Source organism: Benincasa hispida, chromosome 7, assembly GCF_009727055.1.
Source record: "Benincasa hispida cultivar B227 chromosome 7, ASM972705v1, whole genome shotgun sequence".
Lineage (NCBI taxonomy): Eukaryota > Viridiplantae > Streptophyta > Magnoliopsida > Cucurbitales > Cucurbitaceae > Benincasa > Benincasa hispida.
The window spans coordinates 24,779,198-24,846,573 of record NC_052355.1 but is presented as its reverse complement, the minus strand read 5'-3'; the positions used below and the strand labels follow the sequence as shown (position 1 = coordinate 24,846,573).

The window sequence follows — 67,376 nt, the reverse complement described above, 5'->3', positions numbered from 1 at the left end:
CCAGTTCGATAGTTCGTCTGTCATCTCCAGGTCGGTTTCTTCACCGCTTCAGGTCGTCCAGTTCGTTTCTTCACCGTTGGTGGTTCGTTCCGCCATTCGTCAGTTCGTCTGGTCGGTCATTGTCGAGGTGGTTGGTCCAAGGTGCTGGTTCGATTTGTTTGGCGTGGTCGCAGTTATTCTGATCTGAGGTAGTTCGTGCCTTTGGAGGTATTAAGGTGCGGGTTAACCACAGTGGAACCGGGTGACGATGGTACGTAAGCGGTCGCCTTTAAGACTGAAAGAGAAGAATGAAGGTCGAGTTACTCGGCAACCATTTTGTCTGCTTAGACCGGCGATTGATTTGGGTTTGGATGCTCGTTCTTCGGAGGTGAAGGATTTAAGGTTGTCTGACAATCGTTTTGAAGAGGGTGACGGGTCTGATACGAAGAGTGTTGACAAAGTAGGGTTAGAGAGGTCAACGGTGGGTGTTCCGGAGGCGGTCGAAGCGAAGCCACTGTCGTCTAACCTAGATTCGGTAGTAAGTTGGGTTATGGGGGTAGATCTGGGTGGGCTGGTTCTAGGGGAGCTGGGAAAAGTGTCAAAAGGAGTGGAGGTTTTGGTAGATGGGCCGCGTGGTGCTGGGCCGGAGTTGGGAGGCTCGAGAGGCAGAAGTCAGGCAGGGAGGAGGTTTCACAGGCTGGGCCTTTTGGTAGTGAGGGTTGCTCGATGGACACACGGGATGTCGGTTCCCAAAACTGGTTTAGCTAGGGGGTTTGGTCCTAAGTCGGTCATGTTGGAGAAGGGGGGTGTTTCTGGTGGTTCTGGTTACGGCGTGAAAGTGGGTAATTCGTGGGGGCTCTTTTTGGTTCGAAGTTGAGGGGAAATTTAGAGTTCATTCCCCTAGTGGTTGAAGATGATAAAGTTATTGTTGAACCCTATGAAGAAATTATTGAATAGGGTGTTCATCTGTGGGAGAAATCTTTGGTTGGTCAGTTTGTGGATGCCAAACTCTCGTATACTGTTATTTGTCGAATTATTCAGAGAATTTAGGGACGCGTAGAGATGTCAACTATTACTTTGTTGGAGAACGGTTTGATTATCTTTAAATTTCAGAAGGTAGAGTCAAGGGATTGGGTGTTGGAGAATGGTCTGTGGCACTTGGGTGGCAAAGCCATTTTATTATGACAGTGGTCCCCAGGTATTGTTCCTGAAACCTTTATTTTTTATTCTGTTCCTATCTGGATTAAACTGGAGCGTGTTCCCCTGGAGTTATGGACGGATAGAAGTTTAGCAGTGTTAGCTAGTGTCGTGGGTAAACCTGCCTCTTTTTGATGTTGCAACAAAGAGAGCGGCGGCAGTTATGTATTGAGGTTTATATTCAGGTGGATGGTGATTCGTTAGATGCCCCTTTCAGTCACTGTTAGAATGCGGGATCAGGAGTTTTATTATTCAGTAGTGTATGAGTAGAAACCTTGTAGGTGTGGCTTGCGTTGTGGATTCCTTTGGCATACTGGGTTTATGTGTGAGAGCAGGTGTGGGAAATGAGTCAGAAGTTGTGTATTGTGGTGGTTAATGAAGGGTGCTTGGGGAAGAATGGGGGTATTGAGAGTGTGAAGAAGGGGCGGGACATGGGTATTGGAAAAGGAGAATAACCAGTGGTTGGGAGTAAGAGTGTGAGAAGTGTTGACGAGTTCTACTATGGTTAGTCGTCGTAGGTGACATAGAGGAGGTGTAGGCCATAGGGTGGGCAGTGGGTCATCCAGCAACTCGGTGCCCTTAAAACAAAGTAGTATATGGTCCCCTAGAATTACAGGGTTTTGTAAACATGGTTTGATGATCGCAATAGTTTGATATTTTGTGTGATGAGGGGGGAGACCTCGCTGGCTTTGGCTCTAGTGTACGGCAGATCATGATCCATTGTCTGTTATGGATAAGATGTTTCGAGAGTTCGGGCAAAGGCCCAATGGGAAGGTGGTAGATATGATCTGTTGCAAGGTCATGATTTGGATGTTCCTGAATGTTAGGGACTGAACGGACCTTGTATAGTGTAGGTGGTGACAGAACTTTTCTGGCTGCATCCTCTGTTACTTTCCTGCTGTTTGCTTGAGACGAGGGTTCGTCGTGAAATTTTGGTATGTTGATGGATAGTTTGGTAATGTGATGGAGTTGTGTGGTGTAACTATAGTGTGCGGGGATGGAAGATCTTGGGTTGATGTGCGGAAGAGTGTCTATGAGTTTTCTATCGATGTCAGTGGGGATGAGTTCATTTTTGGAACCTCAGTGGATATTGTATCTACTGCTAGGGTACATATTGATGTAGTGTATGCCTCTAATCACGTGAACGAGAGGAGGAACATGTGGTCTCAGCTGATGGATGTGTGTGTCTCGTGGCAGCTTCCTGAAGTTGTTTTGGGGGATTTTAATGCTATTCATAGTAATTCAGAGGATTTTGGTGGTTGCCTTAGCTTGAGGGAGATGGAGAAGTTTGATGGGGCGTTATTGGAGGTGGATCTGGTTGAATTGGGTGTGACAGGTAACTGGTTTACTTGGACTAGTAAAATTCGGGGGAATGATATCTTGCGTCGGTTGGATCGTTGCTTGTCTAATGAAGCGTGAAAGGTAGCCTATTCAGAGATTAGGGTTGGTCAGTGGGGGAATTTCTGATCATAGCCCTCTTCTGATGTCTACAGGGAAGACGAGGAGTAAGCCGCCTCCCACTTTTCGTTATTTTTCTCATTGGGCGGAGGTTGAGGGTTTTATTGATACTATTAGGTCAGTGTGGAGAAGGTTTGAGGATGTGTCCCCTATGGTTAGCTTTGTGCGAAATTTGAAGGCAGTAAAGAGAGTTTCACGTGCTTCGTTTGGGAGGCGTATCTCTGTGTTAGCTGATGAGGTGAATGCGGCTAGGCAGATTATGGAGGTTACTCAGGCGAAAGTAGAAAGGGATCCTGCTTTAGAGTCGGTGTGTGTAGAGGCGGCTTGGGCCACTGAGGTGTTCTGGTCAATGGCGAGATTGGAGGAGGCGTCGCTCCGACAGAAGGCCAGGGTGAGGTGGCTAGAGTTAGTTGATATGAACACAGCTTTCTTTCATCGCTGTGTTCATTCTTGACGCAGCTGTAGTGGTTTATTTACGGTCGTGGATGCTGGGGGGACTCGCCATACGGTGCATGACAGGGTGGCAGTAGATTTCTTTCGGGGGTTTTTTAGGGTCTCAGCCAATGGGGTATATGGATCTTACTGCCCGAATTGGGGATATTGTGCAATTCAACTGGTCCGATGAAGGGGTGGAGGCGCTTGGTCGCCCAGTGAGTCAAGATAAGATTAAGAAGGCTTTATTCTCGATGAAGTCTGGAAAGGCTCGTAGGCCTGATGGATTTTCGATTGATTTTTACAGAGCTACTTGGAATATGGTTGAAAATGATTTCTGTGATGTTGTGCTGAATTTTGTTGAGTTATGTTACCTGCCTGGTAGAGTTAATTCTACTGCTATTACTCTTATCCCAAAGAGGTGGGGAGCTGAACGTATGGAGAAGTTTCATCCTATTTTTTGTTGCAATATTGTGTATAAGTGTATCTCGAGGATCTTAGCTAAGAGATTGCGGTTGTGGTTGCCTGCTTTCATCAGTGGTAACCAGTCTGCATTTGTTTCGGGTAGGTCGATTTTCGAAAACATATTATTGTGTCAGGAGCTTGTGGGGGACTATAAGAAGGGTAGAGGGAAGTCGCATTGTGTGTTGAAGGTGGACCTTCAAAAGGCATATGATTCAGTTAATTAGGATTTTCTGTTTGGCGTGTTGCTGGCTATAAGTACGCCCCTTCAGTTTGTTAGTTGGGTGAGGGTTTGTGTTACTTTTCTGTGATGGTTAATGGTTCCCTTGAGGGGGTTTTTCTTGGGAAAGGGTTGAGGCAGGGAGATCCGTTGTCTCCTTTTTTGTTTGTAATGGTGATGAAGGTCTTGTCTAGGTTGTTGAATAATCCTTCTGTGTGGTTTAGGTTCCATGATCGGTGTGAGCGTGTGGGCCTGACTTATTTGATTTTTGCAGATGATTTGATGGTTTTTTGTGCAGCTGAGAAAGATTCTTTGGAGTTTGTGAGGCAGGTCCTGGCAAATTTTGCAGGGTTGTCTGAGTTAGTTGCTAATGTTGGAAAGAGTTTCATGTTTGTTGCGGGTGTGGAGTCTGAAGAGGTGGAGGAACTAGCTGCGTTTATGGGTTTCTCTCTTGGTTTGCTACCTGTTAGGTACCTGGGTTTACTTTATTGGCGGGTCGGTGAGGGCTGGGGATTGTGCTCCTTTAATTCAGAGGATTACAACTCGTATTAGAAGTTGGCAGCACGGTCCCTTTCTTTTGCTAGGAGGTTACAGTTGTTAGGTATGTCTTACAATCCTTTCAGGTGTTTTTTGGTGTAGCATCTTTTTGTTGCCTGCGTGTGTAACTCATGAGGTTGATTGTCTGTTACGTAGTTATTATGGAAGGGTAGTACGGTAAATCGGGGGTGGTGACGGGTGGCGTGTGATGAGGTGTGCTTGCCATTTGGGCGAGGGGGTTTGGGTGTGAAGCATGTGGCATCTTGGAACCAGACTGCTATTATGAAGCTGCTCTGGCTTTTCTTAATTAAATCGGGTTCATTATAGGTGGCGTGGGTGGAGGCTTATGTTTTGAATAGGCGGTCTTTGTGGGCTGTTCGGAGTGAGGTTGGGAGGTCTTGGTGCTTGAGGGCTATCTTAGAAATAAAGAAGATTCAAGCATTTGGTTCGTTTGATGGTTGGCGATGGTCGGTCTTGTTTTGTTTGGTGGGATCCTTGGCTGTCGGAGTGTGCGATTTTGGATTCATATAGGTCTACGATGGTTTATGATGCATGGAGTAGTTTGAAGGCGCGGTTGTCGGAATTTATGGATGGTGAGGGAGGTTGAAGTTGACCTACAGTGTCTTGGGAGCTTATTGAGATCTGGGGTCTTATTTAGGCAGTGGGGCCTAGGGGGGGAGAGAGAAGATTATTGGGTGTGGGTACTAGATGCGAGTGGTCGGTTTTCTATCGGTAGTGCATGGGAGAGTTTGCGTCCTCGTCATCCTAAGGTGTCTTGGAATCATTTATTTTTTGAGTGTGGGTTTAGGAAAGAGGTATGATCTGGTGTGTTGCGTCAGTTGGGTTCGTCGCATCGGGTGGTGGGTTGGGATGTAGAGTTGAGTTGGTTGTGTCAAGTGGGGTTGGGTAAGGGGGTGCGTAGTAAGTTATTCCGTATATTCTGGTGTGCTTCCATATACTACATCTGGCAAAAACGTAATCGGCGACTGCATGGAAGTAGACCGAGGTCGGTGGTAGCTCTGGTTCACCTTATGGTCTCTACGATTCGTATTTGTGCTTCTTCCTGGCGGTTAATCTTCTTGGTCTTATATAGTGTGTTTATGGATGTTTTTTCTTATTGTACTTTCTGTTATTCTTTATTTTGCTGTTGTCCCTTGTTTGTGGGATTTTGGTTTCTTTTCTCTGGCTTTCTCTCTGGTGGTCTGCGAGTTTGTTTTTTTGTGTTGGTTTTGTTCTGATCTTATCTTGTAGGCTTTGTTTTGGGTTTTGTTAACATGTCTTTGCTTGTACTTTGATATTTTGATGTCTTGATCTCGGGCTGTGGGATCCCCCTTGTTGTTGTATAATAATATCACCTATTCTAAAAAAAAAAAAAAAATTAGCATGTTATATTTTAAAATTCATGAAACTATGATATATTAATAGCTCGTTATAGCAAAAAAATGTAACAAACCAAAATAATAATTTTTTTTTTAAAAAAAAGAATCAAATCCAACCCAAACCCTACAATCCAAACACAGTAATAAAAAACACAGCAAACCTAATCTGCACTCCAAACATTGTAACCACAATCCAAATAATATAATTCTCTACATCACAGCTCCCCAAACAATCCAAAGGCCGTTTGGATTAAGGTTTTGTAAATATTTGGAAATAAAGGATGCGTAAGAATTAAACATGACCGTGTTTGGTTATGTAGGAATGAGAATATGATGTATGGAATGCGTTATACTTTTTTATGCAATTATAAAATATGAAATCATTAAAATTCAATTTAAATAATTAATTTTCATTTGTTAATTTATCTTATTACATTAAGCTACTAAATCAATTTTAAGCCATTAAAATTTAACTAAATTTACCCACTCATCCTTTAGTTTGGTATATTTACTATCAATTAGTTTTTTTTATTGCGCATTTTTATTATCATTTTTTATTACAAATATTGGTAATTAATTTAAATATCTATTTTTTTCCTATAGTTTTGTTAATGGAATAGTTATTAACTAATTGTTTAATGTCAATTATAAACCTTATATATATATACAAAATAAGTTGATATAAACTAGTTAATTTTAAATCATCAAACAAACTAGTTAATTTTTTAAAAATAACTATAATTATAGACTAAAATTAGAAGAACAAGTGTACAAAATTGTTTGATTGAAATAAATTAACCTATTTATTATTAATTAATTAATATTTTTGTAAAGATTAATTAATAGTTTTAATAAATAATTTATGATGTTCATATATATTACCAAAAAGGGATTTAAACAAATATAATTATGGTTATTTATATACATTTATTTTAAAAGATTATGGTTTTTCATATTAATTTATAATAATAAAATAAATGATTATATTAACATTATTATTAATAAAATTAATTATATACGTCAATCATAAATTTAATTTAAACATATGTATAAAAATTAAATTAACCAATATCAACAAAGAAGAAAAACAAATAAAAGTAAAAAAATAAAAAGTAAACGAGAGAGATAACCATCGAAAATGGAGAAAACCCATCTATTGAGTGATCTTGAATAAGATATCCTCATTCCAAGGTTAAAAACTTGTACCAAACGTGGTGATAAGATATTATTTCTCATTTCCGCCTCTCATTTCCCTTAACCAAACTGTTGTCGTATGAATTTGTTTGAATTAACTAGAGAAAAAATATTTTTCAATGAGAGTATTTCAAAAGATATTTTGAGTGGTTCTTGACCATTTCATTTTTCTTAGAGAGAAAAATACATTTTGGGTTTTTGGTCTAGTTTCTATTAGTCCATAGGTTTCTTTCTTTCTTTCTTTATTGTTTTTTTAAATAAGTCCTTAGGTTTCAAAATATTACACACTTAGTCCATAAGTCTTGAGTTTGATTTCAATTTAGTCCATCAGTTTCAAAATACTACATTTGAAACTTGAGTTTTGCTTCAATTTGGTCCCATGTCTCAAGATTTTAACTTTCAACCTCAACTTTTCACCAAATAGTAACTTTTCGTCTTGAGAGTTAAATCGTTCAAAGAATTATAATTAATTGCCAATAAGAGTGTAACTCGACTGATATAGTGTTTATACTATCAACCTCGTGGTCTGAGGTTCGATTCTCCCACCTCAAAACCATGAAAATGGAAGAAAGGAATATTCCTTATTTCATATTTTGTTAATTTATTTTAATATCTCTTTATTTATATTATATACTATTGTTATATTTTATTTTATCCATATCAACTCTCAAATTTTACATCATAATCCTCCGTTTTCAAAATCACTTAGGAAATATTTGATAGATGGGTATGAGTTGTTGGGTTGGGTGGGTATTTATTACCCATGTTTGTTAAGCCCATAAAGAAAACCTATGGGTTATTAAACCCCTTTTTTACACACTCAAAACTAACCCTAAAAATCAATATATTTTTATTTCTTTCTCTCTTTCATCTTTGTCGTTTGGATTCTCCCCCAGATATGATTATTCTTCTTCTTCTTCTTTTTTATTATTATTTTTTTTATCGTCAAACCTTTGGATTCGCCCAGATTAGTTTGGATTCATCGTTGTTTCGCCCAGATCAGTTTAGAGGATTCACCCAGATCAGTTTGGATTCGTCGTTCGAGTGTTTTTTTACGCCATTCCCCGCTATTCGGTTTCTTTTCTTCTTCCATTTTCTTTCTGCTGCTATTTTTTTGTCGGATTGTTGTTCTATTTTTTGATTTCTTCCCTCATGTTTTCATATTTATCTTGTCCTTTGTTTACATGTATTTTTTCTTTATACATCCTAATCTGATTTTCATTTCAAATTTGGGAGCTAATTTAATAGAGTTTTTGTGTTATATTACATAATTTTTTTTTTTCTGGTTCATAGCTTACTTTTTAATTTTACAAAAAATTGATATGATGATTTGGTTCATTGTTTTTGTTGGATTTCTTCCAAGGACCGATCTTATCTTATGTTATGTTCAAATTCATTCTACTGTCATTTTTGTTGGTTCATTTTACTGTCATATTTGGTTCATTGATTTGGTTTATTCTATTGTCATATTTGTCATATTTGGTTCATTGTTTTTAGTATTTATATTTACTTGACTTTTCTCCAGCTGAACCACCCTGACTTTACTCTGACTGCTACTTACTTTCAACTGACATTCATTTTAATTAATTTCACTCTTTAATTAATGAGGTTAGGTGTACTTAAATGCACCCAACTCTCACCAACAACCAGTTCTTTCTCCCTCTTCTATTTATAGACGACTTCCCCACTCATACTTTTTATATTTCTCCACTGTCTTTCTCTGATATAGTTGTTGGGATTGGTGTCTTAATTCTCCCGGAGTCTCGTTGTTTTGTAAAGATACACATTGTTTAATGAATAAAATAAGTGTTATTTAATTCTGACATTTCCTCATATCCAATAAACAAAACTCTTTGGTTATCTTATGTGAACTTAAGTATGTATATGTGATATACAAGTGGATCATGCCTTAAGTGATAATCTAAATCGGTCTGTAGTATAAGGATTAAGGTGGGATACTTGATCCTGGTGACACTACGGATACGATCCGCTTTGTAGAGGTTTGCAAGTATTGTAAACTACTACAGATGGTAGATCCTAACCATTCGTGTGAAGACGTGGAGCGGGGGTGTCCTATACAAAGAGATTGTATAAGACCTGGACCACGAGATGACTAGACTCTGTATATAATGTCGTTGATACTAGAGACTTGCATCTCACCTAAACGATCACAGGTGACACAACCTCAATCCTGAGTGTTTTGGGAACTCCTGCCTTTGAGGGTTGTCCTTTGATTAGTATGGGTGAGAGTGGCCAGATTGTCAACTCAACATGCCTATCTTTTTGGGGACTTGCCTGATCTGGGAGCTGGGAACTCAATCCACAAGATGGAATTTACTTCTTTCCCAAAGCAGGGATAAGTAGAGAGATTAATCCCTCAAGGGCTGATTTCGGGACTTTAACATAGTGGCCACAACTTCTCTTTGGAAGAGAAGACTCAGTCATAGTACGACTATGATTTATGTTCATTAGAGATCAGTGATACTTAAAGAGACAGATGTAACTGCAGGGGCATAATGGTTATTGGCCCATATGTACTTACGAGCGATATGTGAAGGGTTGTCGCACTGCTGATTGGTTAAGATGGACATATAATATATATGTAGTAAGGAGAGTTCAGCTGTCGGTCTTTAGTAGAGTGCCTAACAGTTAACGGATGGTAGATCCCGTGACTAAAAAGTTTAGTCAGTTATTCACGTACCGTTGGAGCTTTGGAGCTACAGGTCTATGAGATCCCCTTGGTAGCTTGGATTCTGTTGAGGATCAGTTCTTGGTGTTGATTTGAAATGTTCAAATTGACAATAGGTATTTTGATTATATATGATATAATCGGTATGATGTATGAGATACATCTAATGGAGAATTGATGTAAATGAGATTTACATTAAATACCATGGAATAGAAAAAGAACTATGGTTTATAAGTTTCATGAGATGAAATATTAAAACTATAGGTTATAAATATAGTATGATAAGTTAGTTATCATTTATGTTTATAATGATATTAATTATTGAATAATTAATTATTTTTCTTTTAAATAACCAAAGTAGTGGCCGGTTATTGGATCATGGTAACCGTGAGTTTAAAAGAAAAGTGGTTTCCTATTTTGAAAAGAAATTTTTATAAAAGTTTGAAAAAGTATTTTGAGTTTTCTCTCCGCGCAAAGAAACTCATAAAAGTCGTCAAGTAAATACGAATTTACTGAACGACGACTGGACGAGCTAAACGATCGTGCAGGTGCAAGCTAAACGATCGTGTAGTGTTTACTAAATGATCGCATAGCTTTGCTAGATGATTGCTGGCCCAAGGTAAACGATCGTGTAGAGTCTGTATGCGACAGACCGAGATAAACAATAGAGTTAAACGATCGCATAGCTTTTGCTAGACGATTGCATAGCTTTATCTAAACGATTGGGCATCAACCTATACGATAGGTCTCCGCCATCTCCCATTTGCCCAGTCGTGTACGCGATCGTTGTTTCCTCCATTCGTCTGCCTTATACCAAGTCCGAACAGCGCCCACCCTCTGGATTCTCACACTGAGAATACCAAGGTCGCCTTGTTGGTGGTGTCAGTCTCAACTTGACACCGTCGAGGTTTTCTGGAGGCCGTTCGTGGTGCTGTGGAGGCCGTTCGTGTTGTGGAGGAGTTCATGACTGAGGAGATCGTTGAGGACGAGCGCAAAGTGTTCGCGCGGTGTTCATGTAGATTGAGCACTCGTGGTTGTTGTTGCTCGATCAGCGATCGTGCAACAGAGCGTGGAGACGTTTTTGCCTATGTGTGTAGAGTTTGACTCTCTGTTCCTTTGTATGTTACATGCTGTAATTTCTATATGAATTGCATAACTGTTTGTTTTGAAGTCGACTGTAAGTATATGTTCATTCATGATTGTAATTTGGAATAGTCTTGTTCCGCTGCTCATGAAAATCATCGCTTCCGATTTCCTTCAATAGTGTGTTGGTGTTGAAACTTATAAAAAGGTATGTCGTTGTTGGTTACTCCTTAGTTCAATTTGTTTTATTTTATTTCTAATATAACTATCATTATTTTGTGTTTCTTGTAGGGTCCAAATTAATTGTACAAATCATTTCTAATTAGTTTGAGGAGGTTTGTTATTTTGACGTTTAGAGTATCTCCCTTTTTTTTTTACTAAAGTTGGGGACTTTTTTTATTTTTTTTATTTTTTTATGGAAATATGTTATTTGTTAATTGTTGGTCACGTTTTTTTTGGAATACTAGTTCACAAATTTTTTATTAATTGTTGACGACATTATATTTTTTAATTTGATACTTCTCAAATTTTTGATGAATTATTGGTGAAATAGTACTGTTATATAATTTTTTTTATCTAATAATACATTCATTTTCTTTTTTTTTTTTTTCCAGCTTCAATAAGAACATATTCTATACATTTTTGTGTGTTATTATCAAGCTAGTTTCAGGATTAATTTTAGTACGTCTTACTATCGTTTCACAATCAAAATTGATTTTTTTTTTAAATTATGTAATTGTAATGAAACGATGGTATTAATATTATAACCAATGTTTAATTTTTGAAAAATATAGTTTTTAATCGGTGACACAAGAATTAAAGAAATATTGCACACCAATATTCATACAATCGGTTCACCAATTTTTGAAAGTATGGAAAAATGCAGATTTTTTTCTATATACATCGTTTTAACACATCTTTCGGTGAAAATTTGACATCGTTTGCTATTCTTTCTTAATTATGAAACATAATCTGCCAAATACCTTACCCTTTCAGTAACAACTTGTATATCCCTTTCTCTATAAAGATGGATACGGTTGAAGACCTCTTTTCAATCGTGAGAATTATTTTGCACTCTCAAATATAGTTGTTCATAACACTAACCACACTATTAAACAACTACCGAAGGATAGAGAGACAACCGGCATATGTTAGACACTACATTAGGCAGTTGACCTTCTTTCGCCTCATTTACGAGAGTGACTTGGCATGTCGTGAAAGCACCCGAATGGATAAACGTACCTTTAAGATTCTATGTAATATGCTATGCTCGACTGGTTGTTTGGAACCAATAAGATGTATGGACGTCGAAGAGATGGTTGTGATATTCCTACATATTCTTGCACACAATGTCAAGAATTGAGTGGTACGCAGAAACTTTTCGAGGTCTTGTGAGACAGTTTCGAGATATTTCAACGCAGTTCTTAGGGTAGTCTTACAACTTCACACTGTTTTGTTAAGAAAACCAGAACCGATCACAAATACATGCACCGATAGAAGATGGAAGTGGTTTCAGGTACAAAAAGTACTCAGTTTTTTATATGAATACGTCATAAATATGCATGCAACGATAGATTTTTTTTTTTTAATTCATTCTGATCACTTGAGAGAAATAGAATTGTCTAGGTGTGCTAGAAGGCACATACATTAAAGTGAATGTTAGTGTCGTTGATCGACCTCAATATAGAACGAGAAAGGGAGAGATTTCTACAAACGTTATTGCGGTGTGTGATCAAAATGGGGAGTTCATCTTCATTTTGCCAGGGTAGGAAGGGTCTGCAACCGATTCAAGGGTTCTTAGGGATGCGGTTTTGTGACCATACGGATTGAGGGTTCCAAAGGGTATTATAATAATCGTATACGTTATTTAAACATGCGTACATGCCACAACACATGTACATGACATTTCGAAACGTGTACAGGATACTATTACCTATGTGATGCTGGATACCCCAACGCTGAAGGATTTTTGGCGCTGTACAGAGGGGAACGATACCATATCTTCGATTGGCGTGGAGCAGGAAACGCACCGACAACTGCAAGAGAATTTTTTCAACATGAAACATTCTTTAGCAAGGAACGTTATCGAGCGAACGTTTGGGTTGCTAAAGGGGTGGTGGACTATTCTTAGGGGAAAATCATTCTACCCAATACAAGTCCAATGTCAAACAATAACTGCATGTTGCCTTATTCACAACTTGATCACAAGGGAGATGGGAATCAGTGCAATGCTTGACGTGCCCGATGAGGAGAATTTTGCATCAGTTGGTCTTGATGAGGATCATATTGAATTTGTTGAATTATCAGAGGAATGGACCAAGTTCAGGGATGACTTAGCGGTCGAAATGTTTACTCAATGACAAAGAACCTGATTATTCAATGTTCATTGCTTACTTTTCTTTTACTAATGAATGAAATTTAATTATGGAACATTCCAAGTATGTTGTGAAAATATTTTGTGCCAAGACTCTGTGTGAACAAGTTAAATTGGAACATATAATTTCAGCAGCTGTGCATATGTTTAATTTATAGCATATTTTCATTCAACAAACGTATGCATGCAGCATAATGGCAGGTAATGGTTAGAGGCTGTCTCTTATACACATCTAGATGTGTATAAGAGACAGGTCTGAAGAAACAATACAACGCAGTATCATAGATGTTAAGTCTGTCGGGATTCGGCTAGAACGAGGAGTTCAAATGTGTCCAGATCGAGAGGGAGATTTTCGATCTTTGGGTTCGGGTAATATTCTAGAAAAAAAAAATGTACGGGTACGTGTTATAATATAAATATTAATAATGTGTATGTGTATCAATGCAGAGTCATCCCAATGCGAAAGGGATGTGGAACAAGCCATTCCCACATTACAATGACCTCTCCCATATTTGGGAAAGACAGAGTAGTAGGACAATCAAGTGAGGACCCATACGTGATGGCGACAAATGCATTCCGAGAGTTTGAAGATGAGATTCGACTTGGATCACAGGACTGTCACACACATGGGGTTCGCCAGACAGAATCACCATTAAATAAAGATGGAATAGATGAAGAGCCAGCAGAGCAATCTACAGGTAGGGTGAGTGTACCTGCTGAGTCATCTCGAGGCAGTAAGAGGAAGAGGCCATCATTCCAAGTTGAAATGATTGACATCATGAGATCAATTGTTGAAATGCTTGCATCGTGGCAAAAGGAGAAGTATGAGCTGGAGTTCAGGCATCGGAAGGAAGTAGTAAATGCCATATACAACATTGATGGCCTGGATAAGGATGATCAAGTCACCCTTATTGACCTCCTTATCACAGGCATTCAGAAGACTGATTGCTTCCTTGTAGTACCAGAACACGCACAGAAGAGGTACTGTCTCTATCTACTAGGAAGAAACATGTAGACTGACCACATCCCTGTATTTTGTTTATAGTTCTCTTGGATAACAACAAATGGACAATGGACTGTCATGTCGAAAAGAATGATAACTTTTGCATACGTCACGACATGTAATTTTTGTGTTTGTATTATGACACATATATTATAAGTATCGAAAAAAACATATATTTTGTGAATTTTTTTTGGAAACGGCCACATGTTCGGTCGGTTCATATTATTTTTGTGATCTTATGAAAAATGTTACTGTACTACATCACATTCTCACCATCATAATCAAATGAAAGACAATTATTCTATGTACAATTCTAAATATACTATCCATATTATATAAAAATAATATGATATGTGAAATAATAATGTTAAATTAGCAAGATTCAATATATATACATACAATATACCAATTAGTAATTGAGATAATTACCTTCAATATATATACATACAATATACAATATACCAATTAATTGAGCAAATATATTTTGTTGGTATATTTTACCGATTGAAGAGAATTAAAATCATTACAGTTTTTGAAAAGAATATATGAAAAATAATCTATTATGTTCTACAAATTGAGAAAAAAAATTGAGATTGTCCAGTTTATGTCATAAATGATTTGAGAAAATACGTGTATATTTGAAAATTAATCAACAATAGCAAGACATAAAACTAAAAAAAAATAAAAGAATGAAATAAAAACAAACAGAAAAAAATAGAACTAATCTCATTCACAAATAAACTGCATCAGATCCCAACTCAACTCTGCACACAATAATTATCAACTCAACTCAGCAAACAAACACAAACAATTTAACTCTCCAGATAATAATAATTATCAACTCAACTCAACTCTCTAATTTTATCACACACCAAACACATCCTAATTTTCAAAATTAAAGACTTAAAATCAATAACTCGATTCAACCAAGAATGCCTGTAAATGGAAATCATGGTGACAAAACCCAAGTCGATTCAACAAAATCCTCTTAGAATTCGGATTCATCGCTTGAATTGCTAAATCAAAACGCGAAAAAGGAGAAAACTTGGCGCTCAATCGAAGGGTTTTGGCGCCGACGACTGTTCTTTCCTTGCCGCTTGCCCTTCTTCTCTCCGTTCTTCCACTTCGCTCTTCGAATCCTCCCTCACTTCACTTCCCCAGAAGCCAGTTCAGTTCTGGTTCCCTCAGCTCCATGAATGCGCCAATAATTGGTGAGATCCTGCTTTTTCTCCCCTATTTTTCAAACCCAAATCCCCCCATTGCACTGTTTTTCTGTTATTTATTTCCTATTTTTCCTTTGCGAAGATCCGCTGCAGGGAGATTTCCCGGAGGTTATAGAAGAATTTTTGGAACATGGAGTGATGAAATGCATCGCCTTTAACCGTCGTGGTACTCTTCTAGCAGGTACGTAGAAGACTTTGCTTTTGATTTTGTTGTTCTTTTTTTTTTTTTTTTGGCGGGGGGGGGGGGGTGGGGGTGGGGGGAGGAGTTGCTGCGATTGTATCTCAAATGTGTGATTAGGGTTCATGTTTTACTTGTTAATAACCGAAGTTGTTGCTCTTGATGGCTTCATATCATAGAATGGAGCTTTTGTTGTTTCTTCTTCTTCTTCTTCTTCTTCTTCTTCTATTTTCCCACAATCACTGCCATTTTTTGAAGCTAGTGACGAAAATGTTAATTTGTTATTTTATTTTATTTTTGTATGATTGCGAGCAAAAATGAGTTCATGTGGGGGTGTGGTTGCGAGCAAGATTCAATTTTTCCTTCTAATCTTCTTAATTTAGTTAGATTTTCATGTTCTTACTTGCGTTTCTTCTCCTTTTAAATGGACAACTAATTTTGTTGAGACCATTAAATGGAACAAAACCAGGGAAAGGAGCCAAAACTACAAAAAGAGGTTTCGATAGTTAAGATTGAAGATTGAAGGACAAATTTCATTTTGTATCGGCGAAAAACTTGTAGAGATGTTTATCTTATTTTATTGTTTTTCCCAAATTCGTTCTGTTAATGGTTTGATATTTTGCACCTCTTTAATGCCAAAACCGCGAAAGCCACAAGACGTAAACAAACCCCTTTAAGAAATATCACTTTCCCTTCTTGAGGTAACATAACCCATCACTCCCATTGAGCGAGTTATTGCTTGTCTCATTGATGGAAACTGCAGTTATGATGGGTGGAGGAAAAACAGGGTGTGAAGTTCTTTTAGAGGCAGTTTGAATATGCTAGATTATGAGGGGTACACTGTATATGTATAGATCCTGTAGTTTTTTCTTCATATCTCAAAGAAAAAAGTCGAATTATATGTTGTTTCTTGGTTAAGCTCAGATAAACATGTGCAGTTTCACTTTGCGTTTCATGTCACATTGACTGACATGGGTGTTGATTACACGTGTTTCTTGCTTTATGGAAGAAGCCATTTAGGTAATACCGGTAAATTAATATTAATGCTTTGATGATATTGTTGACAGCTGGATGCTCTGATGGAAACTGTGTTATATGGGACTTTGAGACCAGAGGCATCGCTAAAGAGCTCAAAGATAAAGATTGTGTTTCTGCCATAACTAGCGTCTGTTGGTCAAAATATGGCCATCAAATTCTCGTATCTGCTGCTGATAGGTCATTAACACTGTGGGATGTTCTCAAGGGAGAGAAGATAAACCGCATAACTCTGCAACAGACCCCTTTACAAGCTCGTCTGCATCCTGGATCATCTAATCCATCTCTCTGCCTGGCATGCCCTCTCTCATCTGCTCCTATGATTGTTGACCTAAAGACGGGAAGCACAACTCTACTTCCAGTTTGTATCTCTGATGCAGATACGGCTTCTGCTCGAGGCAAAGTTTCGGATGGAACTCCTCCTTTTACGCCTACAGCAGCTTGCTTTAACAAGTATGGAAATCTAGTTTATGTAGGAAATTCAAAGGGTGAAATACTTATAATAGATTACGAAAGAGTTCAGATAGAGGCTATGGTTCCAATTTCTGGAGGTGCTGTTGTCAAGAACATAGTATTTAGTAGACATGGTCAATATCTGCTCACTAATTCTAATGACAGAACAATTAGAATCTACGAAAATCTCCTACCCAATAAAGATGGATTGAAAGTCATTGATGAAATCACGAAAGAGTTCGATGGGCTTGATGGTGCCGAGAAGCTGAAGGCTGTTGGAACAAAGTGTTTAACTCTTTTTCGGGAGTTTCAAGATTCGATCACTAGAATGCACTGGAAAGCACCTTGTTTTAGTGGTGATGGTGAGTGGGTTGTTGGTGGTTCTGCAAGCAAAGGCGAACACAAGATTTACATTTGGGATCGGGCTGGTTATCTTGTAAAAATCCTTGAAGGTCCAAAGGAAGCATTGATTGATTTAGGCTGGCACCCCGTTCATCCCATTGTGGTCTCTGTTTCACTTACTGGCTTGATTTATATTTGGGCTAAAGATTATACCGAGAATTGGAGTGCTTTTGCACCTGATTTTAAAGAGCTTGAGGAAAACGAAGAATATGTAGAAAGAGAAGATGAATTTGATCTAAATCCTGAAACTGAAAAGGTGAGATTATAATTGTTATTTTTCCTGAGTTTTTGGTTCCTTGCCTTGTTATGTGACAGATTTGTGGTTTCAGGTGAAGGAACCTGATGTCAATGAAGATGAAGAAGTTGATATCATAAACGTGGAGAAGGATTCAGCTTTCAGTGATTCAGATGCTTCACAAGATGAACTATGCTTCTTGCCAGCTATCCCATGTCCCGATATTATTGAGCAGCAGGATAAGTGCGTAGAGATTTCTTCAAAAATGATCGATAATAACAATTCCGGATCCCCACTTTCAGAGGAGGCTGGTGTAAATGGTCGCACAACCAATCATGCATCAAGTCCAATGGAAGGTAAAATGCTAATATTTCACTTGCTTAGTTGCTGTGTGTTTCCTTGTATGGATGTTGGTGGGTACATACCATTTACTTATCTTCTTTTCTTTGCTACCACCCTACAAAATGAACCCTTCGATACCCTATGAGTTTCCTTAACACCCAAATATTGTAGGGTCAAGCGGGTCGTCCCGTTAGATTAGTGGAGGTGGCGAAAGTTGGACGGAACATTCACGGATATTTAAAGGAAAAAAAAAAACCATCAACTCAGTTCAGTTACTCTAGGAAGCACAAACATATCACAGCTATATTGCATGCCTGTTGCTATTCTTGTAAATGGTATACGTATATTGGATTCTAGAAGCGAACAAAGATGTCATAACATGGGTAAGGGTATATTAGAGAGAGGGGACAGGGAATGGAAGTATCCGAGCGAACTAGATCTTCTTTTTCCTTGGAATATTGTGTTCTGACTTATATGTAAGGAAAAATTGGAGTTGTATCCTAACGACCATCTCTTTGTCACCTGCTCAATTCTATGAACTCATTCTTTTGCTCTTTTGGCTGGCAAAGGGCCCTTTCTACCAAACGTACCTTCGTGAGTTGTTTTGAAAACTTCTGGAGTATTCAACTTTCATCACGTATTGTAAACTTTTCTGTAGCCTTATCGTAATTTATATTGGTTCCAATCAAACTAATTCTTCTCTTTAACCTTACATAAAATGCATAACTTCGAACAAACTGAACCAACAGTTTCACGATATTTTTCAGTGACTGCTTGGTTCAATCGATCTCGCTTCATTATTCAACAAGTGTTTGGTTTAATTTGCAGTGTTGGACAACACCGATGATGCAGGAGGAGCACGGATGAAAAGGAAACGGAAACCGTCGGAGAAAGGACTTGAGTTGCAAGCAGAGAAGGTGAAGAAACCCTCTAAACCTTCAAGTAGATTGTCTAAATTTAAAACTAAGTCCATGGGTCATCAGGATAATAGTAATGGTACGTACGGTGATGACAATTCTGATGAATAATAGTAGAAAAAATCTGGCTTTATTTTTTAAAGTTTCATTGCATTAAGTCAATTGGCATATTGATCTTGATTCCAATTTCCAGCTGCCTTTATTTATTTTTCAGAGTAAACAGTTTTTGACATTTAAAAGAAAAACCCAAAAATCCGACGAATCAAATTGTTCACTGGTAGGTTTTTCGTGTAGGATTGAACCTTAAAACATAGGTTATGGTGGTTTATGGTTCAACCAACCATTAATGTAATCAAGCCTAACAAATAATTGGGTGAGTAGTCTGTATTAAAATTGAAGAGTTTTGGGTTAACCTAACTTGTCGACTGGTTTAGACATTGAATGTTCGATTCAAAGGGGAAGGATTTGTGTTTGATTCTTAAGTCATACATGAATTTAACTTCATATGACGTCTAAAATTGATTGAACCAAATTTATTTCAATGGTTGAAAATTGCTGCTTGTTGATTTTTTTTAGAATAATTTTTGTTGAGATGTTTTTAATTTTTGTCTTAATTATTCAAATATACCATGGTTTGAATCATTATGTATTGTAGTTAATAAGTGCAGAAAAGGAAAGTTATCCCAACTCAGATCGATGAATATTTCTATATAAACAGCAGAAATTTGGCAATGCAAATAATTATTTGGGGATGTTTAAGAACAGAAAAATAAGGGGAACAATTTATACAATATAAATAACAAAATTTTTAATATTTTTTTTATAGAGATTGATAGAAGTCTATTAGTGTTTATAAGTAATAGAAATTATATCATTGGTAGACGACGATAAAAGTCTATCGGTGTTTATTAATATTTTTTTACCATCTTTGTAAATCGTTTGACATTCATTCTATCTGTAAAAAATTTTCTAATTATTTTTAACTTTTAAATATATTGAAATTTTATAATTGATTTTATGTTTACATTAATATTATTTTGTATTTTCTATTCAGTATTCACTTCGAATCCATGAATGTATAGAAATTTTAACTAATTAACTTATTTATAAACTAATTTAATTATTTTAATAAGAAGTTTAAATTAATTTTGCCGGTTAAATTTGAGTTTAAAACATGAGAACTAAATATAATTGGTGGATAGCCTTTTGCGTCATTTTATTCATCCGGTATTTAATATAAGTCTTAATCATTTCCTTATCATCTTAAGATTTAATAAAAAAATTTACATTCTTTTTTTACATATATTGATCGATAATATGATTGGGTACTAAATAAAGGTCTGAAGGCTTAGTCTTATACGATAATATTAGTGATAATAATGACAAAGCAAACACTTAATTATCTCCCATAATTCTAGATGGAAAGAGCAACATGTTCATTAATTAATACCAAGTATTTTTTTTAAAAGTTCAAGAACCATTCACTTTTGCGATGATAATTAACTGATTAACTCATACCAATATATTATTTCATATTCTTTTTAGTTTTATTAATATAAAGTTCATTAATCTTACTTATTTATCATGGACTTTAATTGATATTTCTAAATTAATTCTTCATTGGCGACAATTTAGGCTTCATTTAGTAACTATTTTTGTTTTTCGTTTTTTATTTTTGTAAATTAAGTCTATTTTCTTCCTATTTCTTACTATGATTTTCAATTTTTTAAAGTATAATGGATGAATTCTTAACCAAATTCTAAAAATAAAAATAATTATATAAAAGCTACCTTTTTAGTTTTTATATTTTGGCTTGATTTTTTAAACAATTGGTAAAAAGTTAGATAATAAAAGAAGAAATTTAGAGGTGGAAGTATATCTATAAACTTAATTTTTAAAAATAAAAATAAGAAACCAAATAATTATCAAACGGAACTTTAGTAATAAAATTCAGAAAGTATAAAATTCTCTCAAATCTCCCTATTCGATGTACTAAATTAAGATAGTCTTGCTTATCTTTTGAACAAGAAAAGAAAAGAAAAAGAAAGAAAAGAGTAGGCTTGCATAATGTAAACTTTACTTGTTATTTAATTTCATAACTTTTCTTAAAGATAAATATCAAATCTTCAATTAATTAAACCAAAATTCATTATCGTTGACTAATAAATTTGATAATTAATGATTACTTATTCTAAGTATGGAACTTAGTTATTTTGATTTTTTTTTAGTATAATTTAAAGTAGAGAGTTTGAACTACAAATCTTATAGTTACCAACACATTTATATGTCAATTGAGCAACGTTTGGTTTAGCTACTTTTTTTTTTTTTTTTTTTTTTTTTTTTAGAAAGAGCTATTTTGATTCTAATAGCTTAGCCAATTAAAGACATACTTATAAATTAATTAATATTAAATATGTTATTTGGTATATATACTTGTGAACTGCTGTACTATTTTAATGAGAACTGCTGTACTATTTTAATGAAAACTGCTATATATATATATTGAAGAAACGATACTAAAATTTGACGATAGTGATTTTCTTAAGAAATAAAATATATGTGATGATCACGTTGTTTCTAAATAAATTATAATAACGTTTAATTGTCGGATATTCTAATTAATTAATCTCAAAAGTTAATTTTTCGGAAGTGATATTCTAATTAAAAGGCTTGCCGTTAAAAACTTAAAATATTAATGAAAAATAACTTATCAGTTAATAATAAAAGTTTTTTTTTTTTTAAATTTATTTATTTAAAGTAAATAAATGACAAGCACCAGCGTTTAATTCTCCTATATTTAATTCACATGTCCAACCACTCACAAATCACATTTAATTCAACTCTCCTTCTTTGACTCTCAAATTTTATTACAATACCCATGCCCATTCATAAATTTTATAGGTTAGAATATCATTTTCATCTTAAAAAAATTTGTTGAATTTTAATTTATGTAACTTCAAATGATGAATTTTAGTTTATGGAACGGAAAAATATATTTTTATTCGCTAAAGTTCCATTTAGTAACCATTTCGTTTTTTTTCTTATTTTTTTTAAAATGAAGTCTATATCCTTCCCATTTCTTACTCTGATTTGCAACTTTCTTATGTACAATAGTTGAATTCTTAGCCAAATTTTCAAAAGTTATTTTTGTTAGTTTTCAAATTTTGGGTTGGTTTTTTAAACTATTGGTAAAAGATAGATAGCAAATGAAGAAATTTGAAGGTGTGAGTAATGTCTATAGGCTTAATTTTAAAAAACAAAAACAAAAAATAAAATAATTATCAAACGGACCTAAGATTTTTTAATCTAGTTTTCATTTGTTATTTAGATTTCAAAGAAATAAGGGGAAAAATTGAGTTAATAAATCACGTTTAAATATGTATACTAGTTTCTCATTGCAAAAATTATGGATTATTGGATAAATTAATTATATTTAAGATTCTTCTTATTTATTATTTTTAACAATATTATGAATAAACTAGTTGTGATTAGACATATATCTCATTGTAAATAAATTAGAGGTTCGAATTCACCAACACTATATTTGAAATGAGACATCTGAACCTCTTACCTCTTAAACGAGGATATACATTATTTAACTAGACATATCTTAGTCGTCTGATAATAATTAAATATGAGTATTAACCGTTCAACAATAGGTTATATGACATTTTGTTGTTAACTCATGGCTATGGCTTGAAAAACGTGTTTTGGTTTTTGGTCATGATATTGATGACAAAAGTCCTTGTCTAGATATAATGATCAATGAGCAATTTCTTCGACTCTATATGCATAACATTACACTTGTCCATTGTAAATAGTCCCCACAAACTCATATAAAAATATTTACTCCAACTTTGGTCATTATTCTATGAACTCATTTTGATTCTATATGTACAAGATTCGATGTCTTTTAAAAGGTTTCAAAACTATCGAGAAATCTTTTAGATTTTCAAATGGAAATTCAGATAAAAAATAGTTATGGTGGTGACTTAGTACAAAAATATAGATTCCCAACACTATTCTACATTTACTAAATATTGATTCATACCCATTATTTTTTCAAATATTCTAAAGATTTTTTACTTCAAAGGTAATTTTGAAACATTTACAACAGTTCAAGGGTGATATTGGTGCAACTCTTCAAACAATAAAGATATTTTTCAAACAAAGGGCAAATTTCAACCCACCAGCTTAAGCACATTTCAACTGATGTGTATATACCCACAAATAAAAGTTCAGAGGATTGAGTTGTCCAAATATATATATGTGTATATATATATATATATTAACCATAAACTAATAATAGAAAATAATGTATATTTTTTCTTAAAAAAAAAAATTAAGGAATATTAAGGTATGTTGAAAAAACATTGAGTAAAAACTATGATCATTTCAAAAAGTTTAATATTTTGATACCATAATATAATAATTTTAACAACAATGAATGATATTTACTTAATTATTATTATTTTATGGGTATGTAGCTATGTCATTCAATAGCATTACTCAAGTATAATTCAACTAACACAAACTTGTATGTTAAAAAATCAATTGTAAATTTGTTTTAAAAAAATTCATTTAAAATCTTATATATATATATATAAAATGAAAAAAATCATCAATAAACAAGTTACTTTACAAAGTTTCAATTTATTATTATTATTTTTTAATATTTTTCTATTTTTCATGAATGACGGTTAGAATCTCTCAATTATAAACTTATATGACATAACAATTACTAAAATGACGTAAATTTATAAAACAAATAAGATGACCTAAAACACAAAAATGTTTGTAATTGATATTCCTCCAAAATTTTTAAAATTTGGTAGAAATTTCAACTTTTCTTCTCATAACTAACCTAATTCCTCAATCACTCACCGATTATATATCATGCTATATAAGCTCACCACAAAAAATATATACAAATTTACCATAAAAAAATAATTAAAAGTTTTTAACAACCAAATTAATATATTAGAAAAAACATTCATGATTCCATGACCAAAAGACATATTTGGGCATCATTTTATTACAACAAAACGCTAAAAAATTATTGTTGTTTTTCATTTATTTATTTTATTTTTAATAAAGGTTTTAAAAAAAAAAAGAAATGATACTCAAAATCAAAATAGGAAAGGCAGCAAAGAGAAGGAATGTGATTGGTAGCATGGCTGCACCTACAGCCAAGTGTTGGGCAGTTTCATAACTCGCCTGGTTAATTTTAACCCTCTTTCTTAACCCTAGTTAACTTCCTTTTTCTCTCTCTCTTCTTCTTCTTTCTTTTAACTCTCTACTTGTTGGTAAACAACTTTAGGTTACCAAAATGCTTCTCCAAAATTCCCCCTCTGTATATTCCAATCCAATTCAAACCCCATTTTATTACTGCATTTCACTTCCACTTCCTTAATTTCCACTTCTGATCTTCCTCATTCCAAATCCGAAATCCCAATCCTCTCCGCCGCGCCGTCCGCCATGAGAATAATCTCTCCGCCTTCTGCTTCTTATTCTTCTTCTTCCTCTTCCTCTTCCTCCTGCGTCGGCTCCGATTCCGGCATTCACAACAACAATCTCGCCGCCGCTCTTCACCGTCCGCAATCCGAGAAAACCAGAGCCAAACGGCGGAGGAGGAATCAAGACGAAACTAAATGCCAGATTCATAATCATAACGCCAATGGAATCAACAACGCTGCCGCCTCTTCCGCTCGCCGGAGCTCCATTTACAGAGGAGTCACTAGGTTTTTCTTTTTTCTTTTTAATTTATTTTTTTGATTTGCATGTTGAATTGAGATTGTGAAATTATTTATTCCGAATCGAAAATCAGGCACCGATGGACCGGCCGGTTCGAAGCTCATCTTTGGGACAAGAGTTCATGGAATAACATTCAGAACAAAAAAGGAAGGCAAGGTTAGGAAATTAAATTAAAGCATCCTCTTAATTACTTAATTACTTAATTAATTAATTGAGGAAGAGATCTAAAAAATTCTTTGTTTATTCGGCTAAACTTTTTATTTTATTATATTATATTATTATATTATAAAATAAAGCTCTGATTTTGTAATGCTGACTGTGTCTTTGGGTTCCCCTGTCATCGCCAACGTTCATTTTCCACCTTTGCCGCTGGCTCAGTTTATTTGGGTAAGCTTTCTATATTTTTATTTTTCCCTAAAAATTAAAAAAAAAAAAAAAATCTCCAGGACACGTGGCGAGATCATGGTTATCTTCTCTCAAATTTTAGTAAATTCATAAATTCTGCAGGAGCTTACGATAACGAGGAAGCCGCTGCCCGAACATATGACCTTGCTGCCCTCAAATACTGGGGACCCGGAACCACTCTCAATTTCCCGGTACTTTTCACCTTTAAGGCTAAAACAGACATTTCACTTTTTATAACGCTTTTCCCCCTTAATTTATTTCATTAAATCTCCATAAAGTGAATTTCATTTTTTTTCTCAATCACAAAGAAAAAAATCCTATATTTCGCCGCTAAATCGACACTTTTCGGCATTTTATTCTGAGGAATATTATTGGTAAAATAAAATTATGGACGGTATATAATATTGAATTAATAATGTGAATCAATAAACAGGTAGAGTCGTACACGAATGAAATGGAAGAAATGCGGAAAGTTTCAAAGGAGGAATATTTGGCGTCGTTAAGGCGGCGGAGCAGTGGCTTTTCAAGAGGCGTTTCTAAGTACCGCGGCGTGGCCCGCCACCACCATAATGGCCGGTGGGAGGCTCGGATTGGCCGTGTTTTTGGAAGCAAATATCTTTATTTGGGAACTTACAGTACGTTTTCTCTTTCTCTATCTCTCTCTATCTTTACTTTACTTTTCTTTTTTAAGATCCACGTGGCACTGCCACGTGGGTTTTCAATGGTAACCGGCGCAAACTTATAACTACGTGGATCAGTCCGTCAGATCTTTTCCCAGTCTGTCAGCTAACGTGGCACCATAGTTCTTACTTGTCTCAGACAGACCAATTCTTTACTATTTTTTATATAAAAATTTATTTTCTTGAAAAATAAATATTTAAAATTATTAGGTTTTGTTTGTTAATTGGTTTAACTACTGGGTCATGACTCATGTCAAATCCCAAGTCATCAACTGTTCCATAGAAAAATGAGGTGCTTAGGTTCACCTTCCCCAATTTTGAGTGGGTAATGTATTCTTTTAAATCTTAATGAAATATTTTTAATTAAATAATGCTTCTTCTTAGATTAAATTACAACTTTAGTTCTAAACTAAAAAGCATGTGATTTAAAATTTTCAAATAGTCTCGATAGTTTCTAAAATTTTATATTTTCAATGAAAATTTGTCATGCGACAGTTTTGTAATTAAAAAAAAAATATTTTTTTGTTACTATGTGTATGAAGATTAAGTTGCACCCAACTATTGTCCTTCTTAGAATTAATTGATCAACTACATAAAAAATTAAATTTTATGTTTGATAAACACTAAATTTTCAATAAAGTAGATTTATGTTCTTTAATTAAAAAAAATTGAAAGGTGGGAGATGAAAGCTCATATACTAAATTAGTAATTAAACCATTTTTTAGTTGAATAATATATGAATAGAGATTAGGACTTCTGACATTTTGGATTTGAGAATATATATGTTAATTAGAAAAATTAGTTTATGTTTGAGAATAGGAGAGGTGTTTGCATCTAGGTTCGGACATTCACATATGTAATTTTATTGTTATTTTTTTTAATAACTAAAAGGGATTTTAATACAAAATTTGAAATTTGAACATGTAAATTTTAAGAACCACGAGTGGTCCTGGGGGTACGGCACGTGATCCTTCTTGAGCGGCAGCTATAAAATAAAATAATAATAAATAAATAAAAGAAAACTTTGCGATCCACAGCTTTCCAAAAGTAATGAAAAAGTAGTATGTGGCCTCACGTGCCACTTCACTAACCTCTGTCGGAGTGGGAACTTTTTAGTTTGTTTTTTCACATCTGTACTTTCATTTTCCGGGAGCACATTTTTTTTTTAAATACAATTTTAATTTACTTATTATATTTAGATAAAATAGTCTTTTTTTTTTTTTTTGTATTTCTTTATTTTCTGGGTTATATATATATAAATGATTTATTTGGTCAAACCAAAAATCACGGGAAATTCTTACGGTCTTGAGAGACAGCAGAACCAGTTGTTCTGCATTGCTGCTTTCAATATTTTGATTTTTTTTTTTTTTTTCATTTTTTAAAATTTAATTTTCTTAATAAAATATAAAATTTTCATTTCCTGGAGACTATGAACCATGATTTTATTTTGTAAGGTGAGAAATTAAGAGAGAATATAGATCTGTGTTTTTTGATACGATTATAATTAATTAATTGATTTAGATTTAAAAACTAGCATTATCACGTGATTTCCTATCTTAATTCCAAACCAAACCCCATTTAGAAAGTCAAATCTGCTCAACCCCTATGCTAAATAATCTTGTTTATTGAATCCCATTAAATTTATAGCCTTATTTGATTTTCGATTTTCAGTCTTTGTTTTTCTCATATTTCTCGTAACATTTGAATTCTTTGTCAAATTCTAATTTTTTAAAAATACAATTTTAAAAATTTCACCATTTTCTATAATCATTTTATTCTTAAATTTTCAATTTTAAAGATTAATTTGATAAATACTACTTTGACTGATTGGTTTGAGCAATACTTAGGTACAACTTAGGTTGTGCTAAGTTTCATGCTACTCCTTACTCTACACACCAAAAAATAGTTCTTCATTTATTTAAAAAATGAATTGTCGTGACAATTTTTAATTGAGTACAGCAAAGGTTGCACCTAAGTTTTTTTTCCTTCTTATTGTCTTAGGATAATTTTCAAAATAAACTAGTTTTTAAAACTTTTATTTATTTTTGGAATTTGACTAACGAGTTAAATATTTACCAAATGGTTACTTTTTATAGTTTTAAAAACTTGAGAGGAATTTTAAAAACGAAGCTCATATGTGAAAGTGATGTTTATAAGCTTATTTTTCCAAAAAGACCTAATTATTAAACGAGATCTAAGTAATTAAATTTGATTATGTTGGAGGGCTTTTAGTTAATCTTAGTTTTAATTAAGTTGTTGGTTTTATTTGTTTGATAGACACACAAGAAGAAGCAGCTGCAGCATATGACATGGCTGCAATTGAATACAGAGGAGCCAATGCAGTGACCAACTTTGACATTAGCAATTACATTGGAAGATTAGAGAACAAATCATCAGTTCTTCAAGCAACAGAGCAAACAGAGGAGCCTAATTACTCCCCTGCTTCTTCTGAGGGAGAAGTAGTACAACAACAACAGGATCAACAACAGCAGCAGCAACAACAACAACAAACGACATTCTCGGGTCCACCGGACCTTCAGTTCTCGATCGAGAACAACCCAGGGCTGGTTGTCATGGACGAACCACCGACACAAGACGATCATGATCTCCATTGGTCTTTTTTAGACACAGGATTATTCGTGCAGGTCCCTGACCTCCCACTTGAGAAATCGAATGAATTGGCCGACCTCTACTTCGATGAGATCGAGTTCGAGGACGACATTGGATTGATATTCGAAGCGAGCTTAGAGAACAAGAACTGTGAGGGCAATAATAATAATAATAAAGAAGATGATCATAATAATAATAATAATAAGAATAATGTTGGGAAGATGGAGGTGAACTGCAGTGAGAAAATCAGATTGTTCTCAACAACAACTTCACCATCTTCTTCTTCATCAATAACCACCTCGGTTTCGTGTGAATTTAGGGTTTGACAATTTAGATTTTGAGGGTTTGTTGTTGTTGTTGAAGAGTGGATGGGAAATGGGGAAAAAAAAATCAAAATTCTAGAATATCATATGTTTAGTTTTTTTTTTTTTTTTTTTTCACATTGAAAATGGTTAATTCAAACTAAACAAAAAAAAAAAAAAAAAAATGAGGGGGGGAAAAGGTTGGAGATTTGCTTAGGTGTTTTTGTTTTTAATTTGTTTTAAATTTTCAGCTAGAAAGACCTTTCTCTATTGTCAAGGATTTTTGTGCAAGGAAAAAGCCAAACTAACATACCTAAAACATATCATTGGTTAACTCAAACATTATTTTAAAACAAAACTATAACAGCAAGCAAAAGTTGTCCCCCTCTTTCTAATTTCTTGACCTTCGGAGACATTCTAGGAAAAAAAAAAAAATGTACTTTGCATTTGTAAAAGGTAAATAATAAGTGAAAGTAGTGTTTAGAACGGTGTTGCCACAAGTAAATCTTAGGAGTAAAAGACTCTTTAGTAATCGTTTAGGTTTCATTTGATAGTCATTTTGTTTTTTATTTTTTAGTTTTGAAAATTAAGCCTATTTTCTAACAACGTTTTACATATTTATTAAGTAGAATGGTTGAATTTTTAGTCAAATTTAAAAAATAAAATAATTTTTTAAATGCTATTTTGTTTTAGTTTTCAAAAATTGACTAAGCTTTTTAAACTATTCATAATAGATAACAAATGAAGAAATTTAGAGATGGAATTAGTATTTATAAGCTTAATTTTTAAAACAAAAACAAAAAACCAAATGGTTAACGAATTGGATCTTAGTTTTTGGTTTTTGGTTTTCAAAATTAAGTCCATAGACACCACCTCCACCTCCAAATTTCTTCATTTGTTATCTACTTTTATCAATGGTTTAAAAAAGCTTAGTCAAATTTTGCAAACTTAAAAAAGTAACTTTTATTTATTTATTTATTTATTTTGAATTTGGTCAAGAATTTAGCCATTGCAATATTTAAGAAAAATGTAAATCATTGTAAGAAATAGTGAAAAAATAGGCTTAATTTTCAAAAACCAAAAACAAAAAAACAAAACGGTTACTGAATGGAGTCAAAATTGTTATGTTTGGAAAATTCATATATTCAAAATGTAGCCTATGGACAAAAAAAATTTGGTTTGAGTCAATAGCATTGTCTTTGCAATTTACAACTATTTATAGACAAAACAACAAACAAACATGTAAAACTCAAACAAAAACTTGCCTCATTTTATATTCACCCACCTCCAAAAACTTGCTCAACTGTGGTTTTCATAGATTTAAATTTTTGAAACTTGTGCTAAAAAATAGTCTCCAAAACCTGCATTTTAAACATAGGTTTTTTCAAATATGAACGAACTATATTGAATTTAGTTTTTAGATCCAATCAAATTATTTAGATTATAATTTGTTCAACTCAATCATTCATTGATAAACAAATGAATTCAATCTTGAAAAAGTGAAAATTGAGTTGGATAATACAGATAATTTATTTAAGATTTTTGTAATGGAAAGTAGAGTGAATTTCTCTAATATCTACTGGCTTGTTTTAAAAGCATATATTCCAAATAGTTGAAAAAATATTTTATAAAGTTCATGTATACAAAATATAGAAAAAAATATATTAGATATATATTTTCTAAAATTAACAATAAATTTGGGTTGTGTCATTTTAGTCCAAATTAATTTAAAATGAAATTCACAAACTAATCCAACCTACACAAATTTAAAACTCAACCAAAAATTCTGCAAATTAGGATAAACTCAACCATCGTTTTTTTCCCCTAAAGAAAATATTGTATTATATTGCAATTTATATGAAGATAATATATATATATATTGAACTTTGCCTTTGAGATTATTTTAAGTATTTTACTTTTTTTTTGTTGGTGGGGCCTTAATTTTAGCCTATACAATGGGCTGAATGGGCTCACAGAAACTGAAAGCCATCTCTCACCAATTGGCAGTGGGTGAGGCTCAAAGTCCAATTACCATTCTTTTCCTCACATTCCCTCAAAAAAAAAAAAAAAAAAAAAAACATCCAAATGTGTTGCCCTTTTTAGCCCACATCTTTTAACTTATATTTTAAAAGACCGATAAAGAGAAATAACAAATTTTAAGGTTTCATCTCAAAAAATAGTAAAAAAATTTTAACGTAAGAATAACAAAACGATTTTTAAAATAAGAAACTACTAATTGGCAAACATCTAAACTATCCTTACACACTTAAATTGATAATACAAACATTACAAACTAAAACAAATCCAGAAAAGTGCAAATACACTATATTGTTACATTACATTAAATTAAATATTGTCAAACACTCCTTTTCTGATAGCAGCTGAAATTTCCATCAAACTCCAGAACAGTCCTTAATATAATTGAAGTCAACCATATCACAGAAAACTAAAACTTCAACAAAAACTCACAAACAACCCTGATACTCACCTAAATACTGTTGGCCGATTACTCTTACAACTACACAACAATAGAAGCGATGGTATATGATGATGGAATACACAAGTATGTAATGGAAGCAAACAGATTCAATAAGTACTCTAATTACATTTAGTTTGAGTTCTAAAAGCATGCTTCAACAAAAAAACTGAAGAGGGTTTCAAGTTCAACGTACCTTTGATGATATATCCCAAATCCAAGCTGCTCTTCACTCCAAATAAGCTCCAAATTGACAGTGAACCACCAAGAGATCTTCTCTACTATTCTTAGCCTTGAATTTGAGTGGTGGAACTTGAATTTGAGTGAATTTCTGAAGTGAAATTCTGGATTTTGAGAGCAAGAAGAAGATGAACTGAAAACTTATTTTCCAGCTGGAATATATATCTCACTCTTTAAAATTCAGTGTTTTTTAATCACTGAATACATGCAAGCATTTGCTCTTCAACTCAATAACCAAACACTGCTTGAAGATTTAATGGGATGTGTGTGTTTGTAAGGAGAACACCTCCTACTTGGAGGAAAAATGGAAAATCCCTACTTAGTTCCTTTTTTCAATTTTCCAATTTCTTAATTTCCAAACTTTTCAATTAATTATAAATCAATTAAAACTTCATAAATTTCAAAAATCAATTTCTCAAATTGAATTCTAAAATTGGAAATTAATTTGATTTTTAATTAGTTAAATACATTTAATTAATTAATTAATTTAATATCAAATAATAAATTAATCACACATCTAATATTAAACATAAATTCTATTCATGTAATTAATATTTAAATCAATATTTAAATATTATAAACTCTTCAATTTTGTTTAATTTCGATAAATTAAACGTTAAATAATTATATCAAATATAATTGTACAAACCCTAATTTGAATTTGAACTTATCTAAATTCAAACCTTAATTTTAATTTGAACAATTCAAATTGATATTATTTCAAATTCACTCAATTTAATAATTCAAGGTGTTCATGTTTTACGAGCTAGTAGAGGGATCTTATGAACCTAGAGATCATGAGCTCCAACGATTAAGATTTACTGGCTAAAACTCTTTAGACCAAATTAATCAGTATTCGTTAACTATCAAGTCACACCACTATAGCTCAATAGTTGCACTCTTCTCACTGTCGATATATTTATGTCCACATGATTTAACCATAACCAATAAGTCGACTCTTCATAGGTTGTTCGTAATAACGACTAGGTTAATATGTTGTTTTACACCCGATATTACGTCTTGTTTCTTAAGTTCGATCTTCTAATGAACAATTGATTTATGATCTAATCACTAAACCAGATTCCTCTCAAGCCAGTGAGAGGGTGGGACCCCTTGTTCAAGACCTGGATTTAGTTATTTAAGAGAACAATCTTTTTCCTAACCCTAAATCGGGTAAGTGTGAATTCCATCTTGCACCTATGTCCCCAGCTATCTACCTGGTCTCACCCCTGAAATAGGAGGCTTATTGAGTCGGCGCTGTTGGGCCAACCTTCACCCATGCAAATCTAAGGATAATCCCGAATAGACAGGAGTTCATAGTTAGCTCAGGATAAAGATCGAGTTACCTAGGTCATCTAAGCGAAATAGTCCGCTTTAAACAGTAAACAATGTTATAAAGTAAGAGTGACTTATTTCTTGGCCCGATCTTATGCAAACTCATTGTATAGGACGCCCCACTCCTCATGTCAATACATGAGTGAATCTGGATCACTTCGTTTGTAGTATCTTTACAACAACTTATAACAGTTACAGAGTAGGCCAGATCCAATAGTGTTACCAGAATAAAGTACCCAACCTCCTTAATCATATACTATAGACCATTTTGGCTATTTACTCAAACTTGTTCCATCTCTATGTCTTCACATAAAGTTCAAGTATTCATATAATAGCCATAAATCTTAGTTTATTGGATTTAGACTTTATGAATTCAATTAATAGATTCAATACCTTTATTGAAGAAATGTTGAATATATTTTTATTGATAATAGAATATGTTCAATTTTTACAAACTACGAATTTTAGGACATAAAACCCAACATATGATAAATAGCAGCAAAAAAAATCAAGACAAAAAAAGAGAGTGAATGAGAGAGGAAGATCCATGGCACTTACACTACCCTTCGCCATGGAGGCAGTCTCGACACAAATGGTAGCGTGAGGTAGTCAATGGGTGTGGCGAAATGGCTCGTGGTAAACTACAGTTGAGTGGAATGACATAGATGGCGGCGTCGCTTTTTAGGCAAAGGAGGAAGCTCGCAAAAGAAGAGAGGTGACTTTTTGAGGCAGTAGAAACTTAGGTTTCTTTATTTTTCTTTTTTTTTTTTAATGTTTTTTAACTTACAAAATATTAATTTATATATAAAGTGAAAACTTTCTTTTTCATCTTAAATTCCAAATATCCAGATATACTTTTTATATCTCTCATAATATAATTTTCTTCTTCAATCAATTTAAGTTTCACCCTAAAAATTCGAAAACAAAATAAACACATTAAAACTTCCAAAATTATGAAACTTATATTCAAAATCTCTAATTAAAAAAGAGATCTTTTAAAAATATTTACATTTTATAACAAAATGTTCCAAAAATATCAAACACTTTTAGAACTTTTGCAATAAAATGTAAATGTTTTTGGAATTTTTCTATTGATAAGATTTTTTCATTAAAAAATTTGAAAACAAAAATATGTTAATTTAGTCTATTGTAAATCTAATTTATTAGATCACAAATATTCATTAAATCCAAAACAAGCCAAGTTTTGATTTTATCCGACCCATAACTTATAAAACAAGTTACAAAGACAAAGTCCATAACCAAAATTTGAATGGATGAAAAATAACTATTTAACTTTACATTACAATTACGTTGTATGTGTAAATATAGGTTAATTAAATTCCATACCTAATTTGAATCAATTAGGGGAGAAAAATAAGGAAGAGATTGATTTATTTTAAATCAATTCGTGGAGTAGTTATTGAAATTTAATTTGAATAATAAAAATAAATTCAATTTAGAAGAGGGTGAAAATTACGGAATGACACTCACTTTCAATTTTTAAATTGGATCATTATAATATGATTAATTTGGTTATTAATCAAACTCTCCAATTACATAGTATTTGTATCCCGATTATTAATCAAGCACTCAATTTACATTGTATTTATATCTTGGTTATTAATAAAGCTCCACACTTATACTGTATTTAATATTTTCATTTCGGACATATGAACTAACTAAGAGCAAATAAGGTATTAACAAAATGTCAGCTAAAATAGTGACTAAATATGAAATATGCACAATTGAATCTAATAAAATATACAAAACTGTTTAAACCTTAAAAAACATGGAAAATATTCAGTTAATTTATTTAGAATATGTATAAAATAATGACATTTGAATAAATTTAAAATTTGATAATATATGAATATTTAAAATATAATTTGGTCGAAAAATTTGGATATTTAATTCAAATGAGATTAGTCAATTCGAAAAGTGGTTAAACATAATCTAAATTAATAATAAAATATGCATTGAAATGTGAATTAGGAAAATCAGAATGATGGTTCTTTTTAGTTTTTAAAACATCAGGAAGGGCGATTCTTTTGAGGAAGTGATTTTTATTTATTTTTATTTTTTTTCAAATGAATTAATTAGAGGAAAAGTGGAGAATGAAGTCATCAACAATTACCCTCCATCATTGTTTACGATTCTACACTTACCATGTATTTGTAGTTTCATCAATAACAAAGTTACGTACTAGACAAGGGTAAAACAGAAATTTAAAAATTTGCCGCCATATGCATGTCATTTGAGTTGCTATAAATCTTATTATTTGTTGGGTTTGCCATTTTTCAAAACCAAACTCTAAAATGTGTCATACACTCCGATTTTCCTATTTTAAATGTTGCCCTTCATAAACTATTTCAATGTAAGAGTGATTTCAACATGTTGGTGATAAAATTTCTAATAGGTCTCTCAATATAAGATGTCTCCAAACAAAATACTATAGTTGAGCTACCCAAAAGAAAGGTACATTTTGTTCATATACATAGTAATTATCCAATTTTTTTTTTTTTTAACTTATATGAAATATGCTTTTATAACTTCAAGATCCCATCTTATTTGAATGGGATTTTGATTCATTCATATATTCTTTTGAACTTGACTGTTGTACTTTATATAGGTTGAATTATGCTCAGTTTAGTAGTTTCAATTTTTAGTTAAAAATAGTTTTTCTTTTTGGAAAAATGTTGAATTATGAATTGTGCTATATATTGTATTTTATAATATGCATTTGAAAATTTTTAACAACATTAAGACTTTTTTTTCTTTCAAGAATTGCCTCCACCTAACTTGTTAGGAATTTGTCTCTACCACTCAGAATTAATCATACACCAACATTCATAGAATTAAGAAATAGTTCTCAACATGTCTAAAGCTTTTACTACGTTTGGATAGTTTTTTTTTCCCTTCCTTTGAGTCCATTTAAATTGTAGGCTCCATTCTTGGTCGTATCATTTTCTAGTACAACAAAGATAGGAGATTCTGACCACAAAATTCTAAGTCACTAAAAAATTCGTAATAATAATCGTATATATGGAGCGAGAGAGAAACCTAGGGAGGTCCATGAATGATGAGCCTATAATTCAACCCATTTTGTCTAATCAATTATTTAGTTTCACATTATTGTCTCTATAATTTGAGCCAAAAGTACTAAATAATGAAAGATCTTTTAGGCCATCAATTTAATGTAAGAAATTATTTCTTCTCTTGGTTGAACTACACATATTTATTATTCCAATGAAACTAGGTTACCTTAAAAACATATATCAAAGTCAAGCCACTCTGGCAAATTTATTTACTCTAAAACAAAAACTATACATATTGTATTGTATTCTCAGCAAATTGTTAATACTAAATTGTCAAAGCAAGTATAAATAATAGCACATATTAATACTAAATTGTCAAAGCCGAATATACGTAATATGTGCTAGTGATAACAATCTATAGTTTAAATCTCTACTCTTATTGTATTTGAAAGTTAAATTTTTTCTTTTATTTATTTTGAAGCAAAAAAAACTATTTTTTTTATTTGATAAATATATCTTTTTAAGAAACATGTGGGATAGAAGATCTAACCTTTGATCTCGAAGTTGATAAAACAAATTTATTGTTCGAAATGATTTTGGGACAAGACTCATAAAAAAGCAAAAAGTAGCTTTCAAATTATGGTTGTAGTCGAAGTAGGAACTTTTCTCACAAGTGTGCACCATCATCGTCTGATTGGACAGGCGCGTTTAGGTTCGGATAACCGTGCTCATAGGAAAAAAATAGCTAATTTTTTACTACCTTTCTAGTTTACCGTTTTATTAAAACGTTTTTATTAAATTCAGATCCATAATTTTTTTTTATCTCATTTAATTTTACCTAGTCATTTTTCATCTATTAATCTTACCGTTTTCTTCTACTTCATCTTTATATACAAAGAGTTTTTCCAAATCTAATAGTGGTTTTCTTTTATCAAGCTTTTCTTCTTCACTATTATGAGCAAACCTTTCATTCGATTTCATACCTTTCTCAGACGAGTACATGCATAAGTTTGGAGATTGTGCAAACCTTGGAAAGCAACCAACAATTGCGATTTAGCATAATGTCGTGCTGAATTTTATTTTTAAGACAGTGAATATTCTACAATATAACAACGATCTTCATTTGAAATTACGTATACGTCAGTTGAAATATGTTTATGTTGGCAAAATATAAAGATTATAAAAATCAACATTTTTTAGGCCAAATTATACATATGTTTCTTAAAGAATGAAGGCATATTTTAAACAAGTAATAAAGTAGAAAGATATTTGTGTAATTAATTATCAAATTGGGCGTTAAAAAGTTATTGCCTTAAAAATGTGTCATGTCAACGTTACCAATAAAGTTTGTTATAAATGTCGGGGCCTGCAAATATTTATTATTAAGTATAATTATAAAAATAAATAGTTAAGATAATATAAAGTTCTTCCAAAACCATGAAACAATTTGTTCATAAGTTGATGAAAACTATCCTAAGGAAAATATGAGTAGACATATATATATATATATAAAGAGAAAAAAGAAAAAATAAGTGTGTAATTCATCCAATTAAAATTAAAAACTACATAATAGGTAGATTGAAGGGTAGCGTCGGTGGATAATTGTGGTAAGTTTTGTTCTTTACTTGACCCATTAACACAACTTTTAAATACTTTGGAATATATATAATATATAATTAAAATAATTTAATTCCCATTCCCTTCTTTTTCTTACCACAATTTTAATGTATTTCGAAATTTCTCGATTTCTATGGATTTAACATCGAAAAATTCAGAAAAGTTATTTAAAATATTTTTAAATATAATATTGATAGACATTAATGATAAATGATAGTAGTCTATGAAGCACATATGTTTCATATGAGGCAAAGAGTCCGTATCAGATACCGATACTTTCCATATACGTATTTGATTTGACCTGTCTATTTCTACGCGTACCTTAAAGAAAAAAGACAAGCAACTCATAATCTTTCCCAATCTAAAACTAGACAACCTATTTAAAAAGCCCACTACTCGAGTCCAAAACTAAAAGGAAAAAAATAAATAAAAGACCAAACCCTAGAATCATCTAATTTTCATCTTTACATTTGAGTCCATCAAAATATAAACCACTTGGATATCTTCAACAATTCAATGAAGAAATTTTTTTGTTTATCTTCATACTTTTCCCTCTAATCTTCTTATTCTTTGTAATATGAGCCACTTTTCTATTGCATTTTATTAACTATTGTACTTCAACATCTTAGATGTTGTTGTTGTTTTTTTTTTTTTTTTTTATATATTATATTTCTGTGTTTGTATTTTATTTTGTGCTATTGTTATTAACTTATATGCTAAATTTATCTATATCCTAAATTTTTTTAAGAAAAAAGAAAATGTAGTTTCAATATATCAGTATTCTTGTTTTTTAGAAATATATATACTCAAAATATGTATAAAAAAATGATGTATCCTTAGACGTATCCGTATCTTAGTTTTTTAGAAATTGACGAATCGCCATATCCAATCGTATCCGTATCGTGTATACTGATAGACAGTGATATTTTGTTATATTTATAAATATTTTGATTCATTTTATTATATTTGAAAACAATCATTTAAGATAAATCAATATTTTTATTTTATCTTTAAAAAATTTATAAAATATAAACAACAAACCACCAAAGCCACCGATATAAATAATAAGTCATCTAGTTATTTAAAAAAGTATAGAATGTTTATTTATCAGTATAAATATTCTTTTAAATTTAATTTTTCTTAATTTTTTGGACACTGATTAAATGTAATGCAACCTATATATCACGGTCATTATTTTTTGTAAGATAGTTTAAAATAATATTAATTTAATGTAAAAAAAAATATTACCACATGGCAATTTCTTGAGTAACTGGCACTATACAAAAATAGTTATAACCCAACAAATAGGAGCCAAAAAATAAAAAGACCAAATCAAACCAAACTGATCCAATGGTTTGATTTGGTTTTTAGTATAAAATTGGACATATTAGTTTGTATTTGAAAAAAACAAAAAAATATTGGTTGAATCGATTTTTTATTTGAAAAACCAATCAAAACCGAACCGAATCGAACCTAGGGTATAATACCCTTAAAATAATTCTAACATTAGGTTTATTTTATTATTTTAATTATTATGGTGCATATATATTTATTTAGAAAAAACCGGTTATCATGGCATTTGTATTTTTTTTATTTAAAAAAAGTGAAAAAAAAATCAAATTTTGGTCTAAAAAATAAATAAAGCCAATTTTAATATGAAATTAAAAAAAAAATCAAAATAAAAGAAGAAGTAAAAATAAAAATTTGGAAGAAAAAAAAAGAAAATACAAAAAAAAACAAAAAATCAAACCGATAATAAACCGAACAAAATAAAACTCAATCGAATTATCACTTCTACCAACCAAATACTAATGTCTAATTGGGTAATCATTTGAATTTTTTGTCTTTATTTTTGAAAATTAAGCCTATATCATTCACATAATTATCTTTATTAAGTACAATGATTGAATTATTAGTCAAATTTCAAAAACAAAACAAATTTTTGAAAAGCTAAGAAATTGGGAGATGAAAATAGTGTTCATAAACTTCATTTTCAAAATTAAAAAATAAAAAAAATATTATCAAACGGCCTTAGCTTATTTTCTATTTTTTAAAAATCGACATAGACATTTTATTAAAATTTCGTTAAATTAGTCCTCAACGTTTAATTTGGACTAATTTTTGATTATCCACACTTCTTCTCCCGCCCTCTATATAAACCCTCTCTCCTTCTTCACTCGCCGAGTCACTTCCGAGTTTACAAAATTATGAACTCAGTTCCGTTCATTTTCCTTTTCCTTCTCTTTCTCGGCTTCGCCGGAGCATACGATTCTCCTCCGCCGTCTACTGCCCTCTGCAAATCCACTCTCTACCCTAAGCTCTGCCGCTCCATTCTCTCCACCATCCGATTCTCCCCCTCCGATCCATACGGCTACGGAAAATTCTCCGTCAAGCAATGTCTCAAACAAGCGATCAAAATGTCGAGCGTAATCGGCCACTATCTCGACCGCGGGCGCGATTCGAGGTTGAATCGGCGAGAGGCCGGCGCTCTGAGCGACTGCAAAGAGCTTTCCGATTCGAATGTGGAGTTTCTTCGGTCGATCGAAGGCGTATTGGATGCGGCGGAGGGCGTCGATGAGGAACGGGTGGAGCGAGTTGAGAGTATTTTGAGCGCGATCGTGACGAACGGCCAGACTTGTATCGACGGATTGGTGGAATCGGGGAGTAGTTTCGGGAATGTGCTATCGGCGCCGCTGTCGATAGCCGGAGAGCTGTATAGTGTGTCTTTGGGATTGGTTTCGAACTCGCTGTCGCGGCGGTGGAAGAAGCGGCGGCAGAAGGGAAATGGCGACGGAGGGAATTTTCCGGCGGGTCCGCGGAACAGAGAGCCATTGAACACGCTGATCAAGGTACGATTGATTGAATATGGGGTGCCGTTGCTGTTTGGTTTCTGTTTGTCTGTTCGTTCGGTTACACGAACCATTGCATTTGCTTTATTCAATGCATAAAATAATTGGGGAAAAGAAAGTTTTTGTTTGGTTGCAGCCATTAATTTAGATTTTTTTTTTAAAATTACATGTTTAATCCTTTGATTTTAAAATTTGGGAAATAATATATATATATATATATATTTTGACCTTTAATTAATTTCTATTTGGTTTATAAATTTTAATATATTACACATTTAATTCTTAAATTCTATGTTTTGTTTCAATTTAGTTCTCAGTTTACTGTTGAGATTTAAGTTTTATTTCAATTTGGTCTTTAGATTTTAAGATTTTATATTTTTAATATCAATTTTTCATTATATACTCACTTCTAATATTCTCACCAATTTCTATTAATTAATTAAATTAAATTTAAATAGTGAAACTTAATTAATTATATTTTTTTAAACGATTTTTAATTTATGTTTAATTTATTAATATAAATTAACTCTAAAATGAAAAGTGAGTATTTAGTGAAAAATTGATGTTAAAAGTGTAAATCTTGAAACATAAGAACCAAATTGAAACAAAACTCAAATGTCAAAGCAAAAAGTAGCATTTTGAAACTTAAGGATTAAATTGAAACCAAACTCAAAAGTAAAACTTAAGGATTAGATGCATAATATTTTAAAATAGTAAATAGAAACTAGACACAAAACCTAGAGACAAAAAATGTATTCCCCTAAATTTATGTCTATTTGGTCATTTTTTAATATTACAAATTTAGTTTATATATTTATATAGTGTTTAAGGAGCAACTATTTTAACTCCAAACATGAAGTGGGCCATAATAATTAATCACTCCACTCACTTGAAATTGGGTACAAAACAACCTATAAAATTTCATTTAGACATAAAATTTTAAACTAAATTTAAAATTTTCAAATTTGTTAAATACTTCAAGAAACTTAGTTATATATTTTGAAAACCTATGACCAGATAGACACAAATTTAAATTTATATGGACTAAATTGTAATTTATTATTATTATTTTTTTAAAAAATAACAAAGCATAATATTTAATTGTAAGTGGTTTAAACATTACATTTAAAAATGTTGGCCATTTGACCTTACCCTTCTGTAATTGCTGAATTAGAAAAAAAATTATTATCTTAAAGTTAAAATTTGGTCAATAATTTTTTTTTTCTAATAGGTGATTTAATTTAAAAAGTATTTAATAAAATTTTAAAACCTTCAATATTGCATTTAATATGAAGTTCTTAAATTTTCAATATACATTTAATAGAGCTTTAATCATTAAAAAAAAATATAATAGGAATTAAATTTTTAATTTTGTATCTAATATTATTTGATTTGTGAAATATTTTTTGAAATTTAAAGACTTATTAGATACAAAATCACAAATTTAGAAATTTATTAAACATTTTAAAAGTTAGTGCGTTTATTAAATACAATAATAAAAGTTCATGGATCCATTAAATAAATTTTTTATATATAAAAAAGATAATTTGTTAGATATCAAATAACTTATAAAGTTTATAGACTCAACTTTTTCATTTGACATAATTATTAATGTTACAAAATAAAAGTTAGATACTTTCCTTGTGAAGCTCAACCAAATTCTATTTTACAGCCTTACAAGTTTTTTTTTTTCTTTCAACTGTTAATTTTTTAGCAAGTAATTAGTGACTCATTGAAAGTGGGTTGCATCAAAAACATTATTTCTTTAATACAAAGTACATTTTCATTGAAACGATTTTATTTTATCCATTTCTAAAATAAATTATTGCATTTAATGCCAAAATGTCAGACCAGACCTCAGGATAAAAGAAATTCTGAAACAAATTATTGAAAGAAAATAGAAATAATAGTTGTTTGTAAATCTAATTTTTAAAGTATTTTAATATTTGAATTCTTTTTTTAAGCAAAATTTAGTATTTGAATTCTTGCCAATATTCTAAATAATTTTAAATAAATACAGGCTATATTTAATGTTAAAATGACAAATTAGACCTCGGGCTCATAATAAATGAAATCCTCAAATAACAAAAGGACATGAGGGGTCAAAGAAAGTATATGATCAAAGTTGAACACGAAATTAAAATAAATCACAAAAATGTTTTTTTTTTAAAACTGAAACATAAATTCTTTTATTATAATGCATTCTTTAATATTTATATATTTAGACTAATTTCTACTTTGTTGGTATACAAATTTCTATAACCAAGAATCAACGCGATAACTATTATTTTTTTATTTTTTATTTTGTCTTTTAAGGAGAAAGACAAGCTTGTTTATCAATTCTTGTGATCACCTTACAAAATACTTTTAAATTATTTTCAAAATTTAAACAATAAATACAATTATTGTAAAAGATCTTTAAAATATACCAAAAAAGAATATAATAATATTTTTGATCTCCCAACTTTCCTCGAACAAATAATTCAGTTCTTTTAATTTATAACAATTTAATCTTTATAGTTTTAAATTTAAAACAATTTAATCTATAAACTTTTAGTAAATAGTTTATAATTTCTAACGATTAAGTTTTTGTCTCGAAAACTATTACTAAGATTTAATAAAAATTTCTTAAAGTGTAACCTCCTGAAATTTTCAGGTATTTTTATTAAAGTATCTCGAAATATTTGGACGTTATTTTGATAAACGGGGACTAGTCATATGCTTCCGCTCATGTTTTCAGGATTTATGTTTTAAAATTTTTAGTCTTGATGTTTGAATTCAAAGTTTTGGTATTTGTGCTTTATTTTTTTTAAAAAAGAATTTTCTAATTTTATTTTATGGTTTAAGAGGACCCTCCTACTTGAATTTTAGTTATTTAGTTTTAATGAAATTAATTATTTTACATTATTTATTTGGTTTTACTAAGTTATGAAAAATTGTTAATTTGAATTGTATGTATGCATGTCTATAGTAACGGTTTGATTTAAGTTCTAGGAAATCGGATCGTTATATAAACATATAGATATAAATTGAATAAGGATCAAATTTATTTATAAATTATAAAAACCAAATCGCCATAAATCAAAGTTTAAAGACCAAATTATTACTCTATAAAGTTTTAAGGAACAAAAGTATTTTAAAAATACTCTGTGAAACTAAAATTCAAATGGTTTCTAAATGATTTTTTTTTTTAATACTTTTAATTATATTGTGAAATTAGGGGAAAACAGTTAGACAATTGCAAATATTAGTGGAATGAAATATCCTCCAACCAAAATAATTTACACGTGGAGGAATTTTATTTTCTTTTTTCTTTTTTAGATGTGGAGGAAAATTATCACAAGTGGTGTGGAGTATAATATAAAAATTATGAACAATTTCAAGTTAATCAGCACTTAATTAATTGATGATCTCTGTTAATTGGAATATTAGGATAAATAAGCATGGGAAAGTTCCTGTGGACTGCAGAGGGCATCTGCAACCCTATCCTTAATACTACAAAATTCCAATTTAAAAAGATAATACTTATTTTATTAACATAATAATAATTGTTTTGTTTTGTTTTGTTTTTTTTTGTTTATTAAATTATGTTAAATATGTCAATAAGATTCTTGGCATCACGAGAGAGATTTTAGTGGGGACGGTAGAGTAGGATTCCCATAGAGAGAATTCATTAAATGCATGTTACAAATTGAGATGTGGATTCTCTTCACAATTTTAAATTACCTCATTCTAATTACTTTATTCCTATATCATTTGCCTTTTAATATGTTTAAATATATTTATATCCTTTGATTTCAACCATGCTGATAAAAGCCTATCAATATCTCTTAGTGGTAGATACTGATAGAAATCTATAATCGATATTATCAATGATAAACATGGATAGAAGTGTCTATCAATATTTTTTTTACTATTTCTATAAATAGTTTGACTTTTTTCTATTTGTGAGAATTTATCAGTTTGATCAAATATTATTCTTTGACAAACTAAGTTAGTCAGCAATAAGTTTTATTCTATTAGATATAAATTAGAGAGACACATTAAGCCTATTTGATAACAATTTGTGGCTCCTTTGATAAGTATTTGATGTTTAGGTTTTGTTTTGTTTTTTTAATTTTTAAAATTTATAAGTACCACTTTCACATATTAATTTCTTTACTTTGTTACTTATTTTTGTGGTAGGTTTTGAGTGAAAAAGAACTTCTGTCTTCGGAATTTAAGTGTTTCTTTAAAAAATGTAAAAACGGTAGTACGAAAATAGACAGAAAAGTAATATAAATTTCAACAACATAAAACTAAAAGCAAAATCGTTATCCAATCTTGTGCTAGCTTATGATTTTTGAAAATTAAACTTAAAAAACATCGTTTACATCTATATGTCTATTTGTTTAGTTATCTACATTGCTAAGAATTCAAAGCCTTTTTAAAAAAGATTAAAACTATGGTAAAAAATCGTCAAGATGCAACTAAAGTTTTCGAGAACTAAAAACGAATGGTTATCAAACTAAATACACTTAAAATCTCGATTCTTTTATATATAATTTTTTAATTGAAAAATTACCGGGGGTGGGGGGTGGGGGGTGGGGAATGTTCTTAATTTCTTCATTAATGACCGTGACCCAGTTCTTTTGAGAATAAATTAGTTGCTGAATGAGTTAATTTCGTTTTTTTTCCTATGAACTTCTTTGAAGAAACAATTATCTTAAAAGTTTAAGTTGAATCAGGGACTACATAAAATGGGATCGTGCAACAACCAATCCAGAAAGTGCTCAGGAAGGAAGCGTTTGTTAACTAATTTAGGCAGCACAGGAATTTTAATCAACAACACTGTGGTTGTTAGCTCAACTGGTGGTGACAACTTCACATCAATTGGAGATGCAATTGCATTTGCTCCCAACAATTCAATGCCTCAAGATGGCTACTTCGTTATCTATGTTAGGGAAGGATACTATGAAGAATATGTTGTCATCCCCAAATTCAAAACCAATGTAATGCTCATCGGAGACGGCATTAACCGAACCGTCATCACTGGGAACCGTAACGTCATCGATGGTTGGACGACTTATAATTCTTCTACCTTCAGTAAGTAGTTCACAAATTTACTACTCGTCTAATCTTAACTTCACTCCCTCCCTCTCCTCCTAAAGACATACAAATCATGTGATCATAACTATTAAAAAGTACCCATGAACTTTGTTCTTTATTCTCTCAAAAGTTCACTCTTGAAATGATGTGCAGATGACCTGAAACGATATGACGTGCCAATTTTCGCTTCAGTTGCTCACTGCCACACCATTTTCAAGTCGTAGTTTCTGTCCAACATTCTAACGAATTTCAACTTTGATGATAGTTCTGAAACGTTTATGAAATGTCAAGAGATAATAAAATATTGTAACTTTTGAACAAATATGAATATTTTTGAAACAAACTAGAAGAGTACGAATTGGTAGTTTGAATGTTTTGGACATATTTTGTCAGATCATTTTATCACAATTCTTCAAAAGTTAAATACAAAAAGTACCTTCCATTAACTTGTTCTTTGTTCTTTCAAAAATTACGATATTGTCTTTGGAGTAAAAATCCGTTAGAATGCCATCTGACATAGAATCACATACTCAATTTCTATTCCAAGTCACTGCCACATTCTTCCGATGAATGTTTTTGATATACATTTTGCAGCTGTTTGTGGAGATGGATTTGTTGCAATAGATATGACATTTAGGAACACAGCAGGGCCAGAAAAGCACCAAGCAGTAGCAGTAAGAAACAGCGCAGATCTGTCAACATTTTACCGCTGTAGTTTTGAGGGATATCAAGACACTCTTTATGTACATTCCCTAAGGCAATTCTATAGAGAATGTGACATTTATGGCACTGTAGATTTCATTTTTGGCAATGCAGCTGCTGTTTTCCAGCAATGCAATCTCTATGCAAGAAAGCCACTCCCCAACCAGAAAAACGCTTTCACTGCACAGGGCCGAACCGATCCGAACCAAAACACAGGCATCTCGATCCACAACTGCACCATCATGGCTGCGCCCGACTGGGTGATGGATTCAAATACGACGACGAACTATCTCGGACGGCCGTGGAAACAGTACTCAAGGACAGTGTATATGCAGTCTTATATTGGGGATTTGATAAGCCCAGTGGGGTGGTTGGAGTGGAATGGAACAGTAGGATTGGAGACATTGTATTATGGGGAGTTTGAGAATTATGGACCAGGAGCTAACACAAGTTTGAGGGTGAATTGGCCTGGATATAGCTTGATGAATCTTACACAAGCTATGAATTTTACTGTCTATAATTTCACTATGGGAGATACTTGGCTGCCTTATACTGATATCCCTTTCTCTGGAGGTTTGTTAATTAAGTGAAATTCTCTCTTCAATTTATCTTTCTGTTTCAAGCTTTTGATCATTTATTCAGAGAGAGATAGAGAGATTATATATATATTTTTGCTTCAGTGTATTATTCATCAGTTGAGTTGCTATGGATATACTGTGTAGAAATGATCTGTGTTTGGAAACTTTTAGAAACTGAAAATTAAACTTATTTTCTCTTCATTTCTTATTATGATTTGCATCTTTCTTAGATATCATAGTGGAATTCTTAGTTAAATTCCTAAAATAAATTTTTTAAAAACTGCTTTTTTAGGTCCCGCTTGGTAAACATTTGATTTTTTATTTTGGTCTTTAAAAATTAAACTTATTTCATCCACATTTGTTACAATAATTTGCATCTTTCTTAGGTGCAATAGTTGAATTCTTAGGCAAATTCAAAAAACAAAAATAACTTTTTGAAAGCTACTTTTTTAGTTCTCAAAATTTGGTTTTATTTTTTACATAATTGGTGAAAAGTAGATAACAAATGAATGTGGTGTACATAGACTTAATTTTCAAAAACAAAAAATAAAATGGTACTAAATGAAGCCTTAGTTTTCAAAATTTGACTTGATTTTTTAAAATATTAGTAAAAAATAAATAACAAATAGATAATAAGTTTTTGAAAACTACTTTTTTTAGGTCCCATTTGGTAACTATTCCACTTTTTGTTTTTGTTTTTGTTTGAAAATTGAGCGTATTTCCTCCCTATTTCTTAAATGATTTGATTTTTTAACTACAATGGTTGAATTCTTAGTTAAATTCTAGAAACAAAACAAATTATTACAAGCTTCTTTTTTTAGTTTGCAAATTTTAGCTTGATTTTTTAAACCATTAGTAAAAGTTGATAACAAAGAAAGAAATTTGAAGGTGAAAGTAATGTTTATAAGCTTAATTTAAAAAAATAAAAACAAAAAACCAAATGGTTACCAAATGGGATTTGAGTTTTCAAAATTTGATTTGATTTTTTAAAACATTAATAAAAAAAAATAGATAACAAATTTAAAAATTTAGATGTGGAAGGAGTGTTTTTAAGCTTAATTTTAAAAAACAAAAAAAGAAAAACTAAATGGATATCAAACATGTCTAAATATTTAGTTTTTAAAAACTAAGCATATAATTATTATGATGTAGCCTAAGAATGACTAGGGAGAGAGATCCAATGATTAAACACTAGAATCAATATTAGAATAAGGGGCAATTGCAACTTTAATAAAAAATAAATTGAAAATTGGGCACGTGAAAACATTACAAAAACCTTCCGCCTGAAAATTTGATTGCTATCTGATTTCTATGTGATTGTTATGTGATTGCTATTTGATTTGTATGTGATTGCTATGTGATTGTCACACCTGCAACTATAAAAAGGTTAAAGTCATGACTTTAGTTTCTTAAAATGTATTTGCCATACAATGTAATTTTTCTTAGAATAATAATGTTAAAAAACTACATAAATCTCCGTATTCATAATGGATTAATACAGATTAATACAAATGAGGATAAAAGTTATTAATCTACAAATTTTCCCAAATTACCCTAATATATTATATTATTAACGATATTGTAAATAAGATCAACATGAGCATGATTCAATAGGTATAAGATATTTTTTTTTCACGATATATAAGGTGTGAGAATCGATTCTCGGACTTCAAAATTGATAGATGAAAAAGAAGTAGATACCCATACATTTCTCTTCACTCTTACCGTTACTCCTTTCCTTCTCTATTCATTATGAAATAGTTTTTGTTTTTTTGGAAGAAGAATATGAGATAGTTAAGGCTTTTCTTCTTCTTCTTCTTCTTCTTCCTTCTCCTCCTCCTCCTAACTGTTATGGTTTTGGTGGTTATTCCTTATCTTTTGTGGATTGTATTTAGAGGTGTTCGTCTCTGGGGTTTAAGGCTGATAGATAAAACTAACATGCAATGGAAGAAATCAGAATCAATAAACACTCTGATTACATTAATTTGAGTTTAAATCATGCATTGAAACAAAATTTCAGAGAAAGAGTTTCAAGAACTACAACCCACGAAACACTTAACAGTTAAACGCATTGCAGAAAGTTAAAACCCACTAAAACTGTAAACGGCATTCAATACAATAATGGAATTTGGAAATCAAAACACAACCTGACTCTGATATCAATTGAAGGAACTCTTATTACAGAGGACCTTTGAGTAGAAGCGAATCGTCCAAATCCCATTGTGAATGATCTCATACATTTATAGTCACACAAAACAGATTATTCACAAAATTTAAATTACAACATGCTTCTGAAATAAAAACAGAGGATAAGAGATTATACTTTTGAAGAACTTTTCTTCAAGTAAATCCCTCGATCGTTCATGAACGCGTGGAACAATACGATCTACCTCGAACAGCAATAAGCAGCAACTCGATCCTCGAACTAACTAGACACAACCACTAGGTTACCTTGTATTCTCGGTGTGAGAATCTAGGAGTGGCGAGCTCTGGCTTATTTTGGTTTGATGGAAGATTTAGTGTGGAGGAGGAAAAGATCGAGTAAACAAACAGCACTACAGCACTATCGTGTAAATGAGAAAGTCTATCACATAGACAAGTTACTCGATCGTTTAGTATCTCAAGTGATCGTATAGTAAGAGTTTCTTACTCGATTACTTATCACGTCTGTCTCTCACTTGTCTCATGGAATAATAAAAACAATTTCATTTATCCCACTTTTTTCATAAAACTTAATAACTACCCACTAAGGGTGGTTATTGAGAAAAAATAATTTAATTATCAAATAATCAATAAATATTTAAGCATTCAATTTGGTTTAATTTTGGTGTGGTGGGTGTTTTTTCATGAGTTATATGAAAATGGTGCATTGATATGGTTTTCTGAGTTTTGGCATTTAATTTCTCTTTGATTCCTTGATTAAATTTGTAATTGGCTCTTGTTTAATGAGCTTGTATATGTGCTCAAGAGTTTGTAATTTATTTGGAGTCATTAGCATTGAAATTAAGTTATAATTGAAGAAAGAAGTGAAAAAGACCAAGCTGCAGTTTCCAGATCGTGAGCTTCTGCCTAGGCAGTAAGGCAGCGTTGCGACGCTGCTAAAAAAATCCAACGAGAGTGAGATTTTCATCCGAAGTTCAAGCTAGATTTTTTCAACTCCAGCGAGATTTGGTGTACGAGCAACGAGATTTCACCAAGTTTCAAGCGAGATTTCGTTTCGAGCGAGATTTCAAGTTCAAACGAGGTTTTGAATCGAGTTTGAGCGAGATTCTAATGGAATTTTGAGTGAGGATTCGAGTTCGAGCGTGATTTCGAATCAAGTTTGTGCGAGATTTCGAGCGAAGAGTGAGAGATCGTGTTTGAACGAGATTTTTGAATCGATATCAGCAAGAGATCTAGCTGGAGTGAGATTTCGATGGTTCAACGAGATTGAACCAACCGAACGAGCGAGAAGCATGCAACGAGCGGCCAACAACGAGATTGAACCGGTTCAACAAGCGAGATCCAGTGAGATTAGTCGGTTTGATCGTTTTTTCTTTAGTTTCTGTCCGGTTTAGCCTTGAATGGTTTTTGGCTGGTTTGGTTTAGGCAATTCTAGTCCGGTTCAAGTTGTTTGGGTTTGATTTGGAGCGGTTTGAGCGGTCCAGAAGTGGTTTGGAACTATTTCTTGCTGTTTTTTTTAATTCTTAGGCCTTTATTTGCTTGTTTATGCCAAAAATAAAACCATATCAGTATGTGTTTAATTATTTATGCATATGTGTATATTATAATTAAATAAATCTTGTATGTGCATACAATATGTCATATAAATTTAAAATCCCACCATAAGAAGCATGTTACATGTATTGAAAGTATATTATAAAATATTATAACATATAGTATGCATGTTTAGGGTTTCTATTATTTAATATAAATATTGTATTAAATATCGAATGCCTTTGATGTATGTTGTGGATGTTTAGCATGTCTAAAATTTTGTAAGCTATTATAAAATTGGGTTAGACATTTAAAATCCATAACAAAGAACAACTGCATGCTTACGTAGGTTAATCACTCGTTTTAATAGTTAAAATAGGTCATTAAAACTTATAAAATTCGGGTTACAAACTCAACCGATATATAATCCTGTCGAAGGCTGGAGGTATAAAAGTTGACGGTCACGTAACACCTCCTACCTAGGGATTATGGCCGAATTATTGAGCATTGTTAACCGGTTTTATGAGTAATACGTGAGCGATGTGAGGTTTTAAAACTAGTTTATCATCTATACATCGTAAGTTAAATCCAATTATAAACGTTATACTTGGATAAACACCTAGACTTAGGTTGTTTAATTAGCCTAAACAAACCTAAGAAACGAATACCCCGTTTAATTGTTAGAACACTTCAATGGAAGTTTAATAACATATATGATATGCTATTAGAAAACTTCAGTGAAAATAAAATAACGTATATGATATGTTAGTATGCTTTAATGGAAGATTAATAAACATATATGATATGATTATTTCTAGCTCTCATGTCCTTAAGAGCTCACGATCAAAATTCATGTGGCACTTCGTGTCACCTTGGAAGTGACCTCCATTCAGAAAGTGTTTACATGAATCGAGATTTTTGTGAATGGGGGAAGTTGTTCACTTTAAAATCAAATGTGATGTTTTGATTTTAAAATTTTCACGTTCTCAAGATGTTCACACCGAAAGGTTCATGCGGCACTTCGTGTCACCCTAGTGACCTCCATTTGGAAAGTATTTGCGTGAATTGATCATGGTGAATGAGGGGAAGTTGTCCACTGGAAAATCAAATATATGATATATTGATTTCAATTCTCACATCCCTATATAATTCCCATTATGAGATCCATGCAACACTTTGTGTCACCCTGGAAGTGACTTCCATTCGGAAAGTGTTCGTCATAGATCAAGACCAAAGTGAATGGAGGAGGTAGTTCATAGTAAGTGGGTGAAGGATATGTATCAACATACCTTACGATCTCTTCTGTTGGTTTAAACTGTGAGATTCCTATGTTGCACCTGCTTGTCATCTTTAAGTCGGCCTCATTAGTCATTTAACGATGGCTATCCCCTCAGAGGGTTTTAACATAAGATTCTGAATAACTCAAACTCCAGAAATGGATAGGATTTATAAAGTCGGTTTCTACTTTGACTTTCCAACTTCGGGAGCATCGTTGGGATCAGACTTTTGAGGTCTGAAAATAGAGGGTTACACTTATAGGATTACTAAAGAGTTAGTAATTTTTGACAAAAAACGGTAACTAAATGACTATCAGAATATGAGTTTTTCCTGGAGATAGTATTTAGTCAAGAATGTCTTACTGTAGTATCGTTGCAAAAATAATCTTGGGTATATTATTACTTTGCTAAAACTTGATTGGGTTTAAAAGCAATTCACTTATAAAATTTGTTTATATTTTTCAAAATGACAAGTTCACTAGTACAATTTTCGACATCTGACAAACTGATTAGGGATAATTATGCAACTTGGAAATCAAATTTGAATACTATACTGGTGATAGACGATTTACGGTTTGTCTTAACAGATAATTGTCCTCCCATTCCAAGCTCTAATGCAAACCGAACTATTTGGGATGTGTACGATAAATGGATCAGGGCGAATGACAAAACCCGTGCCTATATCCTTGCCAACATATCTGATGTCTTGGCGATGAAACATGAGGATATAGGTACTACCAAAGAGATTATGAAATCTCTACGAGGGATGTTTGGACAACCGTCCTTCTTCCTAAGGCATGATGCTATTAGCTACGTTTACAACTGCCGCATGAAAGAGGGGGCCTATGTTCGCGAACATGTCCAGAACATGATGGTCCACTTCAATGTGGCAGAAGTAAATAAAGCTGTCATTTACGAGGGAAGTTAAGTCAGTTTTATTTTAGAATCTCTTCCGAAGAGTTTTCTGCAGTTCTGCACGAACGCGCTTATGAATAAAATTGAATACAGTTTGACTACTTTTTTGAATGAGCTATAAGCTTACCAGACAATAGTGAGAGCTAAAGGTCTGGAATCGTAAGTACACGTTACTACCGCTGAGAAGAAAGAAACATCGTCTAAAAAGCCTGATGTTGCTTCTTCTTCACAGAGTAAGAGTATTCCTGCTAATAAGAACATGGGAAAAGAGAAGAAGAAAATCGCTGGTAGAAAAGGCAAGACTAATGCTGCATATGAAGGAAAGTGTTTCCACTACAATGAGGAAGGATACTAAAAGAGGAACTGCCTTCAATACCTTACTGAGAAGAGAGTAGAGAAAGTAAAACAGGCAAACTAGTTTCTGAATATTACTAGCTGTCCTCAGATTGACTAGTGGGGGATGTTGCTGTTTGAAGATAATCTTATATGCTTTTGTTATCTTGTAAAGAACAAATTGTATATATTTTTGTTGTAAATGAAATGTTCATTTTCGAAAATTATGTTTGTTCTATTGTATAGCAACTTCTGTTAAAAACCAAACTAGTTAAAAGCCATTTGTAAATATTCAAATATTTAAAACGACTAGAAAATGATTAAGGCAAGTAGTTATTTAACCTAAATGATAATTTCGGAACACTTAAAACGTTCAGAGTATACAAAACTTGTTAGGTAAAATAAGATAGAAATACTTCGATTGGATCAAAATATAGAAAGTTTAAAATTTCTAGGTCTATTTGATAGAACATGAAATCCAATGACAAAGATTCTAATTGCCTTAAATTGGGTTCTCAACATCATTAGAATATTGTTCCAGATCACCTTGTATTATTTGTTTCCATAAAAGCTTGCATTGAATTAACACTGTTAACAATAGTTGTTTAGATAGGTCAGATACGTCTTACTCAAAGAGTTGAGAGTACCTTGAAGTAGTGGGAGGAATGTATAACTTCCGAGCCATTATTGAGAAACAAGTGTTGTGAGAATAAGATGCATTCCCCATATAGTTTTATAAGAAGTCTATTATACACTAACATGTTTACAAAGATTCTCTTGGCTAAAGTGTTTGAGAATCACCTAGTAAGACTATGAATACCAGATTAATAACCTAGGGCAAGTGGGAGAAAAAATGGGTATGGGATATCGTATCGTAAACCATAGGTATGTGGTGCCCTAGTTTATTGTATTTCTCTGTAAAACTCAAAAAATCAGTTTTATATATTTGAATATATAAGTTACTACTGGAGTTTTAGTCCAAGTGGGAGTTTGTTGGGTTTTATGTCCTAAAACTCGTAGTTTGTAAACAATAAAACTTATTATGAAAATTCGATAAGTTGTTATTGAATATATGTATTGCTTATTTTGTTTTAAAAAGAAATCCAATAAACTAAAAAGATCCATGACTATTACATGAGTACTTGAACTTTATGTGGAGAGATAAAAGTGGATCAGGTTTAATTAAATAGTCAAAATGATTTATAGTATATGAATAAGGTTGAGTGCCTTATTCTGGTAACACTATCAGATGCAGCCCACTCTGTAGTTGTTACAAGGAGTTGTAAAGTGTTACAGACGATGTAATCCTAATTCGTACATGTTATGACATGATGAGTGGGGCGTCCTGTACAATGGGTTTGTAAAAGATCGGACCACGAAATCAGTCACTCTTACTTTATAACGCTGTTTACTGTTTAAGACTGACTATTTCAAAGTGATGACCTAGGTAACTTGACCTTAATCCCAAGCTAACTATGAACTTCTGTTTATTTGGGATTATCCTTAGATTTGCATAGGTGAGGGTTGGCTCAACAGCGCCGGCTCAATAAACCTCTATTTCAGGGGTAAGACCGGGTAGATAGCTGGGGACATAGGGTGCAAGATGGAATTCTCTCCTACCCACTTTCAGGGATAGTAGAGAGGTTGTTCCCTTAAGTGCTTACTTTGGGTCTTGAACAAGGGCCCCACCCTCTTATTGGCCTAAAAGGGACTCGGTTTGTTGATCGGATCACAAACCAATTGTTCATTAGAGGGTCAGTGAGACTTAAGAAACAAGAGATAATCTCAGGGGTAAAACAAACATTTAACCCAATCGTTATTACGAACAACCTGTGAAAGGTTAACTTACTAACCATGGTTATATCGAGTGAACATAATATATCTACAGTGAGGGGAGTGCAACTATGGGCTTCAGTGGAGTGACCCATTAGTTAACGAATGTGGGTTAATTCGTTGTAAAGAGTTTAGCCAATTAATCTCGAATTGTTGAAGCCCATGATCTGTAGGTCCGCAAGGTCCCATACTAGCTGGTAAATGGATTAGCTTTAGAGTAGCGTGATAAGTTAATTTAAAACGTTCAAATTAGAATTAAGGGATTAGTAATTATATGAGAATAATTACGCGTTTAATGTTGGAATTAAACGGAATTAGAGAATTAATTAATATTTAAGTATGATTTAAAATATTAAATTCATGAAGATGGAAGGGGTAGAGGTATAATTTCATGTCTTTTTTTTTTTTTTTTGCTTTATTTTTTATGTTTGACGACACCCCAGTTGGTGCGTTTTGTAAAATAATTTAATTTTGTATAATAATTAGAATTAATTAAATTGTTTGATTAATTATTTATTAATTTTATTTAGAAAATTAATTTTTGAAATTAATTTTTTTTATAATTTTAAATTCTGAAATCAAAATTGATTCTGGAAATCAATTTGTAAATTAGAAAATTGGAAAACACAAATTTGGAAATGGGATTTCTCCACTACATTTACCAAGTAGCTCACTCAAAGTCCACTTGATTTTGCTTCAATCTTCCAAGCATGAGTCGCATCTCATGTAGCCTTCTTCTATGCATGAATGTTCTGCAATAAATAGAGAAGATGAAAGTGGAAATCGAGCATGCAATAGCTGATGAACTTGCTGAAGTTTTGTTGAAAACTTGTAACTGTTCTTCAAGTTGCATCCGTGAGCTTCTTTTTCAAATTCCCTTCATTCAAGCTTATTTTGAGTCTCATAACTCAATCTAAAGCTCCAAGAGAATAGTAGGAAAGATCTTGAGGTAGTTCACAAGAAGATTTGGAGAAGATTTGCATCTGAATTTGAGTTTCAAGAAATTTTACAAAGGTATGACTTGAAACCCTCTTATTATTGTATGAGCATGCTTTATTTATAGCCAAAATTAATGAATTAGAATGCTTATTGATCCTTGTTTCTTCCATTGCATGTTGATATACTCCTTCACGTAAGAGCTAAGAACAACATATCGTATATGTTATTTATCTCTCACTGAAGTGTTCTAACAACATATCATATATGTTATTAATCTCCCACTGAAGTGTTCTACTTGTTTAAGTATACTTTTACTTAGGTTTATTCCGGCTAAACAAACAACCTAAGCCTAAGAGGTTTATCCAAGTATAACATTTATAATTAGATTTAACCTACGATGTCTAGGTGATAAACCAATTTTAACACCTCACACCGCTCACGTGTGCTCATAAAACTGGTTAACAATGCTCAATTATTCGGCCATAATCCCTAGGTAGGAGGTATTTCATAGATGATCAACTTAAGTACCCCCAGCCTTAGACAGGATTATATATCGGTTTAGTTTGTAACCCAGGTTTTATAAGATAACGACCTATTTTAACTATTAAAACAAGTGGTTAACCTACGTGAGCATGCAACTTATCTTTGTTATAGATTTTAAAGTCTCTCTTTTTATAACATTTATGAAAAGACAATAAACCTATAACAAACATCTAACATGCTTTATATAACAAATGTAAACATTCATTCCATGCATTAATATAACAACTTATATAAAAAACATAGAATCCTACACATGCATACTATACATTATAACACTTATAATATACTTGCAATGCATGCTACATGCTTATCCTATGGTGGGATTTTAAATCTACATGACATATAATATGCACACAATAGATAAATTATTTAATTCATACATTCACAATGCATAATTAATAAACACACTAAAATAGACCGGTTTTGGCATCTTAAGCTCGCTAATAGCTAAAATTATTACAATAATAAATAGAAAACAACCTCGAATCGCCTCTGAACATTTCAAACCAGCTTGAATCGCTTGAAAAACGCTCGAACCAACTTCAAAAAATAAAAAACCGACAAAAATCGGTCAAAACTGGTCAAACTAGTCGAACCAGACCGGTCCAGACCATCTGGACCGACTGAGTCACCAAACTGAGTCGGACAGAGCAAGCACGGGTTGTGCTTGGGTTGGCTGGAGCTCCAAACGGGGTGTGGGTCGTGCAAACTGGACTGGGCCGTCACGAGTTGGGCCTCAACATGGAGCGAACTTGGGCCGGGATCGTCGAAAGGGTCAGGTTTGGAGCGGCTTTCGAGTCTTAGACTAGGTCTGGGACAGCTATACGTGTCAGCCAGTCACATAATTAATATTTGAATTAATCATATTCAAGTGGAATTCTAAGGTGTTTAATTTGGAAAAACCCACTATGTATTTTTCATTCATCATCATTTTTTTTATTTAATTGATTTTACCAATTTTCAATTGGGAAATTATTTCAAATGGTAAAATTGTTGAAAATATCTACAAAATATAACAAAATTTTAGAACTATGAATGATAAACGTTGATAAATACTGATAGACTTCTATCAATGTCTAACAATGTCACTGATAGACACTGATAGACACTGATAGAAGTCTATCAGTATCTATGATTGATAGTTCTAAATTTTTGCTATGTTTTGTAAATATTTTGATTCATTTTTCTATATTTAAAAACAACCCTTTCCAATTTTTGAAATCTAATTTCAAGAAATTTAAAAATGAAAAACCAATTTTATAAAATATTAATTCTATTATTAATGTTAAATAAAATTAATTGAATAATTAATTCTAAATAAAATTAATCCTTTAATAATCAATTAAAGAATTTAATTAATTATATTAATTTAATATCAAATATTAAAATAATTTAAACACCAATTCCTAGCATGAATCCCTATTGATGTAATTACTATTTAAATCAAATTTAAATATTATCCAATTCTCCAATTACGTTTAATTATATCATATATAATTACTGATTCCCTTGATTCGAATTTGAGCGTTTCAAATTTATTCATCACGTTATTCTAAGGTTAATCCATCTATGAGCTAGTAAGGGGACCTAATGGACCTATATATCATGGGCTCCAACGATCTTAGATTAATTAGCTAAACTCTTTAAACCTAATTAACCAACATTCGTTAACTACCGGGTCACTACACTAAAGCCTAGTAGTTGCACTCCCCTCACCATAGATATATTTTTGTCCACTCGATATAACCATAATTATAAGTCAGCCTATCATACGTTGTTCATAATAACGGTTGGGTTAAAAGTTATTTTACCCCCGAGATTACATCTTGTTCTTTAAGTCTTATAGATCCTCTAATGAAAAATTGGTTTGTGATCCAATCACCAAACAGAGTCCTTCTCGAGCCAATGAGAGGGTGGGACCCCTTGTTTAAGACCTAGAGTCAGCACTTAAGGGAACAATCTCTCTACTATCCCTAAAAGCAGGTAGGAATGAATTCCGTCTTGCACCCTATGTCTCTAGCTATCTATCCGGTCTTATCCCTGAAATGTGAGGCTTTTGAGCCAATCCTCACCTAAAAATCTAAGGATAATCCCGAATAAATATGAGTTCATATTTAGCTCATGATTAAGGTCAAGTTACCTAGGTAATCACTTTGAAATATCTAGTATTAAACAGTGAACAACGTTATAAAATAAGAGTGACTTATTTCTTTGTCTGGTCTTATACAATCTCTTTACATAGGATGCCTCCACTCGTATGTCTCCACATGAGCAAATCAGAATCACATCGTTTGTAGCACTTTATAACATCTACAAAGTGGGCCGCATCAAATAGTGTCCCCATAATAAAGTTCCCAGCTTTATCCGTATACTATAGACCATTTTGGCTATCTACTCGAACTTGATCTACTCTTATGTCTCCACATAAAGTTCAAGTAGTCATGTAATAGCCATGAATCTTAGTTTATATGATTTAGGTTCTTTCTAAAACGAAATGAGCAATTTATACATTCAATAACAACTTTATTGAATCATCTAAAAAAACATCTATATTAATTAACATAATAGGTTTATTGTTTACAAACTACAAGTTTTAGGACATAAGACCCAACAATCCCTTCATTAGCATCATACATATATGAGATTCTCTTATGTAGGTTAGCTCAGAAAGTGAGCCAGATCACGAGAATGAGCCAAAGGTCAAAGCCCACAAGAGGCCCATAACAACCATGAATGCAAACGAGATTTGAGCACTAACATATTTATTCTTCCATTAAGTAAGCTATTAAAATTATATAAAATTGTCTTTTAATATATATATAAAATTGTCATAATTAATATCATAAATCAAATACAAACATTACTTGTGTTTATAAAATTATGACAAGTCTTTATTCACACCAATGCATGGTAATCTTATGGATATTTTATTATCAGGCATTCTTAATTCTTGAATTTCTATAAAACAATAAACGGAATGCTTACATGGGGAGTTTCATAGAAAATATTTTAATTTAGACAACAACGTTCCAAATTTAGAGTAAAATTAAAATTCTTTAATGTCAAAAGCAGATTATTGGAATTTTAACTAATGAATTCAACTGCTTTTTTTTTTTTTTTTTTCTCTTCTCTTCAAGTAAAGTTAGACCAAATAGAGATTTTTAGAACAAAATGCATTTTTGGTTTCTAAAATATTAGATTGATATGTATTTAATCTCTGAGATTTGATAAATAATTTTAATGGTAGTTAATTTGGTCGATGGTTGACTAACAAAAAAAAATGATAGTCATTTTATGGTAAGATGTAGATAATGATTCCGATGTGGTAATGTACAAATAAGAAGAGGAAGAAGATAAGAGGAAAGAATGGAAGAGGGGTAAGAAAGTATGAGAGAAGATAGAGCATAGAGTAAAAACATCATCTAATCAAAACAAATATTATAAAGTTAGTGAAAACTATCCACCTTATTTAAAATTTGTTGCATCAACGTACCATATTATGCCACATTGTTTCTTCGTTAGTTAACTAATTGTCAAATTAACTCAATGACCATTTAGAATATCTTTCAACCTCATGTTCAAAATGTAACTTTTGAAACCCTATGAACTAAATAGTGCATATCCGACGAGATTCCAAATAAATTTAATTTGTTGAATGAACTTTTTATTAGAACTGATTTAAGTATTGTGAGTACAATTCCTAATACATAATCCTTTAATACTTTCTGTCGAATATTAAATGATATTTTTTTCTTCTTCCAATTCTTATTAAAATTTCAGCTTCCAAATCTTAAGAAATTCTTCAAGAACTTAGGAGAAGTTTGGTCTCCTAAGTTTTCGGTCTTCAAATATTCAAGAGAGTTACCTCAAAGCTTTTAATCTTTTGATCTTCAAAGCTTCGAAGAGTTATGTTCTTCATATATTCGGAGCTTGAAAACTTTTAAGCTTTGGTCTTTAGAGGTTTTAGACCTTTAGACCTTTAGAGCTTGAGAACTATAGAGCTTTAGTATTCAATTTTTCCTCTCTCCCCCAAAATGGTATGACATCTATTCATAGAGTTTTGATAGGTCTTAGATGGGCTTAGGCCTAACTGCTTTTAGACTCAAAAATTAGACTTAGGCTTGAGCTATTGGGTCCAATCTTTTCTTTAGCTCAAATTTCTACTATAGGTTTAAATTGGGTTTGAATTTTTAATCGAAAGACTTTAATTACTCGATTTGACCTAATTTATAATTTCAGGTCTAATTTCACATTTAGCCAAATTTATAAATTGTGATTTAGGCTTAATATCGTTGAATCAAATAAATCTATCGTTTTGATCGGATGACCAAAAAGAAGACACGTATCATTTTTATTTGTCATTTATTTGTCTCCAAAATTTTAATTTAAGACACAATTGACTCTAAATTTAACAAAATTGGTTGTGATGATTTAGCAAAATTGCCTTTTGTCCAATTTTTTATATTTTCTTGTATTTTTTTTTTCTTGAATAGAGAAATTTATATTTCATTTTTCTAGTCTTTAGTTTTTTTTAATATATATTTAAAAATATATTTAAAGGAAATTTTTAATATACTTTTGTCTCCAAATTGTTTTGTTGTTTTGGAACTTTTTGTTATAAATGATAAATATTTTAAAATATTTTTTATATTTTAAAAGTCCCTATATTTAACCATATTATTAGCTATATTATAAATTAGAATAATGGCGCAACGTTAGAAAATTATTAAAAGGCTTTATTTATTTTTTTTATGGTATAAATTGGAGAAATCGTTGCGAATTTCAGCTTCATTCCATCGCGAACGAAAATCCGTAATAAGCGTAGGCAAAATATGCCGCCACCGCAATCGCAACCGTCGCCGACAGACTCACCGTCGCCCGTAACGGCAACCTTCGAACCGTGAAGCCGCCGGCAAGTTTCCCTACTTTGGTCGCTCTCGGTGATGGAGTTCCGGTGCCGATCTTGGCGGTTTCTTCATTCTTATCCACCTCCTCTGATTTAGAATCCTTTCCCTTCTTGGGGTCTTGGTTTTCAATTTCTCTATTCTGATCTGGGCTGCTAATTTTCTGATCCGATGTCGTTTCCGCCTTGCCGGAATCCCCTTGTACCGGATCCTTTTCAGCCGCCGCAGGCTGTGGCGCCACCAACGGCGCCGGCGTCGGAGCTTCCTCCTTGGCCGCCTTCACCGAGTCCTGCTTTTGGAGTTCTGCAGATTTTCCGTTATTTTTCTCCGTTGGCTTAACTGAATATGAATCATCTTTCGGAAGAGCCGCCGCCTTTGGTTCCTTACTTTCAGCCATGGTCTCCGGCGGAGCTGCGATTTCCGGCGAAATTTCTTCCTTCCCCTTCTCTGGGCTGGAATCATCTTTCGGAAGAGCCGCCGCGTCCGGTTCCTTTATTTCAGCCTTCTTCTCCGGCAGAGCTACGTTTTCCGGCGAATTTTCTTCTCTTCCCTTCTCTGGGGTTGAATCAGCTTTCGGAAGAGCCGCCGCATCTGGTTCATTAATTTCAGCCATCGTCTCCGGCGGAGCTGCGTTTTCCGGCGCTGCCATCGACTCCGCCGCTTGCAACGGCGGTGCCGTCACCGGTTCAGTGATTTGTTTGGGGATTGTAATGGTGAGAATCCCGTCTTGCAATTTATGTTCAATTTTATCGATTTGGGAATTTTGCGGAATTGAATAAGTTTTATCCAAAATGAGTAATCGATTATTTCCCATATTCCGATCTCCGGTGACCACCACCGTTCCTGCCTCTTTTTCAACCTTAACCTTAACATGATGCTCATTGAACTCTGCAAAAATATATTCAATCAAAAATAGAAGAATCAAACCAGTAGTTTTAATTTTAATTTTTTTTTTTTTTTTTTAAAAAAACATAACGATCAAATTATAAAAAAAATGCTCATGAAAAGTTAGTTTTAATTATACATTTTTAGTTAAATTATACCTTCTATATTTTTTTAGTTCAATAATATGTACTCTAACTTTTGGTTGATAACTTCATAATTTACCTCAGTTAAGATATATTCACATTAGTAGTTAATTATACATTTTAAAAGTTACATTTAAATCCTGAAAATGTGAAGTTTTATTCAAAATAATTCTAGCAACCTATGTTTTTTGTCCTTAATTTTCACATACATGACACATTGGTAGGCCATATCGATTATATTTTCTACTTTTCGACTCTACACTATCTAAATTTCTGGGTTTTAGGGTAATGCTTAAGTTGATATAAACTTTTTCGTCCATAAATTTTAAAAAAACCAAAAGTGTTAAAGTTTTGAAAAAAAATTAAACTTCAAATATTAAAATAAAAAATTTGATTACACTAAAATATTTGATATTATGTATAAAAAGCATGGCATGACCTAATCATTGCCCATAAAAGGGTGAAATCAATTTAAGGTTTTAGAGGTGTATTTAATAGTTTTAAGGAATCAAATGGAAATTAAAAAAACAATAAAGAAAAAAGGCAAAATTTGGACCGGGAAGTTGGAGGCGTAGAATGTGGGCTTCCTTTTCATCGCTTTCTTCAACATTGGGAGTGAAGGGCTCATTATAAACCCGCATGGATTGACGGCGGAGGGCGCCGAGTCCGCCGATTCTTGGCCTTGCTGTTGCCATTCTGGTCGCCGGAAAAAATGGGGGCGGATTAGTTGTTGAGTGGGTCGGGTTGGCCGGACCGGATTTATTGGCGGGTCGGGTTGTTTTTGTTTGGGGATGGGTTAGGAATAAGGCGTGTTTGAATGGTTATTTATGGGGTTTGAAAAATGGTTTTCTTGGAGTTGAGATTATACCTTTTTTGAATTGTTTGATTAAGGGGACATATATTTCCCCTTTTATGTACTAAAGTATAACTTTCCTGTTTCATTTTGCTTACATTCTGCTTCAATTGTTTTCCTTTCTAATTAATTACAAAGTTTTTTTTTTTTGGTGACATTAGGGTTATGCCTTACATTCTCAAGAAGCTCAAGTTCGGATCTGTGTTTATAGTGTAATGATGAGTTTAATCACGTTTTATTTTTGAATGTTTGAGTTGTGACAGAATAAATGTATAGATTAAAAGTATATGGGGTTGAAGAGATTCAAACTATTGATCTCTTAGGTCGAGGGTATACAATATAACAGTTGACATTACGGTGGTCATATGTTAGGTTGGGTTGGAATGATTTTTCAACCCTATATGAAATTTCAAGTTCAGTGCAAAAGCAACATTGAGCAATCCAAAATCTTCTTATAGACCAACCTTCAAAAAGTTGGTTGGGACATTGATTTTATTGTCATTTGGAGAGTGGAGTGATGTAAAAATGATGGAACTTTGAAGCTGAAAGAATCTAATCCTTGTGGTGTTAACACTAGTGAAGAAAAAAAGGAACTAAAATACAAGAAGAAAGATAGGCTAAAGTTTTTAGAACAAATTTGCATCAATTAAAGAAGTAATTAAACATTATGTTTATAACAAACACATCTTAGTAAACCATCATGTCAACAAAGTGAGAGTTGTGGTTGAGAATTTGATTTTGAATTGAAAAATAAATATTTAGTCTTAAGATGTATTGAAATTACATAAGTTAGGATTGTTCAAGAAATTGACTTAATTTGATTTGGTCCAAAGTTCAGAGTCTTAAAAATTTAAAACAAATTGAACCAAACTATATACAAAGTTTCTAGCCTATATTTAATTGAGATAGGCTCAAATGACAGTCACTTCCAATTCTCAACCTCTTTTTCCTTTATAAGATCGGTATGACAATCTTAGAGAAAGTGAATATGGTTTATTAAAACTAATTAAAACTTTTTTCATAAAGTTCATCTAATTAAACAAATTAATATACTTTTAGTTAATAAGTAATTTAAACTTCTCATACAAATACATTCATTTCAAAAAGATCAAGAAATTGTCATAAACAAATTCAAGAACAAGTTGTAGCAATTAATTTTAAGAATAAATATTGCAATTAATTTCATGCATTAAACTACAATAACAAATTAATTGCAAAATTAAACAAATATAGGGTGAAAATTTTTATAGTGGTTTGGTCAAACTCGACCTATGTCCATTTTCCCAAGCTCCTCTTGGGATTTTAAATAAGGATCTCACCAACTATTCCATGGATTAGAGCCCAACCGATACACGCTCTTTTTGCGAGTTCAAGAGAAAATCCAATACTTTTCACGAATTAGGATCTCATTTTACGGATCAAGAGCAGTCCTTACAAAATGTTTGGAAAAATTAAAAAATATACTTGAGAAACTCTCTAAAAGAGTGGATTTACAAATTTTGAGCTCACAACAAATCAATCCTCGCCATACGTAGATCTCTCTTAAGACTAAGATGAAAAAGTAGAAAATTGAAGCTTGGAGAGAGCAACAAGGGAGGTTTAATGAATTATGACGGATTAAAAATAATGTGTAATTGTTACTTTAATTTTGGAGAAGATAAAGAGTTTAAAAAGATAGGAAAAAGATGAAAACCAAATTCAATTTGGACCATTGGATGTTGGTAAAAAAAAAATAATTGAATGCTGGAGATTTAAGCTCAACCAACTATTAGATATAAATAAAAAATAAGATAATAATACATATCTTTTAAAATTCAACAAAAAAAAAATACCTACGATATGTCCAAAACTAGCCATTACACATAAACTTATATAATATTAATTTTTTTTAAATTTAATTTATTTTTAAAATCGATCCAAAAATCAAAAGATCACCATTTCAACTGGGTCCATTTTAATGAAATAAGTCGCCACATCACCACTTGGGATATTTTTTGTTGAGCTTGTTTTGGCCATAACTTTTTGTTTTGAGCTGCAATATAAGTGATTCAAAATGCGTTGAATTTGTTATCCTAAGGTCTATGTAATGGAGACTTCAAAACACTAAAATTATTAGTGAATAAGAGTAGGATTGTTATCATCAAAATATTAATTAATTAATTAAAATCAATCAATTTGAGATTAAGGGTAAAAAAGCCAACAATCTCCCCTTCATAATCTCTCCATTTTTATGATGACAAATTCTCAATAAAAATGAATTCCAAAGAGGTGTTTGATATAAAATATGAACTTGAATCACAATCAATACACATATATAATTTCAATTCACTTAAGAACAAATGAATATTTCAATAGCAACAAAGACATTCAATAACAACAAACTTTCATTTTTCTTAATACCTCTTCCTCTTTTGAAATCAATTAAAAAAGATAATAAAAATAATATAAAAACATAAATGTTTGCCCTATAATCACAAGCACATATTTTGTATTTCTTCTCCTATCAATACATCTTCTAAAAATAACGAACATTGTAAATTCAAGAGGCATCATAAGAAATCACTAAGCTTAAGCTAAATTTTTTTAAAGATCAAATGTCACAAAATTCTCCCCTCTTGAAATCAATTAGACACTCCTCTAAAAGACATTTAGCACATATCAATTTAAGGGTAGAAATATCAAACTAATTTTCAAACAAAATTTTACTCCAAAGACATTTACTCCCCCTAAAAGTATAAACAATAATATACATAGAAGGGGTACAAAACCAAAGGAACCGGTGAAGGTTTGCAGTGGAAGTGGATCGTGCCAATTTTATAATTTTCACAAAATCACAAATTTATAGAAACAATCAAATTTTGCAATATAATAAAATTACAGCATGCTTTTAAGAATAATTAGGGAAGAAGCAAACATACCCTTGAACACTATAAAAAAAATCATCATGAATTTCCTCAAACTGGTCATGAATACTTCATACCAAAAAAATAACTATCCAAAATGGCCAACACCATAAACGAAACTGCCTGTATTCTCTTGGGATTGAGAATTCAGCGGGACTAGTGGGTTTTGCTTCTTTTGAAGAGGGAAAAATTGAGAGGAGAAAGAAGAAGAACATTTCTTCTTTGTGAATTGCAACAAGAAAAACCATTTTTTTTTTTCAAAAACCAAAGGAAGAAGATGATTGAGTGTTCTGAAAAACTAAACCCCAGACATTTTGGTTGAGAGAGAATGAAGAGGAGGGAGTTACCCTACTTTTAATTAAATTAAAATTAAAATAATTTAATTTAATTAATAATTATATTTATATAATAACTAACTTATTATATATATATATATATGTTATATCAAATATAATACATAATTCATAGGTTTTATATTGTATTAAATACAATATAACCTATAGTTTTATTTTCTCTCAACAATGCATGGTATTTAATATAAATCACATTTATACTAAATTCAATTATATGAATCTCATCCATATAATTAATATTTGAACCATATTCAAATATTTAATTCATTTCTAAGTAAAGTTTATGGTATAATGTATCGAATACATTATATTAATTATATCACATATAATTACTTTAATTAATTATATCATATATAATTAATTCCCTCAATTAATTTGAACAATTCAAATTAATCCAAAATAAATTATCAATAATCCTTGTTGAACTACAGAGTGGCCTTATGGACCTGTAATTTGAAGCTCTAATGGTACATGGATAATTAATTAAACTCTTTAATTAAATTATCCAACATCCGTTAACTGCCGGTCACTCCACTAAAGACCGACAACTGTACTCTTTGCACTACAGATATATTTCTGTGTCCATTGGATAAAATAGTCAACAATGTGATGACCCTTCAAAATTACTCGTAAATACAATTGGGTCAAAATTACTATTTTGCCTCTGTAGCTACATCTAACTCCTTAAGTACCACTTATCTCTTTAATGAAGAATAAGTCATAGTCCAATTATGACCAAATCTCTCTCAGGCCAAGAGAATGTGTGGTCACATTGTTCGAGCCGTGGAATTAGCCCTTAAGGTTGCAATTTATCTACTTACCCTGACATCAGGGAAGAAGTGAATTCTATCTTGTGTAGCTATGTTCCCAGCTCCCCTATTAGACGAATCCTCAAAATGGTAGAAATATTGAGTCGAAAATCTGACCACTCTCACCCATACAAATCAAAGGACTGCCTTTATAGGCAACAGTTCATAACTCACTCAGGATTCAGGTCATGTCACCTATGGTCATTCTGGTGAAATGTAAGTCTCTACTATTAACGACGTTATATAATGAGACTGTCATTTCATGGTCTGGTCTTATACAAACTATTTGTATAAGATATTCCTCTCACATGTCTCTACATGAATGATTGGGATCAGATCATTTGTATAACTTTACAACACTTGTAACATCTACAAAAAGGTCGTATCCATAGTGTCACAAGGACAAAATACCTGGCCTTATCCAGCTACTACAAACCGTTTAGGTTATCATTTATGCATGATCCACCTGTATGTCTCTATATACATGTTTAAATTACATAAAATAACCTAGGATCTTAGTTTATTGG

At 32.1% G+C, this 67,376-nt stretch overlaps 4 protein-coding genes across 4 annotated transcripts; 3 read left to right on the top strand and 1 right to left on the bottom strand.

The window, feature by feature from the left end:
- Positions 1–14,929: 14,929 nt before the first annotated feature.
- On the top strand, positions 14,930–19,204 carry LOC120082216 (protein RBL). Its single transcript, XM_039037495.1, has 5 exons — positions 14,930–15,218; positions 15,313–15,411; positions 16,476–17,554; positions 17,628–17,889; positions 18,704–19,204. Exons 1-5 carry the CDS (start codon positions 15,200–15,202, stop codon positions 18,901–18,903), a joined length of 1,659 nt encoding a protein of 552 aa, XP_038893423.1. The 5' UTR covers positions 14,930–15,199; the 3' UTR covers positions 18,904–19,204.
- Positions 19,205–24,083: 4,879 nt separating this feature from the next.
- On the top strand, positions 24,084–28,637 carry LOC120081785 (ethylene-responsive transcription factor WRI1-like). Its single transcript, XM_039036947.1, has 6 exons — positions 24,084–24,533; positions 24,620–24,702; positions 24,925–24,933; positions 25,054–25,142; positions 25,385–25,586; positions 27,909–28,637. The coding sequence occupies exons 1-6, from the start codon at positions 24,271–24,273 to the stop codon at positions 28,565–28,567; spliced, it is 1,305 nt and encodes a 434-aa protein (XP_038892875.1). The 5' UTR covers positions 24,084–24,270; the 3' UTR covers positions 28,568–28,637.
- A 10,745-nt stretch (positions 28,638–39,382) lies between these two features.
- On the top strand, positions 39,383–46,674 carry LOC120080871 (probable pectinesterase/pectinesterase inhibitor 25). The gene is made up of 3 exons (XM_039035533.1): positions 39,383–40,095; positions 44,823–45,180; positions 45,778–46,674. Exons 1-3 carry the CDS (start codon positions 39,454–39,456, stop codon positions 46,473–46,475), a joined length of 1,698 nt encoding a protein of 565 aa, XP_038891461.1. The 5' UTR covers positions 39,383–39,453; the 3' UTR covers positions 46,476–46,674.
- Positions 46,675–60,714: 14,040 nt separating this feature from the next.
- Positions 60,715–62,877, bottom strand: LOC120081145 (protein RESTRICTED TEV MOVEMENT 2-like). Its single transcript, XM_039035820.1, has 2 exons — positions 62,488–62,877; positions 60,715–61,791 (listed from the first exon to the last, which is right to left on the bottom strand). Exons 1-2 carry the CDS (start codon positions 62,624–62,626, stop codon positions 60,788–60,790), a joined length of 1,143 nt encoding a protein of 380 aa, XP_038891748.1. The 5' UTR covers positions 62,627–62,877; the 3' UTR covers positions 60,715–60,787.
- Between the last annotated feature and the right edge of the window lie 4,499 nt (positions 62,878–67,376).

Bases quoted from the DNA above. Each gene is read 5' to 3' on its own strand.
- LOC120080871 (XM_039035533.1), top strand. From the start codon at position 39,454: ATGAACTCAGTTCCGTTCATTTTCCTTTTCCTTCTCTTTCTCGGCTTC. The intron at 40,096-44,822 runs GTACGATTGATT...AAGTTGAATCAG, and splicing joins CATTGAACACGCTGATCAAG to GGACTACATAAAATGGGATC. The intron at 45,181-45,777 runs GTAAGTAGTTCA...TACATTTTGCAG, and splicing joins TTATAATTCTTCTACCTTCA to CTGTTTGTGGAGATGGATTT.
- LOC120081785 (XM_039036947.1), top strand. From the start codon at position 24,271: ATGAGAATAATCTCTCCGCCTTCTGCTTCTTATTCTTCTTCTTCCTCT. The intron at 24,534-24,619 runs GTTTTTCTTTTT...ATCGAAAATCAG, and splicing joins ATTTACAGAGGAGTCACTAG to GCACCGATGGACCGGCCGGT. The intron at 25,143-25,384 runs GTACTTTTCACC...ATCAATAAACAG, and splicing joins GAACCACTCTCAATTTCCCG to GTAGAGTCGTACACGAATGA.
- LOC120082216 (XM_039037495.1), top strand. The intron at 17,555-17,627 runs GTGAGATTATAA...TTGTGGTTTCAG, and splicing joins TAAATCCTGAAACTGAAAAG to GTGAAGGAACCTGATGTCAA. The intron at 17,890-18,703 runs GTAAAATGCTAA...TTTAATTTGCAG, and splicing joins TGCATCAAGTCCAATGGAAG to TGTTGGACAACACCGATGAT.
- LOC120081145 (XM_039035820.1), bottom strand. From the start codon at position 62,626: ATGGCAACAGCAAGGCCAAGAATCGGCGGACTCGGCGCCCTCCGCCGT. The intron at 61,792-62,487 runs GTCCAAATTTTG...ATATTTTTGCAG, and splicing joins TCTACGCCTCCAACTTCCCG to AGTTCAATGAGCATCATGTT.